Here is a 72089-nt window from a genome sequence, read left to right as displayed (position 1 = left end):
GAAGGCAGCCCTGTTTAGGGAAGTTTTTAATGTTTAATAGGTTATTGTATTTTAGTGTTTTGTTGGAAGCAGCCCAGAGTGGGCGGGGTATAAATAATAAATTAGTAATAGTAGTAGTAGTAGTAGCAGTATCCCATTAAAAGTAGGTGGAATGATGGATGCTAATGTTACCTTTGGGTAGTACAATCTAGTTTCTATGCACACTTATGCACCCCTCTCTATAATCCATACAAGCAAGCAAGATGCATTGTCAGAGTTCAAGGACAAATTCCAGTCAGGCAAAGGCACTCAAGGAGGATGCAAAGTAGGGGCCAGGAGCAGGTGCATCTGGGCAATGGGTGTGGCTTAAGGAAGGCCAGGCAGAGAAGCTTAGAGAGTGGCAGTCCTGGTTTACAGCAATTTGATTCCCGCATCCTACTTGCAAGGAGCATCTGGTTATAGAAATTTAGTCCTGCATGCATGTTACATTTTCCTTGAAAGAGAGCTGGGGGGCGGGGGGGGGGGCTGGAAGAAGCCTCCTTGTTTCTGCCATGTCTGAGAGGTCAACTTCCATCAGTAAAGGGTCCTGTGAGCACAAATCGTAAGAAGAGTTTTTGGGAGCTGTTTCCAATTTCTGCAAAACAGTAAATCCACTTGTTTTTATTTCTCCGTTCTGTAAACATTTCTCTGTCTCACATGGTAACAGCTGTTTACAGAGAGCAGCAGTAACAACATGGGACAATGGGATTATAGTATTACATCAATACGTCCAAACCATCATAAAACATAAATAAATCAGAAATTAGAAAATCTGAAGATTATTAAATGGGTTGTATTATGAAGCATAGCACTTCTTGCCTCCTGCTGCAGTGAACTCTATCTGTAATTATTTTCTTCAAAAGCACAAAGCAGTCTTTAAAGGCATAAGAATAAGGGGAATACACTTTTAATTGTAACAAAAATCAATCCTTTACAGACTAGCATTAGAACAGCTTGTGGGAACAGGGAATAGGTCATAATAATGCTCTATACAATTTTGCATGGGGTGGAGAAATAATAGAACTTAGGGTCATCCAATGAAACTGATACGGAAAAGAGGACACAAACCTTATATTCCGTGTCTGTGTGTCTTCATTCCACAAAGCGGGGATCGGGTCCTCGAACCACAAAGCCTCTCCTCCCTCCAAGAGGGGAGGTGTTGTGGGCGGGACGCGATTTCTGCGTCATGCAGGGGGCATTACGCCCCCTGCCCCACTCACCTGGCTGGCACACCACGCCCACAGGTAAGCGCCGAACTGGGCGGCTTGGAGGGGGTGTGGTTTGCAGTTTAACTTACTGCTGTGCCAGCCATTCCGCCTCATTTTCCGTCTTCCCATCGCGAGTCACCCACCTTCCACTCCCTTAGAGTAACTATAGAAGATTCAGGAGGAAGTATTTCTTCACTAAGGATAGTAGCATCTGTCATAGAAGCATAGAATTATAAAGTTGGAAGGGACCCTGAGGGTCATTGAGCAACCCCTTGCAATACAGGAATCTCTGTCAATTTCAGTTCTCTCGGTTTCTCATTTTTCCAACCTTCAGTTCAGTTCTCCACATTTCTGCAGCAATTTGTAGGTTGTTTTTAAAGAAAATCTTCATGAAAATTCATCAGTTTTATTGCAAATTAATCCTGTTAAACACATTTTTGCAAGCATGTTCCCCATATATAATGCAGTTTTGTATGTTATTTTCACAAGTATATTCATTTTTATGCACATGAATATATGGAGTTTTACGAACAAGGACTGGTTTGAGAACTGCATCTCAAAATTTGGATAAGTGTAAGTTTATTGTTGTTTCTCATACTGTCTGGGAAAGTGCCAATTCAATATATTTGCTTTAAAATCTGGAGTGAATTAAATTTCTTCACACATCATGTAATACTTTTATGAACCTCACTATCCATGGCTGTTAGTCATAATAGTTACAGAGAACCTCCAGGTTCAGAGTCAACACACTTGTGAATACCAAATGCTATGGAGCAACAATGGAAGTGGGCTGTTGCCCTTGCCAGGTCATGCTTGTGGGCTTACCAGAGACAAATGGTTGACCACTGTAGGGAACAGGATGTTGGTCTAGACCAGCCTTCCTCAGGCTGGTGCCCTCCAAATGTTGCAGGGCTACAAATCCCATCTCCCCTGACAATTGTGCAATACTGACTGGGACTGATGGGATTCCAGAGGATCCCAGAATGAGGAAGCCTGGTCCTGATGGGTGGTGGGTGTGTTGCAGCAAGGTGATCCTTCTGTCCCCATGTTCTTATAACACACAGTTATTTTTAAATGTCACAAACTAACTTCAGTCTGACACACAGTGCCAGATTAAACCCTGTGGAGTCCCCTAGGCAGTTAGAATCTTGGGGTGGGGGGCCTTGCAAATTATCTCCTAATACTCTCGAATATTCTACTAGGATCTGGAGTTGGTGGGAACTCATAATAAAAATAATTATGATAATAATTACACACACACACCGCCCATCTGGCTGGGTTTCCCCAGCCTCTCTGGGCGGCTCCCAACAGAATATTAAAAACACGATAAAACATCAAACATAAAAAATTTCCCTAAACAGGGCTGCCTTCAGATGTCTTCTAAAAGTCAGATAGTTGTTTATTTCCTTGACATTTGATGGGAGGGCATTCCATAGGGTGGGCGCCACTACCAAGAAGGCCCTCTGCCTGGTTCCCTGTAAACTCACTTCTCACGGTGAGGGAACTGCCAGAAGACCTCCGGAAGTGGTCTCAGTATCTGGGCTGAACGATGGGTTGGAGACGCTCCTTCAGGTATACTGGGCTGAGGCCGTTTAGGGCTTTAGCACCATCAATGTTGAAAATGTCATTATGCTTGGGTTTAGAAGACACTTTTAAGAACATCATGAATTCCCAGAGAACAACACACTAACTCACAAAAATCTGGAGGTTTCTCATGAACTAAGAAAGCTTGATTGCAATTTTCTTTCAAAATCAAATCAAGATTATTTTGACCCATTATCGTGGGGCCACTTAAAGGTGTGGGCCCATAGGCCACTGCCTACTCTGCCAATTTGGTAATCCAGCACTGCTCGTTCAGTGATTACTTGATCGTGGGACTGCCGTGTGTTGGTGAAGAGAAGGATCTGAAATGAACCAGGTGACATGGTTCAGCAGGAGCCTGTTCATCTGTGTGACACAGCCTGCAGATCTACTGATCGAAGACGTGCCTGTTTTATCTCCATATGCTCTGCTGACATGGACTTTATTATTTCTGACAAGACAAAAGTTTTTGAAGGACATTAATCCTAACTCAATATTTCTCAGGTGTTTTATCCCGTCTGAAAGGCTACCAATCCCCACAGACCCTCATTTGCTTCTTGCCCTTTTGGTCGCATTCTCTGGGATTGATCAGCATCGCGCTCTTTGCAGAACCTGCCATGGGGCCGATTTGTCATATTTCTCACACAGAGTTATTTCGGTGGGGGCAAAGTGGATAGACAAATGATTGCCCTCAAGACAGTAATATGATGCACAGCCGGAATTGTTCTTTTGCCTGTTGTATATAAGAGGAGGAGGTTCAAGACTGAACAATTGCACACACAGTGCTCTTCTTACAGAGCTCAAGAACAGCCCATCGCTAATGGCTCTTAGGAAGCTCAAGGGCTGACCCATCCGTCATGAATCCTCCAGGATATGCTACAGTCTAATCTGTCAGCGTTCTTATGGCTGCCATTAAAGGTGGTAGATATTCAGGTCCTGTCACATGACAGGGTTTTAACCCCTGAAAGGAGTCTGGACCGTGTCATGTGACTGGAGCCAGACCCATAAATACCACTCACCAAGCAGCACTTTTCCATGTCATGCCTTTATTGCACAAGACGATCCTGTTTCCTCTCTGTAATATCATGTTGTATTTCCCAGTATTCCCTGTAGCCTTTAGGTCAGTACTTAGGAAGCTTGAGAGCCTTGGCGTTTCATAAAATCAAATGGATTTTCTAAAGCTAATGAAAGAGCTAAAGTAAGGCGCCAGATGTCTGGATTTGACCTGGGAAGCACAATAATTATCTGCAGGAAAGGCTTTCTCCTTGATGCTGAATATCCAGTATATATATATAACACAGCCTTTGCCAACTTGGGCCCCTCCAGATGTTTTGGAGCCACAGTTGCCATAACTAAATCAGGGAACTGTAGCTATACACCCTAAAAGAAGCATTAGGCCACCCCAAATGCCACTTCCACACCACAAAGGTGTCTCTCTCTCTCTCTCTTCTCTTCAGCGATCACTCGTAGCCGAGTAAGATTGTCTTCCATAAACACGGTTTTAACAATGAGTCCATAAGTGACTGTGGAGGCCAATTCTGGACCCACATGTCCTTCCACAGTGGGGACATTAGTTTCCGGGCAGGAGTTGATCATGGTGTGGATTTGCCAAGCGTGTCTTTCTCTTAGCACGTTTCTCCCTTGTGTCCTGAGTTCGAGTGTCCTCTATGGCATGTCATAGAGTTGAGTCTGGCCCAATTCTTTCTTTTCCCACTAGGCACTGCCAACTATAGCAACTTCACACAAAACCTCACAATTTCAAATGAAATGTTTATTTAGTTTGTCCTGGGCATATATAGTCTCTTGGTGTCTGTCTGTCTTAGGAGACAATGGAGGAGTGCACCTTTGGGGGTGAAGTCAAGCTGTTGGAAGGCTGCAGCGCCTGCTGTGGCTGTAGAGACCGATATGGGAGAGACATGTTTTGCTGCAGCTGGGGCAGATGAAGGCATCCAGTTGTGCTGCTGCAGATGCGCTATGGCGTTTCTTCTCTCTGTGCTCCTCCCAATGGTCATCCCTCCTCTGGTCACTGCTATGGATACACAACATGGCTGCCTGTCTCCAGGCACTGTGGTCATCTGCAAGTGATTCCCGCATAGCAAGGTTGATGTTGCCAGCCTTCATGTTATTTTTCCAGACATCTTTGTAACACTACTTGTTTATTTTCAGATGAGCCATCATAATGATCATCCATTTCCTCCTAAAATAGATGTTCACCGTCTGCTGAACTTAAGTCCTGGTTACCACAGTTGGGGAGTTTGCACAGTTGGGGAGTTCGCACATGAGCCCATTTTTTAGGCACACACATTTTGGTAGCTCACACTTCCTTGCGCACTTGCAGGCTGGTAGACAAAGCACAGCCTCAGATGCTGGCAGACTCTCCAGCCACCCATCTCTGACTTCTGACTTCCAGCCCCTGCCCACAGGACTTGGTGTTCTTGGGTCCTGCTCTAAACACCTTCTACATATCATGGACTGATAACTTGCACATTGAGCATGTTTAATTGAACATTCCTGCATGGTGGCAATTGGTAGATCTCTACCTTTCCTTTCTTAGCACAGAACAGGTGGTACCTTCGATCCTCAACATTCAGTGCAGAAAGTATGGGAGCACAAAGACAGCACAAAGACTGTCTGGAGATACTGAATATAACCTAGAGTATCCACAAGTGTACAAGTTATAAGTTAGTGGAGGAAATGTCTGTAACAACAAACCAGAATACAAACGAAATATTACAGAGAGAAGCCGGGGGTGGGGAGGAGTTAATCACCATGGTCAATAAGAAATGCTATAAAATAAATAAAGATGGCAATGAGGAGGTGCCTTCTCACTATACCTGAAGAAGTAGGTGGATGAGCACTTCTGCGTGCATCCATGCTGACCCAGAAGGCTCTGAAGCAGTTCTGTTCTGATCTGCTGACATAGAAGTTGTTATGTGCCTGGGATTTAGGAACAGAATTGTAGCGTAAGTGCATTTGCCAGTAAAAGGAAGGCAAGTTCCCTAGAAATCTTGGGAAACAAACAAGAAAGCATTTTTTGAATTGGATCCTTGATTATTCGTCTGCGGAGATAATGGGAAAACTATGGACATGTTGACTTTATGTTCCCAAACTTTCTGCTCTTCCAATTCCATTCTTCCAGGATAGCAATTGCTTGTACTGAAGTGAACCTCATAATCCCCATTAGTTCCAGTGGTGAAACAAACAATGCCTTGCTCCACCACAGCTAAGGGACTTTCCAGACAATCAGCCTGTAGTGCAGCAAATTGGGCAGTTGTTGCTCATTTGTCACAGCAGATCTGCACAGTTCCCCCAAAGTTTATGCTTCTGTTGCAGAAACGTAACTTTTACAGCGCTCAAACCACAAGGTGGAAGGAGAAGTATTTCCCTCTCTCCATAGTACATCGCAAGTACAGTGGTACCTCGGGTTACAGACGCTTCAGGTTACAGACTCTTCAGGTTACAGACTCCGCTAACCCAGAATAGTACCTCAGGTTAAGAACTTTGCTTCAGGATGAGAACAGTAATCATGTGGCGGTGGCGGCGCAGTGGCAGTGGCAGTGGGAAGCCCCATTAGTTAAAGTGGGGCTTCAGGTTAAGAACAGTTTCAGGTTAAAAACAGACCTCCAGAACGAATTACGTTCTTAACCCGAGGTACCACTGTATTCTTGCCAGTGCTGTGTGTAGTATGATTGTATGAGCATCATGAACATCTATTGGATCATCATACCTGTGATACAATTGTTGATGAATGGCAATGTCCATCATGCCTAAATAATTTTTGAATTTTGCATTTAGAAGCCAAGCAGTCTTGCACCTGCACTCACGTAAAACGGCCTTAAAACAACACAAACACCAGCAAGGCGACCTCCTCTCTTCCATTCTGAGAACTCTGCCTTTTCATTTCAGTTATTGTAGAATTATAGAATCATGGGGTTGGAAGGGACCTTTGGGTCATCTAGTCCAACCTCCTGCACTTCAGGAATTACAGCTAAAGAATCCCTGGCAGATAGCCACCCAACCTCTTATTTAAAAACTTTTAATTAAGGAGGTTATGCATTTACTTATATAATTTCTGCTCTACTGCTCCCATCCCAGCTATGTAACACAGCTCACAGTATGAAGAAAAAATCAGGACCATCAAAAAGAGAAAGAAAAATTATCCACAGCTCTAAAGCAGTATAATTCAAAATCCCTTTAGAATGACAATGAAAAAATGAACTGGACAATTCATTATTCATTCTGATTTGCTCTCTGCTGGTTTTATGTGCCCTCTCTGAGTTTCTCTGGATTGCACACAGGATTTTCCATTGTTTTGTTTTTATTTTAAGCGGTAGACACAATCCCCTGAAGCAACGCTACTCCCACACTACCCATTATGTAAGGGCTGAATGGCATATTACTGGCTTTGAATCAGGACTTAAGGGGCTATTCCACAAAGGCTAAAACACGTTAGCCTTTGCTTAGGCTCTGCATTATATTTGTCTGGCAATTGGAGCACAGTTGCTTGGCACATTAAGGATATAAGATGAGCCTGCTAGACCAGGGCAGTGGCACAAATAGACCAGAATCCTGTTCTCACAGTGGCCAACCCGATGAGTCTTTTTTTTTTTTTTAATTTAATTTATTATTTGTACCCCGCCCATCTGGCTGGGTTTCCCCAGCCACTCTGGGCGGCTTCCATAAAAACCAAAAATACACTAAAATATCACAGTCTGATGGGAGTTGCAGACCCAAACTTCTGAAAGGTACCAGGTTGGCAAAAGCTGATTTAAATTGGGAGCAGATATGGTCAGGTTTTTTTAAAAAAGTGCTTCCCGCAAGTAAGGGTAAAGGGCAAAAAAGGGGGGTGAGAAGGTCACATATTCATACCCTTATATTTCTTCATTTATTTGATTTGTATCCCACTTTTTCTCCAGGGAGCTCCAAGTGGTTTTTGCCTTCCCCGTTTTATCCTCACGACAACCCTGTGAAGTAGGTTAGGCTAAGAGGCAGTGACTGGCTCAAGGCCACCCAAAGAGCTTCACGGCCGAGTAGTAATTTGTACCCTGTTATCCCAGGTCCTAGTTCAGTACTGTAACCAATACACCATACCCATCAACTACCCCAGAAAAAACGGGGCATCATTTTTTGCTGCAGGACAATGGTGCAAAATGGCCGCCACTATACCACGCAATTTCAGGCTACACTTTTTCGGGCATAGCACCCAAAAACAAACATTTTGGGGGGGGGTGTGATCTTGCACGGGTCACATGACTTACACAGAAGTGCGGGCCCAGGAGATAATGTGCAAATAAATATTTTGCAGTTTAGTTTTTCAGGTTTTAATTTTGTTTCTTTGTCTTGTCTTATTTATTTGTTTTGAATACTATATATATATCAGCAACCTCGTACCCAGTGGCTCAGGAACGCTACAAAAGAATGAAAGATCAGTGCAGTTTGAATAATAATGGCTAAAATCATAGAATCATTGAGTTGGAAGGGACCCCAAGCGTCATCTATTCCAACTCCCCACAAAGCAGGAATCACGGCTAAAGAATCGCTGATGGATACAAGAATGCATTATATTAGGGAAACTTGCATTGCGAAATTATGTACATGAGGAAAGTTGCATACCAAAATTTTACGTTAGTGCTGATGAATTTTCGTGAGGGCTTTAGAAAAAGAAGAAAAGAAATTGCAAACCGGCGTGGAAAGCTGGAGAGCCGAACGTAAGAGTGGGAAAAGGAGAAATTGAGAGAAAGCAAACTTGACAGATTCGTCCATCCCTTCGCTCTGTGCATGTTACCCCCATTCCAGTTTACATTTGTCAACCATAATTTATGCCCCTGCATAATTCATTGCTTAAAATAAATATTGAAGCCCAAGAGGAAAGCTCTGTGCAGGATTTGTAACGTTAAAACAGAAACGCACACCAAAAAAAAAAGTGCCAAGTAAATGGAAGTTGTGGTTAACTTCAGTTCCAGTCTTATTAGCATTCTCTGGGAGTACTGTAAAACAGACTTAGCATTTAAAAAAATGGGGGGGGGGGGGTATTTTACTAGCCTCTATTGTGTCTGTTGAACTGCTGCTCTGTCTTTAGTACAATCTCCCGCAATCGAAATCTTCTATTAAAACCACCTGCAGGGCTTTGTCAGCTGAGGCGAAGGCTGTCAAATAATGGGCCTGGCTTAAGCCAATACAAGTCATTAGGACGGAGGTGAATTAGAGATCTTGACGTTGCCAATAGGAGCTATCTATGATCAATTGATACCTTCCTCTGATAAAGTGGGGCTCTGCAGAAGACACCCGCTTCCCCCCCCCCCCACGATCCCCCCCCCCCCAGATTCATCCACCTAGGCCTCTAGCCCTGGATCCAATTAGGAGTGAGGAATACCAGGCCCGGGTTTGTGCTGAAAGGCCATCAGTAGGCCTATCCATTAATAACTCTCCAGTGCGCTGTACATTGTAATTGTCAGGCTGCAATTTACAGTAATCCTCCGATGCGGGGCGGGGGGGGGGGGGAGAGAAGAAGAAGAAGGGGGGGTCGGACTTAAAGAGCTGCAGCTGATTTGAAATTCATACAACCAGTTGAAAGAGAGAAAAACAAGATGCACGGGTTAAAAGGCCAGAGCGTGCAAGTGTGTGCGTTGAGTGACAGACATTTTAGTACTAGCAAGGGACCATATTTTAAAAGGTCACTGAAAACTTTTGGCTTGGGCCCTCTGACAAACAATGAACTTTCCATATATTTATTTGCCATCTCTTTGTTTTTACAGCAAGCAGAATAAATGAGTTAAATGACGTTGCGGGGGCCTGCACATTGTCAGCACAGGTTATAAGTCATTATTAAACTCCATCAAATCAGACCCAACCCGGTCTAGGCAACGAGACTAAAAGTTATTTGCATTCCTTCTGTCATAAAAAATCATATCCCCTTACCCCGAGACTTTCGTTTCTTTATTAAATGCAGCCACAAGAGTATTTCAGGTCTGGCAACGTGAGCTCAGGAAACCTTACTCTGTATAACTCAGTGTAACAGCTTAGAACCGATTCCACTAAAATGTCCCAGTTGAGTGTATCTGGGCACTCAATCAAGAAACACATATTACTTTTAAATAAGATTAGCCTTTCTATTTTGCTGCTTAAGTTAAAACTTTTCATGTCATTCTCTGGCTTTGTGTAAACCCCAAACCTTCCTTTCGGGGGGGGGGGGGATGTGTCGCACAAAATTAAAAACCTGAGGCTAAAGGTGTCTGAGCAAACGTCACCTAATGGCAGGGCCGGCTGGTCGGTGACGAGCAAGTGTTATTAAAGAAGATGGATTTCCCTTGTGCTTCCCTGGGTTTGTAATTATGCTGGAGCAGTTAAGTGCCTTTTCCTTCTAATGGCAAAAGCAGCATCTCTGAGTCAAGGACTTAAATGACCTCTCCTCTTGCCCTTTCACCTTCTCCCAAATCCCAAGTCAATACCTGCAATCCCCTCCACGGTCCTTTCATACCTTGCCATTGGGCTAGAGAACACATGACCCACTGGAGATTATTGGACTCCAACTCCCATTAGCTTTGGACAGTGTTGCCAATAGCCAGGGATGATGGGAGTTGAAGTTCAGCATCATCTTGGAGTGCCACAAGTTCCCCACCCGTCCTATAAAGTAAGCCCTGGATGAACCCAATACAGTGGTATCTCTAGTTACAAATTTAATTTGTTCCGGAGGTCCGTTCCTAACCTGAAACTGTTCTTAACTAGAGGTGTGCTTTCGCTAATCGGGCCTCTTGCTGCCGCTGCGCCCCCAGCACACAATTTTCATTCTCATCCTGGGGCAAAGTTCTCAACTCAGGGTAACTCTTCCAGGATAGTGAAGTTTGTAACCAGAAATGTTTGTAACCTGAGGCGTTTGTAACTCGAGGTACCACTGTATGAGGCTCCCCCTGCTTGTTGCATACATACCTGCCAACTGCAAGATGTTTAGGAATGCCCTCCTGTATTTTCCCCAATTTGAGATCTGGTGATAAGGTCTATGTATCCCGTTGTTCTTTTGTGCTTTATTTGCAATGCCAAAATTGGCTTCTGGGTGGTTTGCAAGTTTAAAAACCAATAACATAAGCATTGAAGTATAAAAATCCTCATTAACATACCCAATAAAACAGTTTTATCAAAACATTAAAAGGTAAAGGTAAAGGGACCCCTGACCATTAGGTCCAGTCGTGGCCGACTCTGGGGTTGTGGCGCTCATCTTGCTTTATTGGCCGAGGGAGCCGGCGTACAGCTTCCGGGTCATGTGGCCAGCAGGACTAAGCCGCTTCTGGCGAACCAGAGCAGCGCACGGAAATGCCATTTACCTTCCCACCAGAGCGGTACCTATTTATCTACTTGCACTTTGATGTGCTTTCGAACTGCTAGGTTGGCAGGAGCTGGGACAGAGCAATGGGAGCTCACCCCGTCGCAGTGATTTGAACTGCTGACCTTCTGATCAGCCAGCCCTAGGCTCTGTGGTTTAACCCACAGTGCCACCCGCGTCCCAGCATCCATGATTACACTTCCATATTTCACAGGTGAAAACAGACACACCTTGGTGATGCCCTTAAGTCTCCTAGAATTATAGAATCACAGAATTGTAGGGTTGAAAGGGAACCCAGGGGTCATCCAATGCTGAATCACAGCTAAAGAATTTCTGACAAATGGCCTTTCAACCTCTGTTCAAAACCCTCCAGTGCAGTAGAGTCTACCACCTTCTAAGGCAGAGTTTCCCAAACTTGGGTCTCCAGCAGTTGTCGGACTACAACTGCCACTATCCCTAGCTAGCAGGACCGGTGACCAGGGATGATGGGAACTGTAGTCCAAAACCAGCTGGAGATGCAAGTCTGGGAAACCCTCTTCTAAGGTATTCCTTTCCCCTCTCAAACACCTGTTACTGTCAGAAAGTTCTTCCTAATGCAGAGCTTTCCAAACTGTGTTTCGCACATGTAGGTGTGTCAGCTGGAGGGTGCAGGTGTGTCGTGTGAATGCTGCCTACAATCCTCCTGGGGCTAGAGTGGAGTTAGTTGAACCTCGTTTGCTAGTAAAAACTAAATTACTGTGTTGCAAAATGATGCATGTCTAAAAAGCATGTCACCAACATGAAAAGTTTGGAAAGCTCTAGCCTAATGTATAGTCTCATTCCGAGGATCGCTGGCCAAGCCCTCCAGGCACACCAAACACTTTGATGAAGACTGTATTCCAGTTGCTATATGCTAGGGTTGCCATATGTCTAGAATTTCTGGGACATAGCCAGAATACTGCAGTTGGAAGCAGTGTTCGGGCAGAAATGTCCATGAAAATCCTGACATGTGGCGATTTTGCCCAAAAAGCTCAACAAGTTTGGCCAAAAAAATTAAAAATATACGGCAACCCTACTATGTGCTGTATTCATTCACTCCAAAGTAGCCTGCACCACACCACTTGAAAAAGACTAAAAGGTAAAGGTAAAGGTACCCCTGCCCGTACGGGTCAGTCTTGACAGACTCTAGGGTTGTGCGCTCATCTCACTCTAGAGGCCGGGAGCCAGCGCTGTCCGCAGACACTTCCGGGTCATGTGGCCAGCGTGACGAAGCTGCTCCGGCGCACCGGCACCAGAGCAGCACACGGAACGCCGTTTACCTTCCCGCTAGAAAGCGGTACCTTTTTACCTACTTGCACTTAATTGTGCTTTCAAACTGCTAGGTTGGCAGGCGCTGGGACCGAACGACGGGAGCTCACCCCGCCACGGGGATTCTAACCGCCGACCATGCGATCAGCAAGTCCTAGGCGCTGAGGTTTTACCCACAGCGCCACCCGCGTCCCTTGAAAAAGACTAGGGAATGCTATAATAGACATATATAATTGTCCTCTAATATGTCAACTCTAGTTTTAAATAAACCTCAACACACAAGGCCAGCCCAGGACATTTTGGGGCTGGAGGCAAAGGAAAAGATGGCCTCCCATACACTGTTCCAACTGGGCATGGGGCGGGGGGGTGGGTTTCCAAAGTTGATGGGCATTGCTATGAAAATGGTGTAAATGTGCCGCTTCTTGTGATCAGTTTTGTAGGGCAGGGCTTACTCACTCCCACCCCAATATTTTATTCAAGTTGGCACTTCTGCAGGAAAGTACTTGAATGGTCCCTCTTAACAGGTTGTGGGGCTGAACCTGAGGGCAGCAGACTGGCTGTGTGGGCCTAAATAGCTCTGTCCTCCAACAGAGGGGAATGTCCCAGGAGCAGCTTTCAGGAGGAACAGCCAGGGCTACCAACTCTGATCACCACACTCCTTGATATTTGATGTCTGAGGCAGCTACCTCAACCTGCCTAATGGTTTTCACCTGCCAATGGAAGGAAGTCAACTATGTCTTGGGAGCTCCCACTCCCTGAGGCAGCAGCTTCACCCTGCCTAATGGCACATAGGAAACTGTTTTGCTGGTCTGACTATTTGCCATTTAGCTGCCTCGCCAGCTTGCTGGTTCTCAGATCCTTATAACTAGAGGTGCTCCGACCCTGAGCTGTGGTCTTTTCACGGGGCCATTTCATTACTGAGTGAAATGATTCTAGCCTGAACGCCCTGTTGCTAAAAGTGGTTTGGGATAGGAGGCAAGACTGTATGTGAAAAAAGAATCATATATATGCTATTAAATCAACGAAACTCCATTCATCATAGGTGATGAATTCTGACTTTGTGAATTTTGAATAGGCACTTGCAACTCCATTGAGTTACTGCAGAGATTGGTTATGAAGAGTGTTTATGAATTGCTTTTACAGTTCTTTCTCACACAAAAAGTAGTTTTATGACAGCTTATGGCAAGAATTGATGCTGGATTCATGCAGCACGATTAGACCTTAAAATATTTTCACTGGGATTTGTTCACTAACGGTATATAATGAACCTTAATGTAATGAATTAGAAGGCTGTGTGGAGAAATTCTGCAGAAGTCTTATTCTCTCTCCCCTCCAATCTCCCCCGGCTTTTAAACTTGCAGTTTCTATTTTAAAGCAGCAAATCTCAGGTCGGCATTTTACAACCATGGCCCCAGCCCCCAGATGCTCTCACACCATAAAAAGCTGTGCACGTGTTGCTGGGCAGGAGAATCTCTCGTGCTGAATAAATAGATGTCAAGTCAACTTTGACAGAGGAGTGAGGAAGGAACAGAGAACAGTGTTTCTGCCCTTCAAGCACGTGATTAGACCTCACAAAGCTAGATTTGATCACACACAATTTTGCTTCTATGGCCACAATCTGGGGATCCATTTGTGGAAATCTCTGTCTCACTATGAATACAAAAGAAAGTTCTTCACACAGTGCATAGCTAAAATTGGATAGCTTTGAAAGATTAGAGAAATTCAGGAAAAATAATGCTGCTCTGGTCCATGGGGTTATGAAGAGTCGGACATGACTAAACAACAACAAGGCTATCAAAAACTACTAGCCATGTGAGCTACGTTCCATCTCCAGGGTCGGAGCTGCTGGAAATCACGTCAGTAAGATTAGCTCACTGATGGCATTTTCCTCTTATTCTCGCTATTATCTACTGGGTAAGAGCCCATTAATTTAACGTGCAGTTTTGGAAAGAGCAGTAAGGCAACCTTGATCACTCAGCTACTAGCTCTTCACTTCCACACTACTAATGCTCAAGTGCAATGAAGACAGTTGGAGTGCTGTTGTTTTCAAAGTATATGACTCCATAAGATCTGAGTGTCAAGTTACGATTCCAAATACATTTTGTGAATATTTGAAAATAGATATCCCCCCTCCCAAACTGGTTTCAAACCAAGAAATGCAGTCACTTATATGATATCCTAGTCACTGTTGTGGGTTTTCATACAATTACAACTTCTTTGCCCTGAAATTGTAGTGAAAGGACCAACTTCACCCCATTCAGTCATGCTTAGGAAATAACTGGATGACCTCAGCACAGGCATTAGCTGTCAGTCTAACCAATCTCTCAAGTGTGTTGTGCAGATAAAATGGAGAAGGCAGAGAATTATGTACAGTGGTGCCTCGCAAGACGAAATTAATCCATTCCGTGAGGCTCTTCGTATAGCGGTTTTTTCGTCTTGTGAAGCAAGCCCATTGACAGCTTAGCGGATTAGCGCTATTAGCGGTTTAGCGGCTTTTAGCGGATCAGCTGATATGCGGCTTAGGGCTTAGGAAAAGGGGGGGGACCCCCGCAGGAACTTGCAAGACATTTTGTTTTGCGAAGCACCTCCAAAACGGAAAACCCTTTCGTCTAGCGGGTTTTCCATCTTGCGAGGCGTTCGTCTTGCGGGGCACCACTGTACACTGCCCCAGGCTATTTGAAGGGCAAGGTAAAACGTGATCAATATTCATGTTAATACTAACACTTCTACATTTACATGCATTACATAAGGCTTTAAGGAAAACAGTAAACACAAAAATGAACAGACCATAACTTTATTGGAGATATATTCAGCTACAATTATTACAAAAAAATCTATTAAAGGTAATTGTGATCCATAAGGTGCAGACTGCAAATTTCTGCAGCATGATTACAGTATGAATGAATTACATTTTATGTCCCTTAGACAGCTGCAGCATGTGATGGGAAATATTTTATTGTCCATCAAATTATGTTATTCATTCTACTTGATTTTAACCATCTTTACAGTCAAACTATTTACAATAAAAAAGCCTGCAATTTTCAATGCTTGTTCAACTTCTGTTTCTCTAGATAACTTGCTGCTGTAGTAAAACTGAGTGCATCAATCATATCAATTTAAACAGTCTGTGGTTATCCAAATTAAACATATGCAAGTGGGGAAGCTATAAAAGGACTTAGGAAATAAAACTGATAGATTAATGTTGAGTTACTCTTGCATGAAGTTGCAATTAACGGTTTTGGGCTGGATCAAAACTAAGATAGTTGAACTTAAGTTCCACTGAAAGCAATGGATCAAGCTAGTCATAAGTGTCACTGATATCTATGGGAACTAAGTTCAACTCGCTTAGTCTAGATCCAACCCTTTGTATTCTACCTGACTTTATGGATATCTGTTATCAGACTTCTGCTGGTGAAAATGTAGGTTTCAGTTACATTTCATGGTTGTAAAGTCTTAAGGATTTAAAGACACAGTCTTATAAATATTAACACATCTTCGCTTCACTGAAAGTGAAAATATTTGCCATTAATAGTGTAGCGTTGCCCTAGGTTCAGTCTCTTTAATTACTCACACACAACTAATTCCATTACATTCAATGAGGAAGGTAGAACAGCGCATGGCTCAAATATTGTCAAATAACTTTTTTTTTTCAGTTAGAAAAGGCTGTGACTTTGGGGACTGCCAGTTTATGCCACTTGCAGATGTGGCCTTACCCCTTACAGGACTTCTCACAGTTCAATCTGGTTAAAAATTCTGCCCTCTGGACTTGACTAGATGATACCTACAGATAGATCCCTTGATATTCAAAATGAATGTATGCATGTTCAGTGAATTTACAGCAAGGCAGGGCAAGGGAAGGGGAGCTCGAAAAGAGTCAATTTTAAATATTAACCATTTCACAAGACAGTAAAAGGATGGCAAAAAGAGACACTGCTAGGACCCCGAGAGTCCCTGGGCAGTGTTCTGCTTGTGCAGTGTGGATCTCACGCCTCCTTTCTGCAGCCCTTTGCATCCACTGAAAAGATAGGGGAGGGACAGGGACTGGGACTGGTGGCCAGCCAAATGCCAATGGTCAAAGATAATGGTAATTGTAACCCAGCAACATCCAAAGGTCATAGGCTCCCCATGTCTGGGTTAATGGATCTCCAGAAGGAAATGGGACAAGGTGTGGGTAGCTGCATCTGGGAGAGATGACTCATTGGAAATTGGAGAACACCCCCTCCCTTCCCACTTGCAGAAGCACCTTCCAGTCATGCAAGGGGCTCTCTGGATCCTAGACCAAAGTCTTTCTTCCTTAAAATATAGAAAAAGTTACAGATAAAAAAAACCAACAAATAGCCTATTTCAGTTGTGCAATTTAAGTGACAGATTGCAGGTATTCTAATCATCTTTTTTCAAATTCAGTAAATCAAAGCAGCAGCAAGGCCCAAACCACATTAATTCCTCTAATTAAGTATCTTTCTCCTTGAAATGAGGTAAAGCACGGTACCAAGTGCAATGCTTACTTGTGCTACATGAACAGAGCAGCACAAAACAAAGCCATAACAAAAATAAAAATGCAGCATAGTTAGGAGGACTGTTTTAAGTATACAGTGTAACAGAACACACAAACACACACACAAATCCAAAATTAGGTTCATGCCAATTAACCCCTCTGCTGTCTACATGAGGGGTCTGTGTGATACATTGTGAAGACAGGCTTGCAACAGTCCATTTCCTCTCATGCTTGTAGCATGTCAAGGGATTTCGATCCCAACCTTCAAAGGGTGAGATTTAGGTCTAAATAGCATACATTTTCCAATACTCCAACTGTACTAAAAGGGGGAGGTGGGTAAAGCAGTTGCACAGCATGGAAACTAGTGTGTTTTTGCATTCTAACAGCATTATGTAATATTTGAATTAAATCATACAGCAAAAAGGTTGTTGCATTAAACACGCACACACACAAACAGCAGCAGGACCTACATTTATCATTGGCCCCTACTCAATATTTTCAGTTTCAGTTCATTAGCTTTCTTCAACAGGGAGGCATTGAATACTTCTGATTAGAGAGTGTAATTATTCCTATTGCCATCAGGCTACACTCTTAACCTTTGAAATTATCCAAGTATGAAACATTTATGTGAAGCATTTGCTATCTTTCAGTCTCATGAGATTGGTTTTGATTTTACATATGGCATTTCACAAAAAGAAAAGAAAAACCAAAGCTTATATATTTGATTGGGGTAATACATGCCCTTTTTTTGAATTACAGAAACTTGCAAGTTTTTAAATGCTGATCTGGGCATCAGCAAAGAAAACTATCAACATTAGTAGCTATTATTTACTAGAGCTGCAAAATCCTTGCTTTGGGCTGCAATTGTAGATTTAACAGTGTTTATTCATAAACTACCTATGCATGAATAGAATTTAGATGGTAATCCTCAATCCACTTACCACTGAAAAGTCTTGTTAAACTCTAAGAATACTTTTACAGCACCTCAGATTAGTGGTTTGAGGACTACAGCTTTACCTAAATGTTGTAACAAATGTCACAATACAAAACTAAATTTCAGGAATACTATGCATGTAGTGGGCATTTTCACAGACATTTTCACAGCAGCTGCTCATACTGAAGCTGAAAAGGGCCGACTGGAATCAGCTGGAATCACCTGAAGGGTGTTTCTCTGTGCCATCCTGGACCCAGGTAGGTTAGTGCTGCGTAGAAGTCAAAGGCAGGAATATCAATAGGTTCACAGGAAGTTTTAACCTCTGCGTTCCCGTGAGCAGTCTCCAGGTACAGTTTTGCCAAGCTAAGAAGCAGAGACAGACAGAACACCACACATACCACATGCAAACAGGTTGAACTCAGTTAAACATCTCTGCGTGTGCATATAATTACGCCCCCAACGTTTGATCTGTAGGCAGCCATTCATGGAAAAAGCAGGATGTGGCCCTGGATGCCAGCAAGGAGAAACACCCTTCAGGTGAGCTTAACAGACCCTTCTCCTGTACTGGCATACTGGACCCAGATGGGATGTTTGAAAGCTGACCAACATCAATAAGGTTATTGGTGGCTGCCTAGGGTGGAGGAAGCACACTTTGTAAGACTCATCTTCCAAAGGACACTTCAGCTGAAGCAAATAGGTCTACCTTATAATGACAAATGACCCCGTGGCTCCCTGGCATACCTCCTAAAGAGGTGTGTTGGTTGAAAAATGCTGCTGGAGCGAGCAGTTGTGGTGGGCAACTTTAGGAAGTCACAAGCCAGGGAAATGCCAGCCTTAATCTGCTTTGCCCGGGTCGAGAGCAGAAAAGATAACAACAAGGAATCTTTTTATGTTTGAGTCCTAGAGATGTAGCGCTTTAAGGCATCTTAGGGAGTGCCACATCTTCTGAGTGGGGTGGAGTGGGAAGCTGCAGAAAGTAGGCAGAATGACCTCTTCGTATCAGTGGAAGGTCAAGCTGGCTTTTGGGATGAAGAAGGGATCCACATGTCTGGGAAGGTGCACCAATGTTTGGCCAATGAAGCCACTAGTCTTGTCAATACAGAGACTTGAGTGTCTTGCAAGGCTCCAGAAAATACTTGGATGCCCAACATTTGAACACAGTGGACCTGCTTCCCATAACTTTGCCCAACACTGCTTTTGATTCATTCATACAGAGACTTGAGTCCAAATCAGGGTAGTCATGACATACAAGGGCAGGCCGCAGTGGTACAAGCAGAGGCTGCTGCTGAATAGGTTAAGTTGGGGGAAAAGAAGTTTGCAATATCTGCTAACAAAAATTGCATGTTTTTAGTTCATTGTAGCTGCATGAATAGGGAAAATGATTTGACTCAATAGCTAGGGAGTTTAATCAGAGAGGGAAAACCTGGGAAAATCAACAGTGGGAGGGGGCAGTGGTAGAATCCATTGCAGAAGTTATTTTTTTCCGAATAAAAATGATTTTAACAACAATCAAACCTCTCTCACACACGGACAACACAAGTTGTAAGAAAAAAATAAAGCTATCTGAGGTAGCCATGGTGAGCTAAATAGTAGGATGCTGAACTCTGGCTAGGACTTGGGCAGATGAGAATATCCCCCATGGAACACAAAAAGCAATCAGTGAAAAATACAAACAGATCAAAGCATGCAAGAAGAAAGGAAATTAGAAGGATTCTGGCCAAGTACACAGTACAAAAAGAGCAAGTAAAGAAAAAGGCAGGTGAAAGTAGAAAATGCAAGCCTGAAGCTGAGGAGAAATCAGAAACCTTCCTAAGCTGCTGCTCTCGAGGAACGTATTTGAAGACCGATTCCAGGAACAGTTAAAACATCCTGTGACTCTAACGACATTCCCGTCTTCGGGCTCTAGGCAGCACTAACCTACCTGGATCCAGTGTGCCAGTACGGAAGAACGGTCATTTTCCAAACTGAAAATGAGGCTTGCTTCCTCATCCAGGGGGGTGGGGGTAGGGGTGGGGTGTCTGCAGCAAAAAACAAAGAAACTTTTGAGCCATGTGTGTAGTTCATCCTTGCACATGAGCTTGTCTTTTAATCCTTCCATGACATTTTACTTGCTCACTGTGACTGAAGTCACACAAAAATCTTTCATTTCACTTCCATCGTTAGAAAGATTTGTTAAACTAAATTCTGTATTTCAGAAAAAGTTTAATGTCTTCTGCCACTAAGGTATAATCCTTCTCTTTTAGAAAGGTAAGCCAGATGTTTTCCCCTCTAAATTTTGAATGCACATGTGTGAGGAAGGGGGGTGTCTTTAACACAGAACACAGTATTATCTGTAATTTAACACATAAAACAGCATCAAGAGCAGACCACTGTGCTGGAAAACATTAAAAAAAACTTGCTCAGCTCTCTCAAACTTCAAGCATAATTAATGGGGTAAAATTGCAGCAAACCTCTATTGATATTGGTGGGAGTGCAAGACGACCCACAGCTTTTTAAACAAGGTAAAATTAAGAGGTATTATAGTTACAGTGCAAAAATTAAAATTTCAAGCATAATACATACACATAGCACCAAAAACAAACAAAAATGCATGCAAAAGGGAAAAAGACACAAAAAGAACAAAGAAGAACTGAGGTATTTAAGTGAAGGGTGCCTACAAATATCTAAAGAAACTTAGGCATAGCCTAAAAAGTATGCTTTCATATCAACTGAAACAATAATGAGCTAGTTATTCTAAGGTAAAGGACCTAAATCACAGATGTATCAAAAGTATGGCAATTTCTCTCACACAACAACTTCCATGGCATTTAACAGCACAGCTTTGGTAGGTGAAATATGCATGCAATTCTGAAAAGTACAGTAAGAAATTTACGTGGAAATCGCTCTTAAAGGTGTAAAGGTGCTCCGTTTGTTAAATATGTATCCAATATAAAATCTGCAGCATATTTTAGGTGCGATATGTCAAAAGTTATTTTTAAAGCAACAGTTTGCACTGTGCAGTTAGCTATTATTACAAAGTTCCAATACTGGAAGCAATGCCTGCAATCCACCAGGAAAATCTCTTGCACAAATCCCTTGAAGGGAAAGGAGGTTCCACAAGAGTGATGGACTGTGCTCAGTCTCGGTTTCTGTAACAATGGAAATCAGCGAGAGACTTTTCTGTTTGCAATAACAAATAAGATCTGTACTAACCATTTCCTCTGAACTGTTAAAAAATAACCTCACTACATATATATGAATACGATTTCTATTACAGTCCTGTAATAAGTTAGGTCACAGCTAAACTAACATGTTGTACTGTAAATATGGAGCTTCATCATTGTAAAATGCGTTCTAAAAATGAAGGGAATGTAATACAGTTTGCTCCAAGGAGTTCAGAAATGAAAGGTTGCATGAGTGAGGGCTTATGTACTTTTAAGGCAAGAACCTTTTGATGCAAGACTATGTGGCATCAGTTTTAAAATCTATCTGATGCCAGACATTTCAATTTAAACCTGTCCCTAACAAACAAGTGCAATAATGATTGGGAATGCCATCTTAATGCAAAGATGGCATGGAAAGAACAAGGACAATACTGGCACACTTAATCCTTACACCAAATCATCCGGTGCAGTTTATCAACTGCTTCGTGACTGGCACTAGTGCACAGATTTGAGGAATTTCAAGATTAATATATATATATATATATATATATATATATATATATATATATATACATATATATATAAATCTAGTAACTGCAATAGGCATAAACTCCCTGGCCTTTAAACACTAAGCAAAGCTGTACTGACAAAGTAAACCAAAGATACCTGACAACAATTATTTTGAACACTTGCTAAATGTCATCATTAAAGCACTCTTGTGATTAAACAAAGCAGAAGTGAGGAAAGAAGACAAGATTGTGTTTGCGCAAAAAAACCCTATAACTACATTTCGTTCCAAAATTATGTGTACATGTTAAATGTTGTTAGCTATTTGTTATCAAACTTTAAATGCTGTCTTCAGTTTGTTCCTCTCAACATATATCTTTTAAATTTCTCTATTGAGTGTGTGGTTGTTGTTGTTGTTGTTTTTAAGAGGTGTCTCAGCTATTTGGAACCTGAGGTTGATTTGCTTTGAGGCTTCGTAGAGCTCTTCTTGCTGCAGCAGATTTGGCGATCCGATAGCTTCTTCCAACACCTTTGAACTTTCCCTTTCCTACAACTTCCACAGTTACTCTGACCTTTCCATCATAGGTTCTTTCCGCAGGACTGTGTGAGTGGAGGGGAAGCAGGAAAAGCAGAAATAAACACATATGCCAATTAAAACAAAGATACTCAAAGTGGAATCAATTCCGGAAGAATAACCATGTTAATCTGAAACAGCGTACGGTCCCGTGAAACACAATTTATTGCAACATGAGCTTTTGTAGAAGCAACAGCCTGCTGCAGGGATGCATGAAGTATAAAGACATTGTGTACATATACAGACATGCATCCAGTGGGAGGAAACAAAAACCCTTCACATACTTCAAATGGAAGCAAAAGTGTAGTTGGAAGTTCATTACTGTTTTTCCTCAGTTTTGAGATTTCTTTCCCAGAAGAGTATGTCATTAAAATGATTACAAGGACACTGGGTGGCATCCAGCTAAGCAGTTCTACTAGCAGACGCACTTCTAACTGTACAGCAGAACATCCCTCTCCTTCTCCCCTCCGGTCCCTAAATCTGCTCCAAAGTACTGAAGGAAACCCTAGAACATATTAAAGGGGTGTACAACAAGAGGAGGAGGTCCACTGTTAGGAAAAGAAAAAAAAAAAGCTTGTGCCAGCAGAGCTGTTTAGCTAGACACCACATATTACTATTAACTTTGTTTGTGACCTTATATTGAAGGGCAGGTAAGAAATTAAGGTCACAAACAATTTTAAAATGCAGCAATTTTAAAATACAGTTTTTTAGAAATAATACAAATATATTTCCTATTATACAGTAAAACACAATTATAATCCATTGCAAGGTGCATGACTTCAGGAATATTTTACAGAAATATTAAGCAGATTAATTCTTACCTAAATTTAGCTGTCTCTGGCTCCATTTCCAGCAGCTCTCGTACTGGGGAACGGGGCACATTTGCAGAGAATTTCTCTGTGATTAAAAACAACAACACCATGTTTGTAAACCCTCTTAACGACAAACAATGAATTACTGAACATTTCTTCTGAGAGCTCCAATGTTACCTATTAATGGCCTCATCATTGGATAGTACACTTGCCAAACCATTTCAAGAGACATTCCACTATCCATGTAAATGGCACCAGCGAGTGACTCAAATATATCCCCCATGGCCTTTGGTACTTCTATGTCCTCCTCTTTTTCTTCATCTTCTTCAGATCTTCGAAGCTAAAGCAAATACCAAAACAAAACCATGTTACAAAATTGTTGCAAATTTTCAATTAAAAAGGATTTATTCACTCAGAACTGCCAATTTTCAACTTCTAGACGAGCAAGAATGGATTAAACGAAAGTCTGACATTAAATTGGTATTAAGCTAGCTTCGATATCTAGTCCTCCTCCTGTGTGCTATTCAAGTTCCTTGAGATCAGCCTTCTTTTTCTTAAAAGTTTTCTGTTCTTACAGCTATAAAGAAATGTTTGAGCGATGCCTGTTAAAGTCTGAGAAGCAAGAGGATGACTAAGATATCAGTGACTGGGAATAGGCTTCAGTGTTCCCCACTCCCAACTAAAAAAACCTCCAATAATTATATGCAAAATTGCAGCATTATGCAAAAGAGAAATGGTGTAAATATGCTCCATTTAAGTAATTTATACTGGTTTCAGAACTGTTTTTATTGGCACAAAATTTGAACTACTTAGCCACAAAGTTTAATTTTTTTAAAAAAATATGCAACACACAACCCTGGTCATAGGGTCAGTAGTTCACAATAATTCTGAAGTAGTGTGACGAAAGTCCTTGCTTGTATGCGGCACAGACAAGGATGAAATTTAGAATGCAGCCAGAATCCAATAACTAGTTGCTGTTCACAATGTCCTATTCAGTAGAAAGCCACTACTTGATCTTGCCATGTTGTGCTAGATGTTTAAATTCTTCAATATAAACTCACACTAAAATGAGCTTCAACACACACACAAATGATTTTCCCGTGCCACTAACCTCGGAATCCATTCCTTGCATTTCATTTTTTTCCATCTGAAACTGCACAAAGTCATCAATAACATGAAACAGCTCGGGAGAGACAGCTTTGAAGTATTTGTGGTAGTCGTACTTTACAGCCAATGAGGCAAAGATGGTGTTGTTAACAAGAGCAGATCGCAGGTCTGTTAGAACTCCAGGAGAGTGCTGCCGTGGGTCTTCGTAAAGGTGCTTGGTTATGAGGTAGTCCAAAATTGCATCTCCCAGGAATTCCAACCGCTGGTAACAATCTTAACACACAAGGGTTGAGGGATTGGCAAGAAATAGATAGCAATATAATTAACAATCCTCCCAGATAATCTGCATCTCTTCAGGCATGTAAGCTTAATGCAAAAAGGGGATTTTTCACATGACTTACCAGTAATGGTGTTGTAATGATAGGAGGCATGAGTAAATGCCTGAAGTAGATAAGCCTTATTCTTAAAACTGTAGCTAATTTTCTTCTCAAAGTTTTCAAAGCCAGATATAAGGTGATGTAAGGTTCGCTCAGCATCTGGATGATCAAACATACATCTTGGAGGAATCTTTAAACAGCCATACATCAAGTCTTTATACAGAGAAGACTCTTGATTGGCTAGAGAGGCAGAAACACAGATTGCTGAAGAATGTTTCTGCTGGTGGTTAAAATGCTCTCTGTAGGAATACAGAGCACTCTCCCAATCAGTTTTCTTAATAACCGGAAGCACTTTTAGCCCCAGTGAACAGAGGAAGAGCTGGGCAGCTCTTTCACCGCAGCTGGTCAGATAGCAGCCCAGAAGGGCTTCCACACAGTCTGCAATGCTTTTGTCAGCAATGCATTGTTCTGTATGTAAGTCATAGGAGATGGACTGTTTTCCAGCATCAATACCACAATTTTCCTCTGATGGATTCCAGAAACCCACTACAAAGTCATCCTCTTCAACAGCCTTGCTAGGGTCTAGATAGCACATTGCATCCCAGGAGCTGTAATCAAAATCATCAAAATCTGATGCAAACTGGACATTAGTCAAGGTTGATTTTTTGGGTGCTTTCCATTCATAACTGTTATCAGTGGGTGAAAATGGGGAAAGGGATATTTTCTTCACAAATGCTCCAGAACCCATTAACATATTGTCAATGAATTTGATATGCTCCTGATCGTATTCCATAAAGTCATCCTCAAAGTCAGCTTCCTCCTTGGGTACTCGCCACATTAAGTCGTCGTCATCATCATCATCATAATCATCATCAAGTTTTCCATTAGGCATCAATCCCTCTTTTGCCTGAAAGTAGGAAAAAAATAAAACAGGAAGGGCAACTTAGTTTAATTACAAAAATAATTCCACAGCATCACAATAAAATGGTTATGGACAGTATTAACTATGCCTTTCTTTCTTTCTTTCTTTCTTTCTTTCTTTCTTTCTTTCTTTCTTTCTTTCCCTCCTACATTAGATCTAAATACATTATTATTTATGCTGTTTAAGAACTATAGATGCCTGAACCACCTAGAAACAATGCTAGGCACTGGGAGACACTGTTCTACAGTGGTTTCAGTCCTTTTTGGAAAGTTTGTCTCAGAATGTGGCACAGCAAAACTATAGAGAAAACAGAAATCTCTATTATCTTGGACTACTACAACTATATTGTGCTTAAGCAGAAAAATGTCAATTTCTCACTTTAGTAAATAGAGCTTTTTGCAAATCAGTGAGAAGCCGATTTGCTCAGCATGAATGAAACCAGTTTAGACTATTGTTAAATTATATCTATAAACAGATGCAAGAGCTGTAGACCAAATATTTTAAGCAGGGGTTGACACTGATGTAAACAATTACTTGGATAGTACTGAAACACCATGCTAGGAATTTGATAGCTTGGTAAATGCCATAGGTTTAAAGAAAGTTTTAGCTTTCAGATACATATTATATTTGGGGTGGGGGGGATCACAACAAATTGTGATTTTTTTTAGTTTTAATACATAACATTTTGGATATTCTGCCAACACATTGTTTTTCAATTATGATTTAGGACAAGAATGATACTGTATTCAAATCTGCAAAGTAAACGAAGCTAAGACTGAAATACATCCAAACAGAAACAAGCCACATTGATACAATCAAGCCATTTCCTTTCCAATGCTCTCTCGTTTTTACAATAGAGTAAGAAGAGACAATGAGGGACATCCAATTGTGCCTGTGTACCAGTAATATGAATGGACAATTGAACATTGGGTTTTCTCATCCCTGCAGTCCCTTGTATGCCTCCCAAATCTGCTTTGGACGGTTAGGTGACCTGAGCAATAGGCCTGGGCAACATATCAATAAAAGGTAAAGGACCCCTGGACGGTTAAGTCCAGTCAGCTATGGGGTTGCAGCGCTCATCTCGCTTTCAGGCCGAGGGAGCCAGTGTTTGTCCGCAGACAGCTTTCCGGCTCATGTGGCTAGCATGACTAAACTGCTACTGGCACAAAGGAATATTGGACTTTTTCGTCAACACAGTGTGCGCAGCGACTGGAGCATAGAAATAAAAGGCTGTCCGCAATATCTTTGCTTATTTTTATTTTTGAAAACGTAACAGTCAAAAGCTGCAAGCTATCACCAGTCCTCACCAGCAGCTTACAAAACATTTGATCAACTTAAATACAATTTCAAATAATCAATTATCATATCACATCCCTTCCTGCATCCGGTGCAGAAAGTAACTCCCCTTTCTAATTAGGGGAAAAGTCAAGAGACCACAGGTGTGCAGCTAAGTAGGTCAAACTGCAAACATACACCTGTGAGCTTCAATTAACCAACCCCGTTCCTGTGTAGCATCATTGACCACTTTAAGATAAAGAAAAACCAACATGAAACACTGTGACGGAAACCAGAGTGCAGGGAAACACCGTTTACCTTCCTGCCACAGCAGTACCTATTTATCTACTTGCACTGGTTGGCAGGAGCTGGGACAGAGCAACGGGAGCTCACTCCGCTGCAGGGATTCGAACCACCGACCTTTGGATCGGCGAGCCCAAAGAGGCTCAGTGCTTTAGACCACAGCGCCAGGATTGGTATGAGGAGCAGACCACGATGTCAGCTTCGCTGAGTAGTATATCACTGGTGAAACTGCCACTGCTCCTAAGTCCCTCTGCTAGCAACTTCCTCCAGCGAGCGTTGCTAGCAGAGGGACTCAGGACAGGAGCAGTGGCGGTTTCACCAGCAATATATCTGCCCTCATACTGCATAGAGAGAGAGAAAAGCTGCATTGGTGAGGTGCCGATACAGCTTGTTCCTCCCTCTGCATCTTTTAACTGGTCGGCTGAGGAGTATGCGGTTGCTGCCCCCTTCAGCCGAGCAGTTAAAGGATCCCCCAGCCCGGCGCTGGCTCCCCCATGAGTGGGAAGAGCACCGGGGACAGGGAGCCCTCCCCACCCTCGGCAGAGGGCAAAGGATCCCCGCTGCTCTCCCCTCTCATCCACGAGCGGGAAGAGCACTGGGGATGGCTCAGCTGGGCATCAGGAACCCTCACCACAGGCTCCTGACTGCAATAGTGAGGCAAGAGGACAAGTTTTCTTATGGATCAGTAACTGGTTAAAGAACATTTTCACAATGGAGGGAATCAGTGGATTATCACAATGATCTTTACTAGGGTTAGTGTTATTTTAATGTGCTCATGAGCAATGAGGAGTCGTGTGAGTGCTGAGATGGTCAAGTTTGTGGATGACACCAAACTATTCAGGAGGTGAAAACTGAAGAGTTCCAAAGAGCCCTTCCAAACAATCCAAACAATCAAAGAAGATCAAGTTTAATGTAAGTGTAGAATGACTCCCATCTTGCAGCAAAAGCATCAACTGAAAGGACCTTAAAAGGCTGTGACTATGAAAGAGATGCTATGTCTTGATGGATGAAGAAGATGCCAATGTAGAAAATAGTGACAGGGAAAATAATAATGTTAGGGTTCAATTTTAGCATCGTCACATTTGAAATATACCAAGCATAGCCTGATACTGTTGGACTACAACTCCCATCACCCCTTACCATTGGCCAAGATGACATCACACACACACAGAGAGAGAGAGAGAGAGAGAGAGAGAGAGAGAGAGAGAGAGAGAGAGAAATACAGCGGTGCCCCGCAAGACGGAAAACCCGCTAGACGAAAGGGTTTTCCGTTTTGGAGGCGCTTCGCAAAACGAATTTCCCTATCGGCTTGCTTCGCAAGACGAAAATGTCTTGCGAGTTCCTGCGGGTTTTTTTTCCCTTCCCCCCCCCCTTTTCCTAAGCCCTAAGCCGCTTATCAGCTGATCCGCTAAAAGCCGCTAAACCGCTAATAGCGCTAATCCACTAAGATGTCAATGGGCTTGCTTCACAAGACGAAAAAACCGCTATACGAAGAGCCTCACGGAACGGATTAATTTCGTCTTGCGAGGCACCACTGTACAGTTCTTATTTGGCAAGCTCAAAATTCCCAGATTTTTATTTTATTATTATTGCAGAGTGAGTGAACAAGACTCAGATGGACAGGACAGCTTCTTCCCTTTTTTCCTGAGGAATTCCCATGACCAGTGCATTCAATCTATACTGCTAGAGTGTAATGGATTCCCTGTGTGCTAGTGCTTGTCCTATCCATATACCTTCAAGTTGTTTCATGGTGTTGGCAGAAGCATCCCCCCACCTTCATGCCCCCCTCTCAATTCATGTACCCTCCCTTTCTATAACAGCTCACGTGCTGCTAAGAGATTATAACATACAAACTATATTACGTGCACAAGTTATATCATTAAAACCATTCTATTTTAAGAGCATAATAAAATAATACTGTTTGAAGTGAGTATACTTGAAATGTTTTACTCTACAATAAATATTTCACAGTGCAAACATTAACAGTCTTTCAGTGTGCCCTCTGGTGGCTCTGTAGTCAAAATATGAATTTCAGAAAACCGATGAGCTCAAATAAAGCATTATTTGCTTTTTCTAATCAAAATATTAACTTTTTATGGAGGAAAGCTAATCATAAAGCAAAGGACCACTGTAGTCCCCCCCATATTGAGCTGTTTTATATGAATATTGAAAAAGAAATAATAAAATAGAAACAAGGCTATTATACAGGAAGTTATATTACCAATGAATCAGCAGAAGTCTAGCAATCTTTCTAGCAATTTGACATCTGATTATTTTTACCAGTCAATATTCTTTACTCAACAGTGAAACAACTCATAGTACTAGATACATCTGGACTTTGTCCAAACACTATCTGTGTCAGTGTTTCCAGTAAATTGAGCGACGGCTTCAGAACCCCAGTAAATCCCACTATGCAGTGACAGTTTTGGCAAAGCAAGACAAATATTAGTTCAGATCTATGTTTTTGATCCTTAATGAAGATTTAATGAATGTTAACGAGCTAACAGTCCCATTGCAAAATGCCAGCAAGATGACACCCCACTCTGAAAGCACTACAAGTAAAACCTTTACAGTGGTGCCCCGCAAGACGAATGCCTCGCAAGACGAAAAGCTCGCTAGACGAAAGGGTTTTCCGTTTTTCGAGGTGCTTCGCAAGACGAATTTCCCTATGGGCTTGCTTCGCAAGACAAAAACGTCTTGCGGGTTTGCTTCCTTTTTCGTAAAACCGTTAATACCCGGGGAATCCGCGCTCCGCAAGATGAAAAAATCGCAAGATGAAGCAACTCGCGGAACGAATTAATTTCGTCTTGCGAGGCACCACTGTACTTTTGTACTCCCTGGGATAAACACACCAGCCACAACATAATGCAAGTCGCATATGAACCAAGAACAGAGAAGAAGAGTTTGGATTTGATATCCCGCCTTTCACTCCCTTTAAGGAGTCTCAAAGCGGCTAACATTCTCCTTTCCCTTCCTCCCCCACAACAAACACTCTGTGAGGTGAGTGGGGCTGAGAGACTTCACAGAAGTGTGACTGGCCCAAGGTCACCCAGCAGCTGCAAGTGGAGGAGTGGAGACGCGAACCCGGTTCCCCAGGATTACGAGACTACCGCTCTTAACCACTACACCACACTGGCTCTCAAGCATATGAAAAGATAAATGTAGACTCACAGCTTTCCTTACATCCCCTCTTGGAAGAAGAAGAGGATTGCTTAGGTCCAGTAAACAACATGCAAATCTGTACATGCAGTCTTACAAACATTTCCATGCATATTTATATATCTGTAGAAGCAGATAATTACTGCTCCTGAGAGGAGGGGAGAAGCATGTGAACCTGAGGATACTGGCTGGTAGTTCACGTAACACCAAACCATGGTCAGGGCTACATCTGAACCACCTTGTGTTCGACATTGCAGCAAGTGCATGGGGCAGAGAAGGGTTCTTAAAAGACAACCCTCTGCAGTGAGACATATTAAAAGCTGCATACACACATCTTTAACCCAGACAATCTTGCTCTTTTGGTCACATGAGGCTAGAATTGCTGAAAACACATTCTTTATCAATTTCCATAATAGGTGCTAGCACCAAGGTAAAAAGGCCATCTAGATTTTTAAAAACCCTTATTTTTCATGAGTATTCATGTTCATTCATAGCAAAGAGATAAATGTTCCTGAGGGACATTAAGAGTTTCCTAACAGCAGGCCAAGGAAAATATTAACAGTATATTTTCACTGCAAGTATTTCTGTTCTTTTCCACTTTATTAGTGAACCAATTTCCACAAATTGCCCTTTGTTAGTCTTCCAACATGACTTCGCTCTCTATTTTTATTAATTAAAGCAGTGGTTTAAGAGGAGTTAAACACAAAGATGTAATAGGTGATATTCTGCTGAAGTATGATAAGAAGCAGAAACCCCATTTGACTGTTTCACTTGTAATGATATACTTATACACCAAGACATTCAATTTTACATGTATTTCAACAAAGGCTTACCATTTCATCTTTTTCCCATTTGTCTGTATTACTCTTGTCTTGGTTTACTATGTAACCAGGAGGAAGCCAGTTGACAGGTGGGTCAAAAATAGATACCACCATGCGACTAGGAAGCCCTTTCTTTTTTCCAAGACGATACAAGTTACAATTGCTGACCTTTAAAGAAAAAGAATTTATCATAATCTATAGGCAATCAATAATTCTGAGAACACAGTAAACACAAACTTTGATTTAAAACTTCCATTTATAAGCTTAATTTTGTGGTAAATTTCCCCCATATAAATACACACCCACACCCACCCCTACATAATTGTTATCCAACTATGCTCAGATATGGGCTGTTACCTACTATTCATGGTTTATCCAAAAAAAGTTAATATACAATCCGTGTGAAGGACAAGGAATTAGGACAAAACAAAGCTGCTCTTAAGTTTAGGGTGACATGATAAAAGACAAAATCCCATGCTCCTAATATATGCATTGTATCTTTTATTGAAATCAGGAACAGTAAGCTATCATGTTTCACACTCGATTCAAAAAGAAAAAGTCTTGGTGAACAAGGATATTGTAGAAATGGGAAAAGTTGAGGAAAGGGCAGCCAAAACGATAAAAGGGCTGGAGCAATTTACCCATGAGGGTTTACAGCATCTGGAGATTTTTAGCTTAGAGAAAAAGAAGGAGAGTAAGGGACACAACTGAGGTGTGTAAAATTATGTATGGTGTGGAGAAAGTGGATAGATAAAAGTCTCTTTCCCTCTCTAGTTCTAATCTAAGAACTTGGGCAATCCCTAATCATGCAAATCACTGTGTGAAGTGCTTCTGCAGATTGGGGTGAGCAACAAGGGGTGGGGTGGGGGAAGTTTAAAGGGAGGAAGAGTTGTTCAGGTGTGGGGAAAGGTTAGCTGCACCTAGTCAGATATATTCAGCCATCCCTTCTCAGTAATGATAAAGCTGCTTGCCTTTAGAAATCCCCATTAACTTATACTAGCATTGGTTATGTAACATCAAAAGCTGCCTTGTGGAGTCAGACCACTGTGTCTATCTAGTTAAATACTGTCTACGCTGACTGGCAGCTGATCTCCATGTTTTTGTCTCTCCCAAGGTAGAAATGCTAGGGATTGAAATGTAGGAATTTTTGTATGCAAAGCAGGTGTTCTTCCATTGAGCTATGGTCCTTCCACACAGCATATTTCTATCCTGCCCTTCATCCCAGGATCACAGGGTGGTTTGTAATATAAAACCACAATAATACAAAAATCATGCTAACAAACAAATAAATTCAGAGGCTAAACTTCTTAAGGAAACTGTGCATTACAGTGCTACTGGCATACCCATCCATTTCCATCCTGTATGTGGACTTATTATTTTTGGAACAGTTAAGGATCATGGAAGTATTACTCACTTTTTTGCTTCTCATATACGACAGGCGTCCCTCATGAGCATCAGGGTAAGTGCAAAACAAATATGTAGTGATGGCATGCTTTAGAAATGAATCACCAAGCATTTCAAGACGCTCCAGATTAAATCCATCGCTAGCATTTGAGAGAGTCAAAGCCTGAAGAATGAGACCAGGGTTTGGGCCAAGGGTTTTTGAGGAGTATCCCTTGGAAGGGCTTGTTACAGAATCCATTCTTTCCTTTGAAAGATCACAAGCATCTGAAGCACTGGTGTTCAGGGCCATTCTGGGACATCCATCTGAGGTAGATTTGTTAGCATTTCCATCAAGATATTTATTACTCAGTAGAGTACATTCATTGCTGGGCTTGAGCTGGTTCTTACTGTTGTATAAATTCTGAATAGGATACGAGGTAGTTGGTTGTACAGGTATTTCCTGCCTGGAGTAATTTAGCTGATTTCCTTGGCAAAAGTCTCGGCTAGCTAAGTCAAAATTGCCGTTGGCAAGATTTTTATTGTAAGAAACACCATTAACTGTTGCCAGTTCTACCGAGACGTCATTTTGGAGTTTACTAGGTGACTCAATCAATGTTCTGTTGCTCACAGACATTTGGTCATGCTTATCTGCAGAAGAGGTTTTATTAGCACCTTGATATGCAGCATTTTCAGGGACTACAATTGCGCTGTGCTTAAAATAATTTTCATTCTCTGCTACAGAAGAGCTAGAAGCAGAGATGAAGGATTTGCTGTCAATAGACTTTTTCCATCCAAAGTCCAGGTTAGGATATCTGTAAAATAAATTAACCGATTAATCATGTGTACACATACATGTAGATAGATGCTGATGTGATTATTATTTTTTACTGTAAATGTTAATTATCTGAAAGCATTTTAACTGATTTTGTTTTTACTGATAATGTTAACTGTTCTTGTAAACAGTTTAGAGGTTTTATGACAATCAAGCAGTATATACATTTTGTGAACTAAATAAATACGGCACAGGGCCACAACATTGGTGCTTTCCATCTACCTACAAAAATCACACACCCAAATAGCCCAAACTGAAAACTGCTTTGGGAACTCACATTCCAAGTCAGCTCCTGAACAGGAACTGAGCCACTCCTAGTAGCAAAAGAGGAAGATCCCACTCATAGGAGCCAACTTCTAGGGGCTAATGACCCCCCCCTAAAATATTTGAGGAGGGCAGACCCCTGCAAAGCTGATGGGCATTGCGATTCAAATGGTGTGTGTATGGTGCATCTTGGATTATGTGGGGCGGGGCTTACCTCCCCCCCACCCCAATTTTTTATTCAAGTTGGCACCCCTGACCCCGCTGTAACACTTCATTATGCTGGGCAGTGACCATAGTGTAACAGTTTGATATCTACATTTTTTGATAGATGCTGATTATAAAATCCAAAGAACCACAAGTGGAACAATATAGTTGCTTGCACTGTTCTACAAATACGTGAGCCACATGCTACTATAAGAACTCTGAAACTAAGTGCCTAAGTTAGTACCCTGCCACCCAGTTCCTTTTCCTTCTGCCATGCCTTTTAGATGGATGATAAAGCCTGGGATTAGGAATAGTCTTTTTATTGATCCTGGTAAGCTGCTCTGGAAAACTTTTTTGGTGGATGCATGGGATAAAAATCCTTCAAAGACACAACTACAGAGGAAGAGTTTGCATAGTGCTATAAGAGGCATGCTATATAATACATCTCATGCTTGCACATGGAGAGCATTATGTTTGAATTTAGCTTCAATTATTGCACAACATATTAGGTGTGAGGTGTATAAATAGCCCTTCCATGAGCAGAAGACGGTTTCTACATATGGAAGGCACACCTTTGGCAAATGAGAAGCTACCAGAGAACATAGCAATGGCAAAATATCAGACTACTATGCAACATAACTTTATAGAGATAAACTATAGTATTCCAATACCTGAAATCTGAAGGAAGTGACTTAACTCCTACACCAGCATCAATGGCGGTTTGGGATCTGAGTTCCTCGGCTGTCAAAAGGCAGTGAAGACGATAAAGAATGCTGGGGAGGCAAACTGCTTTTCTCCACAGCGATGCTGGAATAGGATGGATAGCACAGAGTTCTGGAACCAGAATCTTTAATAAAGAATAAAATTTGCCTTTAGTCACTCAATATTTCAGAGCACAGGTGGCAACCCACAGTTCGAGGGCCTGATTTCCCGCCAAGATTTTTTTCTACCCCCTTCCCTTCCCTAAGGACCAAACTACAGTGGTACCTCTAGATACGAACGGGATCCGTTCCGGAGCCCTGTTCGCATCTAGAATTAAACGTAACTAGCGATGGCGCGTCTGCACATGCACGTGTCGCTTTTTACCGCTTCTGCAAATGCGCGTGACGTCATTTTGAGCGTCTACGCATGCGCAAGCGGCGAAACCCGGAAGTAACGCGCTCCGTTACTTCCGGGTTGCCGAGGAGCGCAACTCGAACACGCTCAACTCGAAGCGTATTCAACCCGAGGTATGACTGTAATTTTGGCAACAGCAGCCAAAAGGGAAAGGGGAAAAGGGAGAATATATAGCACTGTGAAGGATAAAAGCCCAACACCTTGATAGAGTTGCACACTCCCATTCCACCCTCCAGATCGAACATTTGATGAGTTTGGAGTGGGAACAGCCTCTCTTCAGGTAATCTAAGTGGGGGAGTGCATGCCTTGGGGGGCGGGGGGCGTGCAAAAGCGTGCGTGAGATGCAGCTTCCAGAGGGTTGGGGCAAAAGTGAATACTGTCCTCAGACCAAAAGTGGTTAGTCAACCCATTTTAGGGTACTAAAGAGGTGCTGAACACCATAAAATAGGAAATTCGTCATTACCTGCTTGTTCTGTAGACTTTCCCACTTAGCTTTCCTCTTCTCAGCACTACTCAGTGGAAGAGCTTTCCCCTTCTGATTCAGATGACGAGGAGTCAAAAGATTAAGTCTAAAGAGAAAATGGGAAGGGCTGTTCTTTAAAATATGCAGTATAACTTTGCATTTCACCCTGGAAGGTGGTGCAAGGAAAAATGAGGAAAAGCTTGATTAAAAGATGTTAAAACCAGGGACGTGGGAAAATAATATTAGATATGTTACCAGACTTAGAGAAATTATTTTTGTTTCCCTTGAAATTCCCCAGATGTTTCTCCTGAGCAGGAACCACCAAATGCATTTCAGGTAAAAACTAATTTCAACTCTATTTAACAAGTGGGGCCTGCAGCAAAAATTTGCAGCACGGAGAGCAGCTGTTCTGGATTCCAAGCATTACATTCTGTTCTTCCCTTTCCCATTTTCCAGTCCATCTCTCTCTCTCCCCACCCTCTCTCAAACATATGGCATTCTGCAGCCAATTTTTTCTACTTCTGCAAACCTTGAGAGATTCCACGTTGACTATATTGAAACAATACAAATTAGAACTATTTTAAGCTATCAAAACCCTCTTTACCTTGAAGATGTGTGGTCCACATCCAGCAATGGCTGGTTGAGATTGGTCAGGTCAAGGTTATACTTGGTTTTATAATATTCAGCAAAAGTTTCATATTCTGGGGAAGGAAATTTGCTCAGTGGAGTAAGATCTGTGTAGACATCAGCAACATAAAATCGATGAGGCTGATCAAAATTTCGATACCTAGACAGAAGCAGATATTTGGGTTGCAATGTCAAATGTTCTGCTGAACAAGTTCCCTAACATGACCTGAAGTTATACATCAGAAGAGAAGTCCTACTATGCAACCACAAGGAAGCCCAAAATAAAATATAAGTTATTTCCATTAATGCTGAGTGGAATGACTGGATTTATCAAAATAGTTAAGCACTGGCCAGGACACAAAGGGCTACTCTGGGCACATCCAGTAATCTGTGCCAATGAGAATTTTATTGGTTTTAATTTTATTTTATTATTTCATTAACCATATTATTTTTTACTTGTAGACTCTCCTACATATCAGGAGGTGAGCTCCTGTAAACCAGGGTTAGGCATATTTAACCGTGTTTATATCTATGAAATATTAGCAGCTGACAAATACTGGTCTCTCTCTCACACACAGTATAATCACCTTGGAATGATAACTGCATCCTGGTAATCTTCTAATTTGAAAATAAAAGGTGTCTCTTTTGTATACTGTGTACTGGGAATGCCTGTACGTGCTTCAGATTTTTCAATATCTTCCATAAATTTAAAATCAATGTCCAAAGTGCTGGAGCCATCAACTTGAAAGAAAGAAAAATTTGTTTTAGCTGTCAAAACAGATTTTTTTTAAAAAAAACAAACCCCCTTGTGTACATTCCCAAACATCATCCATTTACCTATTGTAGCAAAACCTACTAAGTCTTAATGCTGCAATAGATCTGTTAGTATCACAGGACTCTTGCTGAACTATAGTTGTAATCCACAGCATCTGGAGGGCATTCTGCAGCCCACAACTTCTAAGAGAGCACCAAGCTGGTTATCCCTGCTGTATTATATACCTCTGATGTAATTCCAACTATAACCATTACCCTTTTCTCAAACTGTGAATCTAAAATAAACAGAACAATTCACTGGATCCAAAGAAGAATGAATAGAAATTAGCCAATGCAAACATATGCACAAGATTCTGCACAGGAGTGCCTGAAGTGATGTAAGGGGTAGCTTCTACAACAGTTCTAAATATCCTGTTTTTAAGTGCAAGTGGAAGAACAAAGCTGGATTTCCCTACCCATAGAGATGCACCTGGCACCTTCACTATACAGCTTTCAATGAACTCTCAAAACATACTTCTTTACCCTGTCCTTTGATACATGAGGTGTGTGTTTTCAAGACCCACACAATTCCTCTGAGTATTTGTTTTAACTGTTTTTAATAATAACTTTTAAATTTCCACGGGATCTTCTGGGATGCATAATAAGAATAATGACAATAACCATAATAGCAAATTAATATTTACAACAGTCTTCTCCTCACCAACATTAAGAGGTAGAACACAATAGGCTGAATCAGCATCGGTAGGTCTGAATTCTAGTGCAGGTTTCTCAAGCCGAAGAATGTGAGAGAAAATGTACTGGTGAAGTCTTGTGATCAACTCAAGCATTTGTAAAGACAAAGTGAATCCTGATTTCTTTAGCTCAATAGATATGGTCACTTCTCCCGAGCGGGTATACACAGGAAAGTGAGGAATCTGAGTGAAGAAAGGGAGGGAAAGACAAGTCAATATGAGATTGTTCCAACAAAGAACTGGCCAAAGTGCTAATGTGCAACTATTTATGCATAGTTTTTCTACCTGAAGACAAGTGGTGCAGAGAACTGATGGACAGAAATGTCTCTCCAAGCATCTCTAAATTCAAATGGATTATGGAAGGGTATGTGTGGCTTTGAGATTTGGGGGAAAACTTTTTTTTTAATTGCTTGGCATATCACTTGGTAGGGCTATGCCCTGGCTACCTAATGGACCAGCCTCCACTGACTTTAATCATGAAGTAGGAGAAATGAAGAGTGGAAATAATGCAACAAGCTAAAATACCAAAATTCATTGAGCACCATTAATTGCTTGTAGTCATGTTTCAAAGCTATCCTCTCAGCTAACAATATAAAATAAGTTGGGGGCGGGGAGGCTCAGTAGAGCATACCTATAAATCCACCACCTGGAATGTGGGTGGCTCTGTGGTCTAAACCACTGAGCCTCTTGGGCTTGCCGATCGGAAGGTCAGCAGTTTGAATCTGTGCAATGAGATGAGCTCCCGTTGCTCTGTCCCAGCTTCTGCCAACCTAGCAGTTTGAAAGCACACCAGTGCAAGTAAATAGGTACCACTGCAGAGGGAAGGTAAACGGCGTTTCCGTGCACTCTGCCACTCGTCATGGTGTCTTGTTGTGCGAAAAACGGTTTATTCATGCTGGCCACATGACCTGGAAAACTGTCTGTGGACAAATACTAGCTCCCTTGGTCTGAAAAGCGAGATGAGCACCACACCCCAGTCGCCTTTGACTGGACTTAACCATCCAGGGGTTCTTTACCTTTAATAAATCCACCACTGTCTATTTCCAAGTCATTTTTATAAGCCACTGGATTGTGACATGCAAAGCCACAGATACCAAAAAGCTCTGAGCTACTGCTTTGAAAGGATAAATTATGCTGGAATGATTGAGGAAACTATTTGTAGTGAACTAAACAGAAATGATTAAGTTTGTTTCATGAATATGAATGTGTTATGTGACACAATGACCTGCTTCCAAATCTGCAACATCTCAAAGCAGACTAGATAGACTACAAGCACAAGTTTACTACCTGAGGTATAGGTTTGGCTGTCAGTATTCCAAAACATCTTGCAGTATCTTCAGGAGGATATAGCTTTCGCCGCCTGAAGTTGAGCTCATCAGGTAGAGGGGTAGTTAATACCATTCCAATTACATAAAGGTAACAGGGTTGGTCAGGTTTGGGATAGCTATCCGTCAAACATTCTGGAATCTATAGGCATAGAATAAATTGAATTTATTTTTAAATCAAAAGTTCCCTTATGAATTACTTTTGTACTTATTTTTTTACTTATAAATTTATCTTTGTACACAAGTAGTTTAAAATAGAAAAGACATTAGGACATTTCAGTGTGCATCCTGAGTGTAAGCAAAACAAGAAGATCAGACATCTCTGCTCCACAACGTGCATAATTTCTACCCTTACAAGTGTTCTGCCACAACAACAGTAAAATAATAAATCTGCAAATAAACCACAGCAGAATGGAACAAATAACTCATGGAATGAACTCTAGGCATTTTGCATGTTCATGCAAAATGAACATGATCCAAACAACTGGTGAGTCTTTGCAAGGACTCTAGCTGCACACGGGGGCAAAAAAAGCAGTGTATGAATACATTTGTTCTTGTAATAAAGAAGTTCATTAGCAGCCATTTAAAAGATGGAATTGTTAAGTGTTAAAGGCTAAGTGACTTTACTACATCATAAAACTTATGGGTAGGGCTGTAGCACAGTGCTAAAGCACGTATTTTGCACGCCAGAAGTCAGAGCTTCATTCTCTGGCTTTCTGCAGACTTTCACACAGGCACTAATTAGTCCTACATCTACTTGGCTTAAGTGAGGAGGCTCCAACATGTGCCATCAAACCCTGTCTTGAATCACACAAGCAAAATCCTGAAGTAGCAGCCTGCCTTTCGTTACTCTGCTGTCGTTTAAACATAAAAAAGTACTATATATTCTTAAATGAAGTAAAAAGTATTAATTTTCCACAATGTCAGATTAGTGCCCACAATATAAAACTTTATACAAAACTATTTCCTCCCTCAACCTCCTTCTCCACCCGCCACCCCCCAGATCTGAATGGAAAAAGTCTGGTGTCTTAGCCTATGTGATCATAGTATCCATTACTCCGTGGTAGAGTATCAAGACTCCTTTCCCCAAACATATGGGAATTATTGTTTGCAAAACATTTCTGTAGGACCTTGGGGTTAGTCTATTCATATCCTGCCTCTGCTATGCAACTTAGAAGAATCTTAAGCAAACATGGTTCAACACCACAGCACAGTCACACATAGTGAGGGCACAGAACTATACTAACAGCTTTAGGGTAGCATTGCCTTCGTTTTGTAGAGCCTGGCCTTCCTGGAACACTGGTTTCTTCTTCATCATGCAAATCAAGTTCCTCCTCATATTTCACTGTCTCTTTCCCAACAGGCATCAAGTGATCATCCAGTTCACCTAAAATGCATTGATAAAGAACAAGTTATAAATCCAATTTTATTTCATAAAATGTGGAAATATCTATCCCTCCGGGGACGGGGGAACTTTTATAAGACCTATGATAAAAATGTTGAGGAACTGTGACATTTCAGTGAACTCAGTAACAAAGCATCAGCAGTCAATCCACATGCACCTTATATTCTTTGCCAATGAAAGGTCTTAAATTCCTCATTTAAGGCAATGTTGTTTTTTGGTTGCTTTTTAAAAAATCTTTCCAAGTACATGCAAAAGAATTAAAAATAATCCTTTGTTGGAAGTGACAGAGTACTTAATTTCCTGCACCAATGGCTTGGTGAAAGCTGCCTAAATTTAAATAACCGACGAAAAGCTTTTAAACATTCTCAGATGCTACACTAATTTTGTTAAATGCTATTGTTTAGAGACCAATCTATAACACTAAGCATCTAAAAGTAATATATTCAGCTTGATCCTATTCATGTTTACTCAGAAGGAAATCCCACCAAGTTCATTGGGCTTTATTTCCAATACAATTTTTTGCATTATTCCCAAACATATTGACTGGGATTCAGACTTGTGAAGGTGGAAGTCCACTCAAGCAAATGGCATGGCCTCTCGTCTTGACGATAACCCCAATATTCTCAAAAAAGCTGCAACAGCTGGCAAAAATGGGGTGGGGTAGGAGAGTTATAATTATGTTTAGCTGTATATATTAAAAATGTAGTGACATCTATGAAAATCAATAAAAAATATTTACTACAACAACAAAAAAGCTGCAGAGGATCTGAAGAGCCTCCATAACAGCGGGGACGAGATGAGAGGAGTTTCAACTGGTGGAAAGAATTGCGGGAAATCAAGCTGAGATACCTTACAAGTCACCCTCAGGAGTTAGGGGTGGGGGCACATGGGGGCTGCATAAAGGAGGAGGTGGGAAACCGGCATTGTATGAGTGGCCTTCCACTCACATGTTTTTGGCTCCAAATCCTATTTCCCTGCAGCCAATGATGTATCAGCTATATCATCAAATATATATATATATCTGGAGGAAGTGTTCCAAAATTTATGTTGTGCTTTCCACAATTGCATGAAATGTTTTTGGCAGCAAATATGTAGGCGTTGACAAGCATATCCATAAAAAAGTACAAAATTGTATCCTTTAGGTTTTTCATGACTAAATAAATGTTCCTCGCTTTCAAATATGCTTACCAATCTTATGCAATTTTTCACAGCAAATAAGAGCAACAACTCTCTCTGCCAATCTTGTACAATTCATTGGAGGACCCTAGAAATAAAATTTGAACCAATTATATTAAAGGAAGCATATGTTCTCATATGCACGTGAGCACGTGCGCACACAAGCGCACGCACACAAGCACACACACACACACACACACACACACACACGGCTCCTATGCAAAGGACACCTTAAATAATAATGAAATCACATTAAAAACACATAGCCTTAAATAGAATAGATAAAATTTTGATTACCAGCACAAGTTGTTAATTTTTTCTCATGCAGCAGCAAATAAGATACATGGGGTCTTACTGTATAATAAATACCAAACCACAGATGATTATTTCAAGTGAACAATGAACATGAAGGAATAATATATTTTCCTTTAGATTCCAAAAGCTCTGTGCTGAGATAGCTGCTAACAGAAACTGGGCTCGGACCCAGCTCAATGAAGCACTTCCTATGCAATTTCCAATGAGTTCATTCAAGTCTTAATATGCTAGTCTAGTCAGGATGATGAAAAAGATTAAGATTATCTTCTCTCACTTCCTATTTTGGGCTCTATGCTCTACAGTGTTTAGAACAGTCAACTGTGCCCCATTTGATAGTTTTAGCTGATGCAGCATAATTCGCTGCTTGCACCAATTATCGAGCTTATGGCAAATCCATGGGATGAAGCTGCCAAGCAGAACAGGGCTGCAAAGTAAGCACTACAGCAAAGCGTTATCTTAAACCAGTGCCAATGGAAAAAAGTAGAACTTTGAACATATTCCAAGCATAAAGTAACCTAAATAAACTGAAATACTTACAACTATTGATGCTCGTAGAGGAGAATTGATAGGTAGATAAAGAGTTGAATAAAATGTGTTATCAGAGAGTTCTCTAGTTTTACACTTGGGAGCTAGGTGAGTAAACGGGTCACTTGGCAGTCTAGCACAGTACCTATGTAACACAAGATTAAAGATAATTAAGTTATTCTAGGAAAGAGCCATGCCACTGAAGAATTTAAAATAATGCACTGGGCTTACTCTGGGAAGGGGAAAGTGAGCATCACATGCTAGCCCTGCTTCCAACATCCCTGCAGCTGCTCCACCTCTGATCTTCTTGAAAAGTCTACAGGAAATCTGAATGTTCAGCTGAACACAGTTGCAAATTGTCTCATAATCAGAAAGGTTCCTGGTAATGTGGTGGCTGAATGTACTTATAAGCCCCCTTCAGACCTTCTTGCTAAACAAGGAAAGGTCAGGGATTGAGTGGACATTTTTAAAATCAGATACTAGAAATGAATGGGGAAGGAGGAGCCAATATGTTAAAAGTCAAGGCTCAGAGCCCTCAACAGGAACTGCTTTTGAGGATGAACAGTAATAACTATCTGACAGTCATGGAGTGGGAACAAATTGAGCTTAAGGGCAGAGAAGTTCTAATTTATAGTGAGAATGATTACCTAAGCTTTAACGGAATTAAACTGGATTCTCTGCTTACAATTTCAGTTAAAAATGACATTTAGTAGAACATTTGTACACCAGAAAGTGTTACAGAAATAAACAGTGTCCTAACAATAAGGGGGGGACGCAGTTGGCACTGTGGGTTAAACCACAGTGCCTAGGACTTCCCGATCAGAAGGTCGGCGGTTCGAATCCCCACGATGGGGTGCGCTCCCATTGCTCGGTCCCTGCTCCTGCCAACCTAGCAGTTCGAAAGCACGTCAAAGTGCAAGTAGATAAATAGATACTGCTCCAGCAGGAAGGTAAATGGCATTTCCGTGTGCTGCTCTGGTTCGCCAGAAGTGGCTTAGTCATGTTGGCCACATGACCCAGAAGCTGTACGCCGGCTCCCTCGGCCAATAAGATGAGCGCCGCAACCCCAGAGTCGGCCATGACTGGACCTAATGGTCAGGAGTCCCTTTACCTTTAAGAGTAAGGGAGCACCATGCATGGGTAAGGTGGGTGAAAGGCAGTGATTAATCAAATTTGAGGTCTGTCCACTGTCTGCAGCCAGAAAGGATCCTGCCAGCAGAACTTCCACCCACCAATGCTTGGCTCTAACTCCAACCCAGCACAAAGGGGTTTTGGATTGCTGTGTAAGACATACACTGGTCAGCATTTATTTATGCCAGTGAGCCACGCTGAGTGGAGGATTACATAGCAAGAGAGCAGGGTAACTGGTAACTGGTATGGTTAGTTGCTTCCCTAAGGGGAACAATTTCAAGTTCAGGGAACAATACTTGTTGATCCTTATAGGGGGATTTAAAACATAAGCAGATTCTTCTGTACCATTTAAACATTCTTCTGCATGAGTATCCTAATAATGATATAAATCAATATTTTTAAAGATTTGATTGCCTTATTTTTTAATAAAGGGAATCCACAGCACAACCAGAACAATTTCCTCAGATCTAAAGACAATTCCCCTCAGGCTAAAGCAGGCTGTCTTAGAAATTCAGCAAATTACTGTATTTTTCGCCCCACAGGACGCACCTAGTTTTTTTGGGGGGGAAATAAAGGGGAAAAAATTATTCCCCCCCCCAGGTGCGTGGCTCCTATCCGCAAGCCGTGGGAGAGCTGCGCGAAGCCGGAAGCCTGGGGCATGCTGAGCTCAGCACACCCCAAGCTTCTGGGTGCAGGCAAGCTCTCTGCTAGCCGTGGGAGAGCTGCGCGAAGTCGCGCAGCTCTCCCACGGCTTGCAGATAGCTTCCTGAAGCCTGGAGAGCGAGAGGGGTCGGTGCGCGCACACATTTCCCCTTCATTTTTGGAGGGGGAAAAGTGCGTCCTATAGGGCGAAAAATACGGTATGTCAAAACTGAAACACCAATAGATTTCATACCTATTAATGTGCCCAATAGCAGTGTTTATTGTGACTCTTGGACCGCCGTCTTCTGGTCTTAGCACATATGGTGGGAATATATCATCGTCATCTATAATGGGTTCATTTTCGGTTTCACTAGTATCCACAGACTTCGAGCATTTGTTCCTCAGGATCTTTAAAATATACATATGACAGAATGATGATAATTCTACGCAACTCAGAACTGATCTATGTATTTTGCAAAGTTTAATGTCTGTTTTTTCCCTCTTCTCCATGCATTTCGACACCTCTTAAAATATAGCCAAATTTTGCATTATCAATTGGTTCCCAATATCAAGAAGCTGGATTCTGTCTATACAATTAAACATGATTTTGAATCAAGATGGCAGACTAAACCTTTCAAAACTGCAATTATTTTTTTCCAGACACTTAAATAATTAAGTATAAGAATGTGGGGGAATGAAGAGAGAAAATACCTAGAGCTGTATTAAGCAGCTGCGGCTAAGCCCTAGCCTATGTTACAACCTCCTCATACTGTATACAAAAGCTACTGACTAGCTCCAATAACTGATTTGCCACTTTTAGCTACCCCCACCACCTTTAAAGAGGGCACTTGCCCTGGGCATCACAAATGGAAGGGGCTGAATCAGTATTAGCCAACAGTACATTTTGTGGGAAATTTGCAACCTGTTACAGGGTGTAGTGAAAACGGAAATGGAGGTGGGAGTCTCAAATGAATGTTCATACCTGGAATATTTGTCTAAATTAAGGAAAGTGGGGGGGGGGGGGGAATTCTTCCATCCTTTTACTCATCTGCTATGTAGTAGGCCTGGGGGAAAAGGCTGGCCAGATCCTTTTTCAGACCCTGAGCCACCCAGGGACTGAATTTTTCTTTAACCCACCCCTCCCACTTTACTCACTAGGCCCTACACAGTCCTTCCTGCAGCTTTCCCAACCCTTCCAAACAATGGATATTCAAGCCTTCTGCCCTAGTCACTTCCTCCTATCATTTTTCAAGGCATAATTTTCAATTAAGCTTGGATTCTCAAGTCTCCAGCCCTTAAGTCTTCTTCAGCCCAGGTTCACCATATTTCTTCTAAGAACAGAGTGTTTTGATTGGGGCCAAGGACCCTTTCCCCCATTTTTATTGCTGCTTGAGTGTCTAGTGGTTTTTATTTTTGTTACTCATTCTCTTTTGCCACATACCTTCTCAATTGCCTTGTAGGTTTTAAGATCTTCTTCAAAACATTTGATTTTGTCTGAATCTGCTAACATGATGTAATTCGAGATAGGTGCCCTGGCCCTTCCTTTGGACTGCACATAGGAACGATATTCTGTGGGCAAATCAAAACGAACCACCAAATTGCATTTTGGTATGTCAACACCCTCTTCTACAATACTAGTTGCAATTAGTAAGTTGGTCTCGTGTGCTCGAAATTTTCTAAGTACCTACAAAAGCAACCAAGAAGATACATATCTAAGACCAATCAGTTATTAAATCATCAGCTTGACAAAAGTTTAATACATACTTCAGAATTCAATAATCAAGTGTACAAATTCATATACAAGCCATTAGTTAGCAAAGACAGGTTTTAACCAGAAAATAATTTTGTAATTAGAAAAACAGCTTACTAGAAAAAAGTGGGATTTGAATACTTTCAGCTCTTCTTCATACTAACAAGGTAAATATTATAACAGCCCTATAAGCAAACCACTATTTTTATCACCACAGAGGCCTTTGATAGAAACCCACTGGTTTTGAAGTCTTTGATGCAGACAATGGAAATCTGATCACACAGCAACTATGGTCTTACGGGGGTGGGGGACACACCAAAGAATTCCATGATGTGCTGTTCTATTCCTTCTTAAAAAAAGGTATTATTCACCTTTGAAAGCAGGCTGGCACACTTTTGCCAAAGTGTAAAACTAAAGCCCGTTATATTTTTCTGGGGAGGAGGAACCCAGTCTGTTAAATTTTATCGCTGCTTTTAGGGGAAAAAATTGTTTTAGAAGTTGCATTTTTCTTTGCATTTCATTTTGTGTGTGTCATTCACACAAAAAGAACTAAAACTGTATCAGTATTTCAGAAACAGGGCATTTACAGTACCTTCACGGAGACTGCAAATCTGATATCAAAGTAACATTTTGAAAAATAGCTAAAGTTTTAAACCAGGAATAAAATTTCTCATTCTGTAGTATTTTCAACATAAACCTTAGCTCATAAGCAGTACAATTTCAGCCAGCTGTTGTTTGTCATTTTTGTTTTAAAATTCAGGTTTGCTTCAGAAACTTGTATGATTCTACATATTGATCTATAAGAACTATTCAGAATTTGTAAGATGCAGAATCTCTGGACTTTGCAAAGGTTCTAAAGGTTAAGCAACTATACAGCATTTTTGTACAATTATTTTCATTAAAGTTACCTCTTCCTGCTTTCGGAATTCTACTTCCATCTGTTTACTACGGGGCTGATTCTTTCCAATGCCATGTCCAGTTATAAAATTGCTGCTGATGTAAGCCAGCTCTGGGTCTTGTTTGCCAGCTTCTTTTATCAACCTAAACACATTATACACATTTTGGAAGTAGTTGAGAAAATAGTTGAGAAAATGTAAGCTAATCATCTTTTTGATATCAAGGTGGTATTTGCATTTAAAATTCTTAAAATAAATTCCTCCAGTGGTTCTATACCCGACACAGAGAAAGACAGCCTTACTTTTGATGAACATTTAGTTCATGTATTCTTAATGGTCCCAAAGTCTAGAACAGAAAATATTATATCTAACAAGTCCCAATAGTGAGTGCCTATTTAGTAGGGACGGATCGTCACATAAGCCCACCATGCAGCAAAACCAAGGTTCTTATTTCTGAGAAAAGCAATCCATAGGAAATTCCTATTCTCTTGGAAACCTGTTCCTGGATTTAGTCATTCTGATAAGCTTCCACTGGCTTAATTTACACATTTTACCCACTTGACAAGGGAAGATTGTTTTAAAATCCCTCATGCTTTAAATGGCCTGTGGTTCTAACAGCCTCTACAAGTAGCCATGGCCAGACCTTGCCCTGCCCTACATTTCTATGAAGGAGACTGCTGCCATATATTCACTCACAGCATTGCTTCTCTTTTCTTTGGCAGAGAAATCAAGGAAATTACAAGTGTTTTCCTTTCTTGCTCTCTCTGCCAGCAACTAATTTTATCCCTCACTGGGAAGTACCAGAACACATATGATCACATGGTTTGCTGTACAGCCAATCAGATGGCTTTGTATGTCTATAAAGATGGCATGTATGCATGTATATAATATGGAATCCTATCTTGAGAAGCATTTTATAAGAAGCGATTGCTAAAACAGAGCTACTAAATGAAAAGTTTGTCATTCCTAACCCCCCCCCCAATATATATATATATATATATATATATAGAGAGAGAGAGAGAGAGAGAGAGAGAGGAATTTTCTACTGCTCTTTTTTCCCCCTGCAGTGGCCTTTGGTTCAAAAATGAAAGAAAAGTTCAGTCTTATGAAATACAAAGATCTTAAGTAAAATTCTTTTAAATCATAATGAACACTTCCAATTGACTCCTTTCCTCCCTCATTTCAATAAACCCAGTTTTTAAGAAGTACTATATGCAAATAAATTTTTACGCAGTATCATTTTCCCTGCAACTTTCCCCCCAAACTAATGACTTCATTGTAAGCAGAATACTTCATTGTAAGTAGAAGTAATCTGTTCATTATTTTACTGTTTTAGTTGTTGCTTTGTAACGTATCTTGTATACCATAAAGCAGCCCAAATTAAATTTGTTACTGTTAACAAGGCTTTAGTTTTTCCATTTATGAAGAAGACATGAACTGTGGCAATACACAAAACTGGTCAGGATACTTTTAAAGAGAAAAGTGGAAGTTGTTTTATCTCTATATCCCCACATACATACATACATACATACATACATACATATATTAGTGCCTTTCTCTTATTACTCTGTATATTATCACCTTTGCTTGTGTGCCTGGTATTTGTGGTAAAAAAAACTTCTGAATTCTATTTAAAAATTATCCTAAGCTTTTAAACAGTTGATAACTGCATATTCCACATAGCCTTACTACATTTAAATCATTTAAATATATTTACAAGTTGTTTTTGCTAATTTTTAAGGGTTTTTATGTTATGTTGTGGCTATATCGACCATCTTCTCTTTTTTATGAAGTGTGGTTTGCAGAGATTTGCAAAAGCTAGCAGGCTTCATGAGCATTTGGACATATTTCTTCTATAATTCCGGATTAACGTTCAATTAGCTCTTTTGCAATTCACAATATTTTTTATTTTTTTAAAAGAAATCATACCTGTTCAAAACAACTGCTGTGTATCTTCTTTCCACAAAAATAATTCCACATAAAATATTAGTAAAGGGAGAAGGAAAATTAGTTTCTGTTTTCTCTTTCTCCTCTATTTCTTCATCTTCGTCCTCATCCTCAGAATCACTCCAGGACACATAATTATCCTGATTCCGATTATTATACCACTCAACACTTTCAAACTGTTGCCGTTCATAGGGCTTGTATTTACGCAAAATTTCAAGCAGTTTTATTACTTTTGGGGTTACAAATTTCAGGTCAAGTGAGGCAGGTGAGAAGTGCTCTTCACAGAGTGCGTGTATTTTCCTTAGGAAAGTATCTGTAAACAATAAAAATTTCCTGTGCAGCTCCTCTTGCTCATGCTTTATGTACTTCTGTAGCTCTCTCACCATCATTCCAGCTACTTTATCAGCACACCAGGGTCCCAGAACAAGCAACACTGCTCGGCAGTCTGACAGTATCTGCAAACAAATTAAATTCATCAGTTTGGTATGGCACTGTAGCAGTCAACACAGCTTACACTGAGCCTGCAAACCATTATTTAGAGCAGGGGTCGGCAACGTTTATTGAGGCTGGTACGGTCCACTCCCCAGCAAACCTCTCAGTGGGCTGGAGCATCCATGCCCACGCCCAAGCTATTTCAGGTCGCAAGAGCGCTGGAAATAGCGTGTGCACATGCGCTCCTCTGTCCCGGAAGTGAGCCGGAAATAACGTATATGGGCGCTCCTCTGGGTGAGGAGCACCCGTGCGAGTGCGCACTCGCTATTTCCGGTGCACTTCCTGGATGGAGAAGCGCCTGTGCACGTGCGCACACGCTATTTCCAGCGCTCTTCAAACCCAGAAGTCAGTACCCACGGGCCTTAGGTTGCCGACCTCTGATTTAGAGCGTGGGGGGAGAACCGCAATGCACATTTGCTTCTTTGTAGATAAACTAATGATATATACAGTGGTACCTCGGGTTACATACGCTTCAGGTTACAGACTCTGCTAACTCAGAATTAGTACCTCGGGTTAAGAACTTTACCTCAGAATGAGAACAGAAATCATGTGGCGAGAGTGGGAGGCCCCATTAGCTAAAGTGGGGCTTCAGGTTAAGAACAGTTTCAGGTTAAGTACGGACCTCCGGAACGAATTAAGTACTTAACCTGAGGTACCACTATAAAGGGATTACTGTTCCAGATAAGTATCATTTCAGAATGCAACAAAGGAAGGGAATGAACTGCATAGCTACATTTTCCTGGGATTTTGCTTTTTTAAATCACACATTGGTCTGGTTTGATAGCTGACCAGATTCTGAATGCTAAAGGTTTAGCAGAGAGACATGGCAGCAATTACAGAATTGTGCATCAATACTTGTTACCATACTTTGTGAAGAACCTGCAGTTCTAGGTAAGACACACGAAGGAGGGTTCATCTAGATATTCGGAAATTTGTTCCCATGTGTTTTCACTTTGCTAGTTAAAAATAGCTTTCACAATTTTGTTAGTTTCGTAAGCAATATTGTGGAAACACCATGGGGGTGAAGTGGGATAAAACAAATCAGTACACCTGCAGCATGATGTAAGGATATTATGTGCTAACCGTAATTTGTCTTGCTGTCCAAACTGCACAAATTATCATTACTGCAAACTACAGTATGCCTCCATAACAGAACCCGAAACTCATTGTGTCACACTGGTTCAATATGCCAAGGAAAACTATAGTTACCATGAAAAAGGCTGTGAGGGAGGGAACTGGAACACCCTGGAAGGTGTGCAGATTAGAAATATACAAGTTCATAAAGCAAGTTCATGACTGAAACAGAGCACAGTCTGAACTATTTTTTCTCGCTCAAGTACAAGCTGCTTGTAGGGAAACTCTTGGAAAGTTTCTACTGTGTATTTGTTCAGATGTCATAAAATAATCTCAGACTAGGTAAAATAAGGGACAGATTCTAAGACATGTAAAATTTTGTGGTACTGAGCAAATTAGCATCAAGAGTGACCTCAGTCCCCTGCCTACCACTTGGTCATTATTTGAAGTGCACTTTCTTTCCCATACTTGGCTGAAGTATTAAAGTCTGATCTTCTGGAGAAGTAGCTGAAAATGTATGCTACCTTGCCAAACTGATTGTCTTAATAATGAGTACGAATAATTTAAAAGTGGCAGTATTTCTGGAAGAAAGCAGTAAATATTTCTATTAAGAGGTTAGACCAAACTGCAGTTAAGCAATGCAGAAACAATGATAAATAATGTGCCCATACCTGTTTAGAAATTAAGGTAGAATCTCTCTCTCTACACAGTACAGATATGTTGCAATCATTCAGAAAGTGAAGTGCATCATCCAGCTCCGTTAACAACCTTTCATAGAGCCCACTTTTGTCAGCATATGGTCCACAATCTACCACAATCTCACAAGGCTGAGAAGTATACCTTTAACACAAACAAACAAACAAACAAACAAACAAACAAACTTGTCAGCCACATTTTAAACTGCTGTTTAAATGGCACAATTACAGATTTGGCAATTCTAAAAAGCTATATGGGCTGCACAGCAGAATACAAATTCAACCTGGCCTTACTTTATTGAAATAGGTTTAAAGAATGCCATTGAGTGTTTAGATTTTTATTTAAAACAACAACAGCAGCACACCAAGCATGTAGATATCAAGTCACCTCTTCCAATGTAATTTTTTTATGAATGGTATTCAACACAAAATTCAAAAATAACAAAATGTACCTGTCCAAAACCACTAAATCAGTTGCAGTTTCCGCACTACTCTTTAGAATGTTCTCCAATTTCTGAATCTTCTCTTCCAACTCTGCTGGATCACATTTCCCATTTAAAATGGAAGCTGTTAATCCTAAAATTCGGGGGCATGATGGACAACTCTCACAAAGCTGAAAAATAAACCAGAATAACCCGCAAGGTTAAGTTTGGTCTTAAGTAGGGTGGGGGGGATCCAAATCAAGAAAAGGATCCCAGTGGCGAACAGTGGCATTCTGCACCTTCTTTTCCAGCATGACACAAATCCTAGAGGAGCAGAATGAAAGAGAGAAGAGGCTTGCTGAACTCCTGCAGGGGGGATGAAAAAAAAGAGTTCATGCCTCACACACATAAACCTGGTGACCCCAGAACTGGAATTGATCCTTCTAATATTTTGATATTTAAAAGTAACAGGACTTTTATTTTAAACAACAACTTTTCAAGTTAGTGCAGTAGGGTAACAGTTTTGAAGTCCTAAAGGTCATGTGATCCTAAATAAGAGAAAATTAATGTAGCTTCAATCCCTCAACTGCATGCTTCCAAAGGAGGAAGCCCAAGAACTCTGCAGAATCAGGTGCAAGCCCAGGTTCATTGATTTGTGCAATGTAATGGCTACTTAGTAAGCTCTCCTGATGTTTCTGATTTAACATTTGGCAATGAGAGGTCACCACAAATTTTCTGCCAACTCGTTCACTGGATAGTTTCAAGAAAGCCTGCCAACATTTAAAACAGCATCTAGTGCTCCACTTTTAGACCTCCTTGATGGAACATATTTAATCAGGCCATTTCCACCTTCATTAGCCTCCCAAAACTTAGAGCAGGTTTCTGACTCTGTTAACCATTACAGTCGGCGGTGACTGAAGAGAACTTCAAAATGTAACAGGCACAACTATCCTTGCACACTGAGGACAAAAATAGTTTATTATTGACCATTCTGTCTGCACTGGCTCCGTTCCTTTCCTTTCCCAGTCACTTTGCAGCATCTGATGAGCAAAGAAATGCAATCCCTCCACCCCAATCCTTGGCAAGTGGGAGAACTATTTCCTCAAGGGAAAGCAGCTGGCACAAGAATGAGAGAAATACAGAGAAGGAGGCTTGGTGTACACTGAGTGAGCCACAGTGCCCACATGGGGGTAGGAATGCAAGTCAAGGCAACAGGAAAGCACACACTTCAACCAGTGCTGCCTATTATGGTCTGTTCATTTATTCTAGAAGCAAGGGGGAGGTGGATATCCCCAATTTAGAGAGTAATCTGAAGGCCAGTCCAAAAACGGATAAAAATTAATAAATGCCAAGGTAAGTTAAATATTAATGCGTAATATGCAAACTCTTCAGCTTGCCTACTTATTTGTTTTGTCAGTGGTTAAAGCTATATAGACGGGTCACAACCTACCTGCATAATTTCTCGATAGGGGTGATCCTGAATTGCAAGATGGCACTCATCAAAAATAAGAAGATTAATGTTTGACAGGGATAAATGGTCATTTTTTAAAATATTCAAAGCGACACGACAGGTCATTACCAGAACCTGAAATATGAAGAGATGCAAGAAAAAAACTGAATGTTATTTTATAAGATTTTTAGACAGCATTAATAAAAATTAAGCATTCATTCTTCCCTCTATACAAAATGTTGGTTAAAACAAACAATTGACCACTCACTTGTACCTGAGACAACATTAAGTGAAGTGCATTTTAATTCTGCCCAAAGGCCACTCAACTGAAATAAAATATTCCATTTCCATCTACTCTAAGGACCAAACTAGACTTGTAAGCCTCTCCAGGAGCTTTTCTGGCTAAAGAGTGGAGTATAAATCTTTTGAACATGCTGCTCAGTAGTGACTCCCCATCTATGGAATGCTCTCCCCAGGAAAACACATCTGGTACTGGTTTTTAGGAGCCATGCTAAACATTTTAATCTACCCAGGTTTTTAGTGGTTAAGTAGTCTCTACTGTTGTGCTCATCTTTTAGTGGGCTGGGGTAGTACTGGAATATAGGTATGAAATGCCTACAGATGACCTCCATAGCATTTTATACACCGCCCATCTGGCAGGGTTTCCCCAGCCACTCTGGGCAGCGTCCAACAAAATATTAAAATACTGTGGTCTGTTAAACATTAAAAGATTCCCTAAACAGGGCTGCCTTCAGATGTCTTCTAAAAGTCTGGTAGTTGTTTTTCTCTTTGACATCTGGGGGGAGGGCATTCCACAGGGCAGGTGCCACTACTGAGAAGGCCCTCTGCCTGGTTCCCTGTAACTTGGCTTCTTGCAGCGAGGGAACCGCCAGAAGGCCCTCGGTGTTGGACCTCAGTGTCCGGGCAGAACTATGGGGGTGGAGACTTTGCAAATCATCCTAAAAACAATAAGACCTTAAACTATGACACTGGTTTATAATTTGCAGGGGCTTATTGTATATTAAAGCTATGGTTTTCCCTGTAGTGATGTATGGAAGTGAGAGCTAGACAATAAAGAAGGCTGATCGTCGAAGAATTGATGCTTTTGAATTATGGTGCTGGAGGAGACTCTTGAGAGTCCCATGGGCTGCAAGAAGATCAAACCTATCCATTCTGAAGGAAATCAGCCCTGAGTGCTCACTGGAAGGACAGATCCTGAAGCTGAGGCTCCAATACTTTGGCCACCTCATGAGAAGAGAAGTCTCCCTGGAAAAGACCCTGATGTTGGGAAAGATTGAGGGCACCAGGAGAAGGGGACGACAGAGAACGAGATGGTTGGACAGTGTTCTCGAAGCTACCAGCATAAGTTTGACCAAACTGCGGGAGGCAGTGGAAGAGTCGGACACGACTAAATGACTAAACAACAACAACAACATGGTATATTAATTTGCCTTACCTGATACTTAGCAAATTCTTGGTTCCATTTCTCTTTTGTCCATGCTTCAGTTATTTCCAAACTTGAATACTCTCCCACTTTGAGATCTGAATGCGTCCTAACAGTTGACACTTGCTGAGCAACTTGGTTTGCTGTATAGGGAAGAAAAAGTGGAATTTAGGCAGCAAAGCAACTACTTTGAAATGTGATTCCAACTGTGTACATGCAATCATAGGGGTGATTCCATAGCAAGCATTTAGTGTGTGATTGTCATGCTTCATTCACTCACATTTTACAGGGCATCCATAAAATGCAGTCAACCAATCATTGTCATCTTTATTTTCTCTGTAATTCTTCTATTTTTACCCAACAAAACATTTTACTTTCAAAAGAAAGTTTTGGCATGGGGGGGTGTTAAACAAGCTTTTAATTGGTGCTAGGTGGTCGTGTTTTCTTTTTTTAATTAAAGAAACTGGTTAGGACCAGAATTAACATTCCTGTAGTATAGTGTTAACTGTAGTATAGCACTATAACACCTTAATACAAAATTAACATTATAAAATTATGGTACTACTTAATTTGAAAATGCTATAGTATTGCCCACTAATTTTATGGTACAGTTTGAACACTTATCCAATCCTTATCAATTATGTCCCGTACAAAAATGTGTATTACTTCCTTACCAGAGTTGACCAAGAATACTGTTCTTTTTCCATTTTTGTTAAAATCTCCCCTGATCTGATAAGACAGTTCTTTAATGAGTAGTACTGCAATAAAAGTCTTCCCTGAGCCAGTGTTTAAACAGACTATTGTATTATGATCCAGAGCTGCTTCCAGCAGTTCAACCTGTATTGGCAAATACAAAACGTTTTGTTTTTTAAAAAGAATCCTTAAAATTACATGTAGACAGGTTTCAGCTGACTCAATGAAAGACAATCCAAGACACAGAAGTCTCTTTGATGTATCAGCCAAAGAAAGTCAATGAACTGCATACCTAAAACATCTAAAAGTCTATCTGACATTTCTCCTTCCACCCTGTGATATACCTTTTGGAATTTTTCTGTGAACGCTTTACACATGGAATAGTTGCAGTACAGCAAACTGTCATGTAAAGTTTTCAACAGGACCTTAAGATCCTTATCCTCTGAAATCCTATTCTAATATAACTTTGTTGCATGGATGAGCTTACAGGAGTAGTTACATAAAGACTTCAGTATGAGCAACAAATGGCTTACCTAAATCAGCTCTAAAATATTTAGTATTCAAGCCTTTAAAACAACTGACGTTGTGTGAATTTTTCATAAAAGTTGTAATTTGCCAGAATCACATTAAAATGCAGGGCAGTGTTCTTGAAACATGCAGTTCTGAAAGTTTTACTGAGCTCTTATTTATTTAGAATGCTTATGTTCCGCTTTATATCCCCGTATATCCTCATCATCCCTTACCACTGGTCCTGTAAGCTAGGGATGATGGGAGTTGTAGACCCAAAACATCTGGAGGGCCGAGTTTGGGGATGCCTGCCTTAGAGGCTCTCAAAGTTGTTTTAAGACTGTTGAATGGTTTCTTTAAATGTAAAGGTTCATCATTGTTCCATCCGATGGGTATGTCTTTAAGGGGCCAGAGCAAGGGCCAGAGCAAGATAACGAGACCCAGCTTTACAGCTGTGAAACATAGCAGGTGCTGCTGAGTTGTATTGATTAAGCCCTGTCTGCAATTGGGTGTAGTATATAAGGAGCAGCACCTAGCTCTCCCATTACCCTGGGGGTTGGGTTGGTGGTTGGGTCTGGTTTGTTGTTAATGTATTTAGTGTATAAGGAGTTTTTGTTTTTGTAATTAAAACCTTGTTTAATTTATTTTTGAGTCCCTTTTTAATGCATGGTCTCCCCAGCAAGCTCTCTGCAGCGCTACCATACTGCAAAAAGCCAACATCGACTTCCAAAATAAAAATCATACTTAAGTCTGATATCAGAACAGAAACATCATATGATGGCAGGATTATACAAGTGGCATTTGCTGCGCTCATCTTTGTTTTTTCTTGGTGTTTCCACATAGTTCCTGTCTACTAGGCAGTAGAGACCAGAAGAAATCCTCTGAGGCAGGGGAGGGGCTGAGCAGCTGGAATCATTCAGCCCATGACAAAGGCAAGACACAGGTGACATATAATAATGATAATAGAAAAGAAAGTAGTTCCATTTATGCAAAGAGGAAGACTGCTTATTGTCACGGATGTTTCCTCACACATTTTCATTCACTCTTATTTATTTAATCTTCATCAAAGTAACAACTTCATGGTAAGACTATGAGCACTTTAATAAAATGCTCTTCTGTTTAGTCAAATATCCCTCAAGTGTGACAAGCTAATTGCTGGCGCTATAATAAATTATCTCAGTAAGCCAAAGACGCTAGGGCTGATATCTTCACTGCTTCTAGTGTTAGTGAAGAAGAGAAAAGGGTATATTTTCACTGTGGTTCATTCTAATGGAAATGCATGTAAGTCGGATACCAGCCTCATGGTCAGTCTCCAGGAAGCAGCCAGATTTCATTTTGCTTAACAAATATTAACATTGTCATTAGTACCTGGTATTTTCTTGGTGTGTAAATATTATCATGAATTGCTTCTTGTTGCCATGGAAGTCCAAAAAAAGGACCCATTGGTGAGGAAGCAGGGGTCATGAGTTGTAGTCCTGCCATGCTGAGGAACTGCAAAGCAGGGCTTTTCATTCATTCATCCAGTGTTTCTTTCATTGCATTTTTGTTCCAACACAGCTTACTGTGAGGGGGGAAAGAGCGTTGAAACCAGTTACTAATCATATCTTACAGGATAAAAACTAAAACGTTTACAGTATGACTTTTCCATTCAGGTTTTACGTTTTTAAATATGCCCATGGAATCTTCAAAGACAAACTAAAGGCAATATTCCAGACTTAACGTATGATAAAATTCAGTTGAATACAGGCAGCAATGCTATCAATAATAATAATAATAATAATAATAATAATAATAGAATAAAAGGAGTATTTGCACAGTGTTCTCAATGTTCGAAACGAGTCATATAAATCATATCTCACTGCAAGTGCTATGTAAATACTCACAACAGCTATGTAAGTAGTGCAAATGGGCACTAGGTAATGCCTAAAGTGGCTTGCCTAAAGTAACTTAGGGAGTTAGTAGCAAATGTAAGATTAAACTGGCAACCTTCCAGATCATTGCTCTTTCACCACTACATTATATGAGCTCTCCATCCTGGATAGATTATGTTAATCACTTAAGGACTAACTCAACTATATTTCATGGACTTTCAACTTGAATTTTGCATACCTACCTTCTTATGGTCTTGTGCAGTACACCAAAGAATATCATATAACGTTTTTAAAAATCCGTAAATAATTGAAAGGTTATTTCCACATGCCACGGTTGGAAAATTGAGACCAAACAAGTAACGGAAAGCACCAGAGATATACCCAGCAAACAAGGCAGTACCCACTTTCCCTCTAATATTCTCATTCAGTGCAGTTAAATGAAGAGGAACTCAGATGATGAAAATACTCGTAATCCTGAGTTATACCTGTCCTTGCTATTCTCCAAATTAAACTGGAATGTTCTCTCAACCTACAGCACTTAACAACAATTATTCCACTACGTTCTCACCGTAGATTGCTAGGGGCGGTGTGGGGGAGAGGCTCCATTTAATTGCACTTTGAAAAGATACTAATGCTATAAGCCAGTGGTTCCCAACTGGTGGTCTGCGGACCTCAGAGGCTCTGCATTACCCACCCAGGAGGTGTGTATTAACATAACAAAAATCACCATAGAGATATCAACATTTTCAAAAGTAGTGGTTCCACGACTTGGCTTTTGAAAAACAGGGGGTCCGCAGTACTTAGCTGATTGGGAACCACTGCTATAAGCAATTAGTATTATTAATGTCAAACAATCACTAAACAATTGTGAAGTGATTTGAGAACTTATTTTAAAGAGAAATGTCCACAAACAAGTTCAAAATAGGTATCACCTCTAACTGCATTGGTGAAATTGCAGGATAAGCCACATCACCACCTACAACCTTATCCAATCTCTGCCTAGAGTGCAAATTCTATGTGAAGGTATTGAGAGAAATAATGCTTGACAGGGGAAGATAGTTTGCAATTGCTTTACCCTACCTGATCCCTTAACCATTGTTAAGATACAGGGCACACACTGGTAAATAGTGATATTAACTTCCAGCTGCCACAAGAATAGAGTTCATGGACTAAGCTCAATATAAAGTCATACATATATTTTTGTGCTTTGCATTAGTTCAATTCTCTTTAAACCGGTTTTGATTTTATTTTAAGGGGGCATTAACTCCAAACAAGTATGTTGCAAGTACTTATTTATAGCAGTTTTCTCTGTACAGAAAAGAAAACCTAGATATTGGAAAAGCTATGAACCAATAAACATAACCACAAAACAGTACTATCACCACTTTAATAATAAGTGGTATATAAAGTTTCAAAACTAAACTCCTCAATTTAACACAATATAGATTGCTTTTTCAGAAACCCAAAAAGTTTTTCGAATTATTAGCAATATACAGCAATTCCAAAAAAAATGGGGGCTGTGGGGGCCATTTCAGACGCGGATTTAACCTCTCCGGGAAAATCTGAGCTCAACAGGAGATGGGAGCTTCACAAAAGCGCTGTGAGCTCCGGAAAAAAACCCAAAGGGAAGTTTTGGGTGCTGGGGAGCCAGTGGCACCCCTGGCGTATCTCCCCAAAGGCGAACAATCCCGTAAAATGGTTTGGAAGCTTGAGGGGATGGAGGCGCGGGTGCGATGGGGGTCTACTCGCTACTGCTGTTGAGCGAAGCCTCTGGTTCCGATGGCAAGCTGAAATGTTTGTGCTGATGGAACGATCAGAAGAGCCCAATGCTGAATTCCTCCCAATAGTCGTAAGAGAAATTGAGCAATGTGATTTGAAGTTTTCTTCCAAAGAAATGCAAGCATTACGTAGACTATTTTAAAAGATAGTGATTTCTGATTGAATTAGATACAGACTTACCATATTAGTTTCTGTGCCCTCTAAGTATATGTTCTCTGAACTGCATTTTGACACCATTATATCTGCTTCGAGGCTAACCACATTGCTGCTCAGCTCCTGCTCAATCAATATAAGAAAATTGTTAGCGAAGAGCTAAAATACTTTTACAAATACTAAGGATAAGATTCCATTCAAGATTTCAGTCAAAAGTGGATTTCTATCTGTAGTTTCTCTTTAGAACAATCAATTTATGATACTCAGATATCATAAACTGTGCATAAACTGTACTATTGAATTTGAAATAAAGTGTTATTAAAAACAAGAAGGGGTGGAGAGAAAAGAGTTAGTTCAGTCCATCTTCGGATGTGCCAGCCCTCCCTGCAACCCAAAATGTCATTTTTTGAGAGGGCTGACAATGATGACGATGGAAAGACCCAAAGGAACTCCTGTATAAGGAGCCACATATGCAGGAAGGGGAGGAAATAATGCATTAAGTGACCATATTGACCCTAAATAGTTTTTGCTAGATTTCAGAGTTTTAAAGCTAAGTAAAGAAAATTATCAGAGTAAGCCCTGTGTTACACCACAAATCCCTTGTATCTAGAAGCTGGGATAATAGAAGTTCCTGAATGAATATTTCCTCCACCACCCCCATAAAAATGAAAAATATTGTTATTAAAAAGATAAACTCTTCAAGCTTTATTTTATAATGTCAATAAATTGAGTAATACAAAATTGGTGAACATGGCCGATATACAACAATAAACAAGCATAATAATTCTCCATTAAATAAAGACAAATATTAGTTTTAAAAGGGAGTCCTTTTTACATATGGAGCAGCAGGGATGATGGCTTCTACTCTTTCTACAGATTGAATAAGAACGTGTATATTTATACTTATCAAAATGACTAAAGCAGCAAGGTTCCCAAGCCATTGTAGAAGATACATATAATCATTTTCTAAAATACGGATGCCATTTTTAAATAATTATCCTTGAGAATTTAATAAGATCATCATGCCACATTACATTTTAAATGTAAAAATAAATAAATCTATACTGGTAAAATCATCAAGGATTTGGTAACCACAATATAGAGTCAAAGTTTTACATTTTATGTACTGAATGAAAGACAATTTCCTACTCCTAACGAACTGTTCGGGAGGGGGGATAGTATGGTGATAGCAGGTCATTTTTAAAAGTTAAAACAAAGTCAGAATAAAAGGAAACAATCTTAATGAGAACTTCTACCCCAAGTAGCATTTAAAAGTTAAGGAGACCATAGCATTAAGGCGCACACGTAAGCATTTTTCTACCTTGAATCTTGATATTGAGCTTATCCAGAGTTTCCAAGACTGTAACTTTGTTTCAAACCTAGATATCCTAGAAGGCAATAAAAAGAGCACATTTTCAAAAACACTAATAAAACCCAACCACACCATGTAATACTCTTCATCCTTGCATTTTAATGTTTAGCTCTGGGGAGCAGCACATTAACCTTCAAAAGTCCTTTTTGGCCAAGGATGCAGACAGTGAGTGTCTGAAAGATCAGCTTGAAGGGCCTGAACACATTTGCTTATTTTCTACTTTACCTGTTAAAATAATTGTTCACTAACATCACTTAGGTTTACAACTAGTTCTACTTCACTTGCTGTCACTATGAAAATGAAATCTTAGGGAAACTTAATATTCACTTTGGAGGAATTCAAAGTTGTGCTAAGGCAATCCTTCTGCCAGACAGAACAATTCCTACTGTCTTCCCCACTTCACATTATCTGCTGTTCTGGGGTTTCTCCTGACCCACCAAAGCCATTTGGGGGGCATGGGGGGGGGGAGCCTGGATACGCAAGCCGAGTTCCTTGTGCAGGGATTCCACTGACGGGATTCATTTGTTGAAAACAGCCCTATGCTATAGGGCAGAAGTGACTGGCATCCATTTTATTGCATATTTCAAACACAACTACCACATTATTTATTATACATAGTGATAAAAATGGCTAAACAGATAACCATTGCCCATTTGTGTGTCCTCATTGCCCATTTGTGTGTCTTCATGTAAAACAAGGCAGTGTATCAACAACCCTTTTCCCATTTCACTATGAGAACGGTACAGAAATCAATGGACACATTGGTTTTAAAAATTAAATGTTAATTGGCTTTTCAGTTTAACTGTTCTATTTCCCATGCATTTTAGCCAAGTGAAATCAAATTCTTAACAGCATGCTTCTAGTCTGTGTAGTCCAAAAACAGCCTATTTAGCAAAGACCAAGACAAAATTCATCCACAGGAGTTGAAAAAGCAGTTCACTATCAGTGAAGAATACTGAGGCTATTATCAACAGCAGCTTTGGGGTGTGGGTATTCAGGTTCACATTGGGAAAGTACCAAAACAAAATATCCAGCCAGAACTGTTAATCTTCCTATCTCAGCTGTAACCCAGATCAAGGGGTGGCATGGAACACCATTACAATTTAGATGGGCCTTCTGCAATGGACATAGCCCCAATTTGTGACAGAAATTCAGCACACAGCATAACACACTATTTTGTGTCAGATTACACCATCTTCTTTCCTCATAAATTTATTATACCCTTCCCGCTAAAGCAGGATGGGGAACCTGTGGCCCTCCAGACGTTGTTTGACTCCAGCTCCCATCATCTCCAGCCACCATGGAAATGACAGTCCAACCATATCTGCAGGACCACAGATTCGCCATCCTGATTAATCCCTTGTTGATTGTGTGGGTCAACTGATTATTCCACACTGCAAACCAGGTGAAGATACCAGACCTTGAAAAGGTTGCAGATGGCTGCCCTTGCTAAAACTATGGCAAAACCACAGGAATCTCAGCTGTAGTTTCTGCCCAATGTTTCTGTAATAAATAGGTATGGTTATGCCAATGAACACAAACCTGCTTCCTTTCTCCACAAGACCCCTGCGGTTGCTTTCAATCCTGTAAAATTTCACTGAATTAAAACAGAATTTAGTCTACCCTGGCAAGATAAAAGGTAATGCTGGCTTTCATTACAATCAGAACATTTGTCTGAACAGAAACAATTTCATTGGTCTGTCCCACCTTGACACTGGTAACTCATCACTTCAATCGCCAAAATATTTAAGATTAAGATGGGGGCCATTAGTTTTCCTCAAAAGGGGTGTAAACAGAAGAGTAGAAGTGTAGCTGACAGAAAAATAAAAATTGGATACTGCTGCCCTCGGTGCAGCAGGCCCTTTCAGTTCCTAAGCTAACATACTGCTAGACAGGCTTCATGCAAAAGACTGAGCCAAGTTCTAGTAGGAAACTGCAAGCTTACATCATATTACCATGTCGATTGTGTTGGTGCTCTCCTCTGGACAAAAGGCCTGTTGCAGCAGGCAGGCAGGCAGGCAGGCAGCCAGCCAGCTAGCTTCTGTTTGATGGTCAAAGTCATATACCATTTGCCAGGAAGCATAGCCTCAAGAAGCAAAACTCCTGGTCCTAAAGCAGCAGCACTCACCAGTAAATTTACTTTACAGATAAAGATCCAATGTAAGGAAAAGAAATATCTGCTAAGTACAGAGCATGCTGTTTTCCATTTTAGTTCTTTATGCAAGGAGAAAGATTGTGTAACCACAGTACAAAGCCATGTGTGTCATATAAATGTGTTTTTATTTGTGCAACTGCTAGTTTAATCCTAGCATACATGCCCAATAATAATACGTCCTATGCTCTAAGAATATTATAAAAGTTAAAGGCTCCATATTGCTTCTTCAAGGGACGCAGGTGGTGCTGTGGGTTAAAGCCTCAGCGCCTAGGGCTTGCCGATCGAAAGGTCGGCGGTTCGAATCCCTGCGGCGGGGTGCGCTCCCGCTGCTCGGTCCCAGCGCCTGCCAACCTAGCAGTTCGAAAGCACCTCCGGGTGCAAGTAGATAAATAGGGACCGCTTACCAGCGGGAAGGTAAACGGCGTTTCCGTGTGCGGCTCTGGCTCGCCAGAGCAGCGATGTCACACTGGCCACGTGACCCAGAAGTGTCTCCGGACAGCGCTGGCCCCTGGCCTCTTAAGTGAGATGGGCGCACAACCCCAGAGTCTGTCAAGACTGGCCCGTACGGGCAGGGGTACCTTTACCTTTACCTTTTTATTGCTTCTTAGTGCTGGTCCTTTAAAATGCAGACACTGAAATTTGGCAACTCCTTAGTTTGGAGTACAATGAAACCTACTTAAATTTTAGAATTCCAAAGCTATCAAAGTTTAACATTAAAAGCTTTTTTTAAAAATGCACCGGATTTTTCATGATGCAATTACTTTCAAATAATAATGTGAAATATGAGATTTTGAACACAAAAACTATCTAGAAATACCTTTAACACTTTCCCTCCAACTGTTAAATCATTCACTTAAGAAAAAAAAGGTGATAAACCAAATTGAGACTAATCTTTCAGTCAGATCTGCAGTCAGTTTTTTCCATACTTTATAAACTTAGGACTCACTGATATAAGCTGCCTTTTCCATAACAACACTAGAGGCAAATGGTAGAGCTGGGGTCTTTTCAGAGCCTCAACCATTTTTTACTTCATGGGAGCATAGCAGCTGCCTATGTGTGGTTTCCAGACACAAGATTTGCATAAATGTAAATCATATACTTCTCTTTTCTACACTACTGAGTTGGAGCTGGCAAACTGCCAAACTATTCAAAGGAAATGTGTGTTCAACTCATTAAGGAATGGCTGTGCCACATTTCTCACAAAGGAAGCCCTTTAAACAAGCACTTTCTATGCAGACATCATCGGCCCTAGCTAATTTTCTTAAACATGGGCTTAAATGTCCCAGACCTGTAGCATGGCATGGGTCTTGAAACTTAGGAAGCTTCCCCCCCCCTTGAACACAGTACCCCTCCCCTACACCACCTGGAAAGCTTCAAGCCCCAGAACCACCGCCAAGAGATCAAGCCAGTTACAGCTCATGGATGTTTCCTGCTCAAACCAAGAGTCTTGTGCATACAGCTGGAGAGGCTTGTATCAACTGCAATCTGGATGCTGAAGAATTCCCCTTAGTGAACTCACTTGGGCAGCTAATGTGAGCAAATCTAGCAACTTCTGGAGGCCAAAGGCAACTTATAAATTATCTTCTTGTACAGGGGAAACAATATCCACTGTTGAGGCCTGAAATAACATACATATAGCACATGGGTCACTAGAGTAATTCTCAAAAGGCTCCCAATTTTATAAGGCACTTCAGAAGTTTACCCTAAAGGGGCTATAATCATATCTTGTCTGGAGACAAAATATCTTGTCACCATTCCCCATTCTACTGGTTGTATCGGGACAGCAATGGAGTCTCGGTCATTCATTCCCTGAGATAAAAAGGTGAAGTGCTTGAAACTAGGATAGAACGCCAAAACAGTCTAGTCGCCACTAGGGGGGCAGGTCAGCAACATTTTATTTCTTATTTTGATAAGCATGAACTCATACACAATTCACATGAGTGACACATTGCTAATATCACATTTTTATCAGAAATGGTTAATACATGCTTAATTTGGTGTTGACAATAAAAATATTACTTCAGTTTTGAAAACACTCTACTTTATTGTTAAACTCCTTAACATATACTTTGAGGCTTCAAAGCACATACATTTCAGTAATCCTTGAGTGTCAGCCAAAAATGGCACCCAGACTTGTTGAGGTGCGCAATCATCTATTCATTTGATTTTGCTACCAAAAAAAGTAGTCATACCTCGGGTTGAATGTGCTTCAGGATGAGCGCATTCGAGTTGTGCTCCGCAGCAACCCGGAAGTAACGGAGTGCGTTACTTCCGGGTTTCGCTGCTTGCGCATGCACAGATGCTCAAAATTACGTCACGGGCATGCGCAGAAGCGCCGAAATGTGACCCGCGCACGCGCAGACACGGGTTATGTTTGCTTCCAGATGCGAACGGGGCTCCAAAACGGATCCCGTTCACATCTAGAGGTACCACCGTATGCCGCATTTGAAAACTGAGTTCAGCATGCAAGTGCAAAGTTTCCTTAAGAGCATAAGTCATGAAAACGTCTTGCATGAAAAGACAGTCAGTCTACATGTGGAAGCCTTGTTTCCATATCCAGGAGATCTATCCAAATGGTTGCCACTGACTTCAGAACTCTGTGTATTTCCTTACGCCAATTTGAAGGAAATGTGCTTTAAAGTTTATTTTCCCACATTTTCTTCCCTACCGAACTTTCCCCAGTGCATTAATTATATAATTTATATATAATTATATACATTTATGTGTGAAGGCAACATTTGGCATATTTGGTGGCATGCCATTCTGTTGTGAATTTTCAAGGTACAGGAGAATACTTTTGCTTCAACTGTAGCATTTAAAGCGGCCTTTACCAACCTGGATGGGGCTGATGTAATAGTTATACAGCGGTACCTCGGGTTAAGAACTTAATTCATTCCAGAGGTCCGTACTTACCGTATTTTTCGCACCATAGGGCGCACCTAGTTTTGGGAGGCGGAAAACAAGAAAAAATTATTCTGAACCCGAGAAGCCAGAACAGCAAGAGGGATCTGGCTTCTGGGATACCGTGTGGCTGTTCTGGCTTCTGGGGTAACCGCGCCAAGCCTCTTCAGGGCAGCGGGATGAAGGCTCCCCCTGCCCAAAGAGGCTGCGCAGGGCTAAAGCAGAAGCCAGGACAGACGCGTCGCTGAAGGAGCACTGCGCCTTCTCTCTCTCTGCCCAGTGCCCCTCCTTCACAGGAGAGGTGCTGCGCAGAGAGGGAGAAGGGGCATCGCCCTTCAGCGAACCTGGAGAAGGAACAGAAGGAGACCCTTCTGCCGCCCCAAGCCTCGCGCGCCCGGCGGGACCTCCCGCCGGGCGCGCAAGGCTTGCAGACACTCGCCCGAAGTACGGGGAGCCCTCCGGAGGGCTCCGCGTGCTTCGGGCAGCAAGCTGCCGCCCCAAGCCTCGCGCGCCTGGCGGGACCTCCCCAAGCTAGAAGAACGAGATTGAGCCCTCCGTCTCGCTGTTCTGGCTTGGGAACAGTCTTCCTTTGCGCGCAGCCATCCCCAAGCTAGAAGAGGCAATAGAAGCCGTGCAGCCCCTTTAAAGAGCGTGCGGCTTCTGCGGGATGTGGGGAATACTCCCAGAGTTTGTCAGGGCTGGTGGGGGAAGGCTTGCGGATAGCAGTCTGTTCTGGGGGCTGGGGTCGGGGGAAGCTCGGGCTTTCCCCGCCCCAGCCCCTCGCCTGGGGGGGGGGAATAATTCCCCCCCCCTTTATTTTCCCCCAAAAAACTAGGTGCGTCCTATGGGCCGGTGTGTCCTATAGGGCGAAAAATACGGTATACCTCTCAAGCACTCCCTAGCTGTGCTCTTATAGGCTGTTAAACAATTTTTTTGAATACAGAAAGTTTGTTGTAGCACTTCCAATTACTGGATGTTGGTTTATTCCATAGATCAGGTTAGCCTTCCACATTTATGCCTAATTAAGCAAGATCAGAAAAGGAATGTATTAAATGGCTCTTGCCCTGTAAAGGTTACATATGACTGAAAAGAATGAGCTCACTCTCACAGATTTAGTTTAGCTCGGCCCACTTACAGCTAAACTATCAGAAACCAAATACAGGATGCAGAATACCAATTTTGCATCCCTATCACCCACTCAAGTAGTTTCAGCTAAGGTTAGAAGCATGTGACTAATACTCCTAAATTGGAAACACTGACTAGCTCTCTGCTTCTCTCCAATATATCTCTTGGGTTCTAGATTGCAACCACCAGAGTTCATTAACTTGTCATGACATTCATTGTTTTGCTTCAGATAAAAGCATCTTCTAAAACCACCACCGTAATTTATTGATCTGTCCACTTTGTGACAGGATCAATCTTGTGGAATTTCTAACTTCCCCTTGAAAGAGTAATGGGGAGCCTGTGACCCTCCATATGCCGTTGGACTTCCATCAGTCACAGCCAACATGGCCAATGGTCCAAGATGATGGGGGTGTAGACCAGCAACATATGTAGGGCCACATGTTCCCCATCCCTGCCCTTTTTTAAAAAAAATGCCTGCTTTGACAGTATGATTACTAGATAAATGATTACATTTATTATTACATTTATTACCTGCCCTTCACCACCAAGACTCAGTGCAGGTTACAACTATTTAAAATTCAGTATTAAAAACAGTTAAAACTAATAACAGGACTATGGTAATGTTCACCAAATTACTACTGCTGCCAACACTTCTTGGCTAGGAGCATCAACAATCAGAAAGAATTGTACAGTGGTACCTAGGGTTAAGTACTTAATTCGTTCCAGAGGTCCATTCTTAACCTGAAACTGTTCTTAACCTGAAGCACCACTTTAGCTAATGGGGCCTCCTGCTGCTGCCATGCTGCCGGAGCACGATTTCTGTTCTCATCCTGAAGCAAAGTTCTTAACGTGAAGCACTATTTCTGGGTTAGCGGAGTGTGTAACCTGAAGCATATGTAACCTGAAGCATATGTAACCCAAGGTACCACTGTATCAAGTCTAATATGCCACTCTGAGGCATTACTATTTTTTTAATGATATCCTTCGCAACATGTGCCCGATTCAGCAAGGGACTATACAGACAGAGAAGCAGGTATATTCATGCATATCCTAAGCTGGAGGGGAAACTGCATGCATGGACAGGGAAACTGCTGCACATGATTCCCCAGAGCTGCAGCATAAATCCCCTGTGCAGCATAAATATAAGATTTGGATAAGCGATAACTTATCAGCAAGGAAGAAAAACCTAGAATACCTAGAAGAAGAAGATGGTCAGAATTCCTAATGTTATAGAAGTCTCAAGATTTCAAGTAATTTTTCATAAATATGCACCTCAATCCAGCTAGGGGCTCTCAGATACACAGGAAGTAGCTCAAAACACAAAATAATTTATGGGCTCATTCAAAGGAAGGGCAGGATATGAATTTAATAAATAATAGTCGTAAGATGGGTCAAGTGTTCTAGCCCTTAGAATACTGAAGCTCTCTGGTCTCAGGTATACTTTTTGTTGTAACTGAATTTCTAGTAGGTATCCTATTTCATTGTGAGTCGCCTTGAGTTCCTTCCAGAAGAAGAGTAGAATACAGATTTAAAAAAAAAAAATGATTTGACTCTCATACCCAAACTTTCTAACTAAGGTACACAGTTAATAAAAGGTGAAAAAATATACGATCTGAAGAGAAACCAGAGTTCAAAGAAATAGTTAAAAGGACTAATCATTTCTGGTTGTGAAGTCAGCTCAGCAATTATTCTTTTGGCACTCTAAACATTGCGGCAGTGTCATAACCGATCTCTGATGGTTTTAGAGTTTGACTTGTTGAAGAATCAGCTTCCATTTAATATATTTTCAGTAAATGCTAAAAGGCTTATTTCAATTTGGGAATGATATAATCACACAGTCCTGATAGATAATTCTGACTGTAGTCCTGACAGCACCTGTCCACCTCCACCAAGTCATAGCACTAGCAATTACATCCACTTCTCTGCAGTTTACATTCAAATACTATAGCTCTTATGGGGTTGCCAGTTCTAGTGACAGGGCATTATATTGGCATAGAAAATAGGCTTCTGGATAGTTTCCTCAAAAAGAAGCTTTATAACCTCTTCCAACCTTCACAACTTGCCCTTCAAGGAGTAGAATTGTACTCAGACAAATTACACATAACATCAAGAGTGGGGAACCTGTGGCCCTGAATATATTGTCAGACTCATTTCCATCAGTTTCAGTTGGCATGGTCAATAGTCAAGGATGATGGAAGATGAAATCAAACAACTTCTGGAAGATCATGTGTTCCCCATGACTGCTTTACAGAGTTGCCTGCAACTTGTTCCTTTCCTTTGCAACGAACATGGCATTTGAAATTGCAGTTAGGAAAAGAGAAGGAGATTAATTAACCCTTTCTCTGCTAGGAATTTTGCCTTCCCAAAATTGCCTTACCCATCAAGCGCAGCAGAAATAATGGTGCAGAGATTCTTATCAGGCAAAGCGTGAAAAGACAAAGGTCTTGAAGCAGCAACAAGTGTCAGAAACTGTAGTTAACGGGAATCAGAACTGTAGAGTTGGAAGGGACCCTGAGGATCATCTAGTCCAACCCCCTGAAGAATTCATTCCTCTTCCCCAGCAGTAGCAATGGGCACTTTTGTTAAAGCTGTGAAATTTCATTTACCCCTTAAGTTCTTTAAAGGTGATAGGTGATACTGTATATTGAAGAGAATGCATAACATACAATTAGCAGTGAATCAGGATAATACTTGTAGAGTGTTACCAAGGGGCAAAATTGCTTTATTGTTGCTTGGAAGAACAAAGAACCTCATGAAATATTACTGGATAAACTGTAGGATCACTGTTCCATAGCAAACTATCAAACGCATAGCCCAAATATAATGAGCATGAAGAGATCTAGCTTCTTCCCATTACTGAGACTGTAATGGGCCAAGATTATACAGAATATAAAATACTACCTCTATATCATGTGATTAGTGTCTCCTTACACTCAGCAGCAGCAGAAAATTTGCTACAATACATCAAGGGAATTCTGCTTTAAAAATCATGCCTTTCAAAAGATTACTCTACCACAGTAAAACATCCAGTTTATTATTTGGTGTTACTTAAAACTTGATTGATACAGTAAACACCAGTAAACAAATCCCCACCACCACCTTGCCCTTACTATGAAGTTACAATTCCAATCTTCTCATGGAGCCACGAGGGAAACATTAGAAGCAGCAGTGAATAAAATTCACATCTTTTGCTCAGAGGGATGAGAAGGGAAAATGTATTTATTCCAAGAAAACTGAGTTAATTTAAAGTGTGTGTGTGTGTGTGTGTGTGTGTGTGTAAAAGAAAGAACCCTCCTGTTATCCCAACAATGCCAGAGACAGACAGCCGGAACAGACGTGAGGCAGCAGCGTGCCCAGGAAAAATTGAGGTTACCAGACACTTCTTATTTATTCTAGCCTCGTTGACATGGATCAATGGCAGTCACTTCAATTCAAACCCCTGTAAGCCCACAGTGTTATAGTGAGACCCCTTATTTCTTGGGACATTGTGTTCTGGTAATCCTAAAGGACAATGGATGAAGTAGGACAAGGAACTGGGAGGAAAAAAGAAGAACATGCCTGCGAAAGCCCATTTCTGCTGCTGCTGCTGCCCTGCTATGGCCCACACAATTGGCTGGGGTGGGAAACAAGGAAGCACATCTAGCTGCTCTCTTAATGTAAAGTGTGGCAACCTCATGAATTATACCCGTAGGAGCACATGGACGCTGAACATCCCTCCCCTCCATAGCCTGATCCATACCTCATTTTTTAAAAAGAAAATGGAGAGGAAAAAGAGTCTCACAGACTCCAACGAGACTTGCCTCCACAGTAAGCAAAGGCTTTATCGAGCACCACCGTTCTTTTTAAAACAATAAAGACACAGGATGTTTTATTTGGCATTACTGCGGGTGTTTAAGACAGAAATGTGCCAATGGCACGGGTGCTTTCTCGGAACTGCTGGGTGAATCTTAAAAGCTGCATCCAACCTTCATCACGCTCAGCGCACATGGCTCACATGGGCCCCGTTAATACCAGTGGATCTACTCTTGAGAAGGAACGCAGCCTTAAGGGGGAAGCATTTCAAATTCATGGGCGGGTGGCTGGAGAGAGAAGAGCAATTGGTCAAAAAAAGAAAAGAGAAAACGTTGGAATTCTGAACCTCTCTCCCCCCGGGAGTTCGCCAAACTGAAGAAAGCGGGATATCCCCGGGGAGACAAAGAGCAGCGGGAGGAAGCTTGCTGCGTGTGGGGAGGAGGAAATAAAGCGAAATAAAGGCGACACGGCCGCCCACCCCCTTTAGGGAAACGGAAAGGAAGCGGATTAAGCGGAGCGGAGGCCCCGACAGCGCCGCCTGGGCGAGACAGAGACAGACACCGGGAGGGAGAAAACGAGGCTGAGAGGAAGACAAAGGCGCCCTTCCTCCTCCTCCTCCTCCCACCCGGCGGCGGCCCACAGCTCCGCTGAGGGGGGAAAGAAAAGGAAGCCCTCCCCCCGGCAAGTGCTGGGCTCCAGGGCAGGCCCGTTGAAGAGCAGCCAAGCGAAGGAGGCGAGGGGGTTGTGAGGGAAGGAGAAGGGCCGGGTGGAGCCTCCTACCTGCCAGGCGGGACCCAGCCTGGAGCTGCCCCGGTTACAGGCGTCGCCTCATTATGCCGCTGCCGCTCCTTCCCCCGCTGCCGCCGCCGCCGCCATTTCGCCGCCTCCGCCTCTTTTAACTGTCAGGCTCCTCCATTCACCTGGGCCCGGTTAGGACAAGCCTTCTCCCCGCCCCTGCCTACGCAAAAGGAGCTCCACCCTCCTCCGCCTATAGGGCCCGTCTCTGCGCTGCTGGCGCAGAAGCGTTCAGAGAATCCGGGACTTGCCGCCGCCTTCGCTATACGTAGACCAGCGCACAGGAGAGAGAAAGAGAAGGAGAGAAACCACACTCGCCTCAGTTTGCGCCGATGAAACGGCGGGCGCGATTGGAGAGGAGGGCCGGGTGAGAGGTGAAAGGTGGTGGGGCGGACCAATCGGGTGGCGGGAGGCAGCGTAAACGGGTAGGGGGCGGGGCTTCGCTTGGGCAGAGGCTCGCGTGTGCTGATGGCTACGGTGCCGGCTCGCCAGAGCGCTCGCTTAGTGATGGGAGCGCAAGGGAAGCCCTGCTGGGTCAGTCCAGCAGCCCGTGGTGGGGAACCCGCAAGCAGGACCCTGTGGCTTCCAGCAGCAGTTATTGGGAAGCATTGCTGTAGGTTGACTATGTGCTCTGCCCTGAATCTGCCAGCATTCAGCTTGACTTGCATGGATGTCCCATGAGTTCTAGTCAGCGTTCGAAACTGCCATTGTTCCAAGGTGCATTTTGCGCCTATGATTTTGGATTTGAAACTGCAGTGTTGAAGAAAAGGGGGAGCTTTTTCTGCCTCCCCACCTACAGCTACTCTCCGAAGACTGGAGAAGAGACCCTCTTAAAAATATTAGGGGGGTGGGCAGGGAAAGGACCAGACCATGTGGAAAATGAACATAACATTTACAGTATCTGCAGTTCATGCATTTTCAGCTTTGTATTCTAGTTATATAAAAAAGCACGCCTCGACATTACGTTGTTGCGCCTATAACCTAGGCTCACAGCATAAAAATTTAAAAAGCAGCAAAAAACCA

At 41.5% G+C, this 72089-nt stretch overlaps 1 protein-coding gene across 4 annotated transcripts; it reads right to left on the bottom strand.

The window, feature by feature from the left end:
* Positions 1–21545: 21545 nt before the first annotated feature.
* On the bottom strand, positions 21546–71320 carry DICER1 (dicer 1, ribonuclease III). Of its 4 annotated transcripts, XM_079947845.1 has the most exons (29): positions 71052–71220; positions 60248–60314; positions 58954–59049; positions 56492–56684; positions 54598–54760; positions 53936–54066; positions 52480–52614; positions 51060–51220; positions 50584–50752; positions 48329–48801; positions 46412–46544; positions 45195–45437; positions 44007–44161; positions 41993–42125; positions 41153–41228; positions 39807–39946; positions 38522–38701; positions 37204–37417; positions 36317–36470; positions 35707–35889; positions 35103–35208; positions 34195–34370; positions 32255–33035; positions 30853–31008; positions 24385–25267; positions 23988–24256; positions 23054–23216; positions 22886–22961; positions 21565–22090 (listed from the first exon to the last, which is right to left on the bottom strand). In XM_079947845.1, the coding sequence occupies exons 4-29, from the start codon at positions 56633–56635 to the stop codon at positions 21925–21927; spliced, it is 5763 nt and encodes a 1920-aa protein (XP_079803971.1). In that variant the 5' UTR covers positions 56636–56684; positions 58954–59049; positions 60248–60314; positions 71052–71220; the 3' UTR covers positions 21565–21924. The 4 variants fall into 4 exon arrangements, 3 of the variants coding, with proteins under 3 accessions (XP_079803972.1, XP_079803971.1, XP_079803973.1); XM_079947846.1 differs by lacking the exons at positions 48329–48801; positions 50584–50752; positions 51060–51220; ... (5 more) ...; positions 60248–60314; positions 71052–71220 and having other exon boundaries at positions 21546–22090; positions 45195–45322; positions 46412–46541; XM_079947847.1 differs by lacking the exons at positions 21565–22090; positions 22886–22961; positions 23054–23216; ... (7 more) ...; positions 36317–36470; positions 37204–37417 and having other exon boundaries at positions 38536–38701; positions 39826–39946; positions 71052–71313.
* Positions 71321–72089: the final 769 nt, after the last annotated feature.

Source organism: Podarcis cretensis (genome assembly GCF_951804945.1).
Source record: "Podarcis cretensis genome assembly, chromosome: 1".
Taxonomy (NCBI): Eukaryota; Metazoa; Chordata; class Lepidosauria; order Squamata; family Lacertidae; genus Podarcis; species Podarcis cretensis.
This window is presented reverse-complemented; position numbering and strand designations above follow the sequence as displayed.

Bases quoted from the DNA above. Each gene is read 5' to 3' on its own strand.
- DICER1 (XM_079947845.1), bottom strand. From the start codon at position 56,635: ATGAAAAGCCCTGCTTTGCAGTTCCTCAGCATGGCAGGACTACAACTC. The intron at 23,217-23,987 runs GTTAGTGGCACG...TATTTGCTTTAG, and splicing joins TGCAAGGAATGGATTCCGAG to CTTCGAAGATCTGAAGAAGA. The intron at 22,962-23,053 runs GTAACATTGGAG...TTTTAATCACAG, and splicing joins AATGATGAGGCCATTAATAG to AGAAATTCTCTGCAAATGTG.